The following is a 61734-nucleotide window of genomic DNA, read 5'->3' as shown; positions in this document are numbered from 1 at the left end:
ACTGTCTTCTTCGCTTTCAAAACCAAGTTTAAAACAGTTAAACATAGAAGACTCTTCAGCAAGAGAAAAAACAGTCACCTTCTTAAGCCATCGACTGGTCACAACCTCAGTTAAGGCCTTAGCATCAACCACCATGGGTGCCACCACTTTGCCATACAAACAAAGAGAAGAGAGAGCCTTGAGAGATGAAGAGCTAGGAGAAAGGGTGGCAGAAGCTTCAAGACAAAAGAAACTTTTTCCTTTATTAAGGGGACAAAGAGCATTAACTAGCTCCATAAATGAGAACCACAAAGGACAAGAGAAAAAAAAAACCGCACAGTCAATCAAACAACTCTCCACCAACCCTCACCAAACCAGATCCCCCTACCCCACAAAACCAACACCGAGGACATAAAGACAGAAGGAACCACACACCCTACTCTCAACAAACACACAACAGAAGAGACAAAAAGGCAAAACGGCTAGGAAAAACCCAAGAAAGAAAAATCGAAACCCATGACAAGGAAAAGATAGGAACTTAAGAACACTAGAGGATTTAAAACACACCAGAAAAAAAACACACAATGATGAAAACCGAAAGGAAACAGACAGGAAAAACTAAAGAAAAAAGGAGTTGCTAGGCTTAGAGGAAGGTAAAAGACCAAACTCTAGGAAGAGAGGATAGTTGAAGACCATTCTCTCAGAGAGTAGCCCCCCCGCCACCCTTTGGGCATTTGCCCTGATTAATTGACTAATCATCAACTGTTTGTATATTTTATTTATTTCAAACATATAATATTAATATATACATATATTCCCATACAAAAATAATTATTGAAATCTAAAATAATTAATAAAATATGTTTAGAGCAATTAATATTTTATAAATGTAGAACATGAATAATATATTTAAAAAAACTTTAAAATAAGAAAGAAATTTAAAATATATGATATAGCGTATTTTTAGTACAATTTTTTAAAAAGAAAAAAATATATGAAATAATTACTTAGAAAATATAAATTGACACTTTATTTACAAAAACACCTCCATAAGATGTGGACAACATTCATACTTTTTATGTAATTTTAATTAAGCAACATTCAAATAATAATATTGATAATATTAAAAAATTGATACCAAACAACATTCAAATAATAATATTGAATACTACAAGAGATAAGATTATAAAATGTGAAAGAAAAACACTTAAACGCCACTTGCTAAAAACAAGCCTTTAAAAATTCAAAATACATGTAAAATGAAATAAATTAAATTTTTTTTTTTTGAAAGGAAAATAATAATTTTATTAACCAACAATCTCAGTTACAAGACAATGTAACAAATCGGTAGGAACAGACTCCATACCAAAAAGACAACCAGGAAATAATATAGAAGCTCGTGCAAAGTTGTGAGCTACCACATTAGCTGATCGTTTAACAAAGAAAATAGAAACATGCTTTAATTCCGAGGAGAGTCGTTTACACTCATCAATGATTTGTCCAAACAAAGATAACATTTTAGTTGAACTTCGAATTGCTTGAACCACCATGAGACAATCTGTTTCAATGCTAGCTTCACGCGCTTTTCTCGCTTAATCCAACTCAAGGCTTCTCGACCCCCGATTGCTTCGGCCGATTTCCCGGAGTAGCACTTGGAAGTGTTCGGGCCGCCTTCGATTAGGAAACCGTGATGGTCGCGAGCTACCATACCGATCCCGTGGCTGGTTCCATCTTCAAAAAGAGCAGCGTCAACATTGATCTTGATACTATTTTCGCTTGGAGCGGACCATTGCTCAACCCCATCACCCGTCTGAAAACCAGACCATGATGACTCAATGAGAGTGCTTTGAGCATTTGTCCATTGATCAAGATAACCTCTAGCTAACACTACAATTCCGTCAGCATTTACCACCTTTTTTTGCCAAACAAAATCATTTCGTGTACTCCAAATCGCCCAACAAAGAGTTGCAATTAGACATCTTTTACTTGAATCTACACTCGCAAAAACCCGAATGCACCAGTCAAGAAAAAGAGTGATATCGGGGGTGATATTTGTACCAATCCCAACTCGATCCCAAACCGGTTTTATGTGTGAGCAAGTGACCAAGGCATGTAATATAGTCTCTTCTTCCTCTCTACAAATCGGGCAGAGAGAGTTAACATTAACTCTCTTTGTTTGCAACATACAAAGAGTAGGAAGGCAGTTCTTACCCGCACGCCATAGAGTATTCTTCACTTTTGGAGGGATTTTTAGAAATAAATTAAATTTTGAATTACCATTTAACATGAATATAATTTGAACTGAAATAAATAGGGTAAGTCTGCATTGACCCTACAGTAAACTGTTTCTTTGAGCTTTATAAATTCGTATGCTCGATCCAAGAATTCCATCATTGACCCTACAATAAGTCTTTTTATGTCTTTCTATAATTGTCCTAGAGGTTCAATACCTCCTAGGATTGCGGCCAGCCTCCCTTCCTCGGTTAATCCCTTCACTTTTTGTAGCTTCATTCATGAATCTACTGATGTAAGCTCTTGAGAGTTGTCCTAGTATTTGTTTCACTTCGACCAAGTCTTTTAAGTGAGATGGGAGTTGCCTAGAGGAGGAGAATTGCGCGTGAAATTCTGCCATGAAGGAGTTCCATGAAGAAAATTTCTATGAAGCCAGCTTGTAGGTACACTGATAGGCGACCTCCGCCAAGGTAGCTGAGAAAACTCTACACCGTATGTCACCTCTCACCACTTGTAAGTCCATTTGCATTTTAAAATATTTAATGTGACATAAAGGATCCTCTTTGCCCGTATATATTTTCCACGTTGGCATTTTGAACTTGGGTTGTAGGCCGAGAGCATTGATTTTTGGTGAGAACAGTGATCCTCTGGTCAGGTCAAGTTCTAGATCTATGTGTTTTGGGTCGGTTAGGCATTAAATAAGACTCTTAAGTTGATCTATTTGGGCTTGCACCAATGGATTAACTTAACCTTCTTGTTGACCGACTTGTGTCACATGTGGACCTCTTAGAAAATGGTCTGGTACATAATTATCCGTATTATTTGGCTGAACAATAGGAGGGATGTCGTGCCCGTCTAATCCTCTTCTGCGATTTAAATCATTACTGAGGTCATGAACAGTACCCATTGGTCAAAGACTGATTCACTTGGAGGCCTTCTTGTCTGCCTATTGTGAATTATGGGTTAGTTCAATACATTTGTCTAAGGACAGACAATATCCTAATTATTTCCTCCCAAGTAATGAGTTGGCAAGACTTGCTCGTCTACCATGTGGCCCACTGACTGACCCTGTGACAGTGGATTGGAAAACTCATTAACTTGGGTTTTATGAGTGTGTCCAGCTAGATGCTCTTCTAGCTCGTACTGTAGCTCAGTAGGAATGTAAGTATCTACCCCTGACTGTTGCCCGGTAACTTGATAGGATCTCTTGATCAGTACAGTGGCCTGCCTAGAATGATTATCGATTGTTGCTTGTTTGGCTCTCATATTTACCATCTCTCGATCCCTCCACTATTCAAACTAGCGTCTTTACTCATAATAGGCAATATTTATAGCTGCTAAAGTATCTTTTTGATCGCAATGAAGATTGTTATTGTGGCCTTGCATTTGCCTTAATGTAGCTCGCAAATTCTGTAGTTCGGTGTCATCATCGATTGGCCTTTATGTATTTGTAGTAGATGGAATTCCATTATTGGGGGCAATCTACTCGGTCTGAGTACTAGTGATTCCAGTTTCTTGCACACCTAGAGTGAACCCAACTAGAGGGGTGGTTACTCCTTACCCTACTGTCTATTGGCCTGTTAGTGGCTGAGAATTAGTCGGATCGAGATCTGTCTTTACTGGATCTCTGGGATTTGTAGGTATCTAGACATTAGGATCTGTAGTCATTGGGTTAGTAGTGTCAATCTAATTTCCCCTCCGTGTTTGTACAACCATCTTGTGTTTTGAAAAAAGACTTAAAACAAAGACTTGTATTTTTTTGCTCTAAATGAAAGTACCAACGACAATAAGTCAAATTAAAGCGATTTAAGAATAATTAAAATAACAAATATGAATAATGTAAAGTAAAGAAAATACCAAATTTATAGAAGTTCATCCCCTTGATGATGGTAATAGCCCACTCCGCTTTAGTTTTATTGACTGAAGAGTAGAGAAGCAAGAAACTTGATCTCCCTCGAAAGCTCTTACAATGATCCCTGAGTAGTTCACTCTTGAATTTAACTTTTTCTCGTGTGTTTTCTCTGAAAGAATTTTATGTCCCTGAATAGTGAGATGATTCCACTATTTATAGAAATTAATTACATCAATTAGTTTCCCGAAATTAGTAGAAATAAAGCGAGAAAACTATTACTTTCTATAATTCCAATGAGAAAAATGAGGAACTAGGCAGGTTGCCTTTCTTATTTGATATTGCGTACATATCCCATGAGAATATGGATCTTCTCGTGTCTTTCAGCCACGGAGATATGCAAGATATCTCCTCTTAAAATGTTCAACTCGCACCCTCTGGTCAACTAATGCGAGCTGCCTTCATGATGGAGCTAGTCGGGTGTTCAGCTCCTTCTTACTTTGAGTGTTAGATCTCTCTGCACAGTTCACCAAGAGTAGAATATTTCATCCAGGTCATGAAATTTGTCACGTGTCACCCAAATAGATGTCACATCACCCCATGTAGAAATATAAATAACAATATTTAAAGAGAATATGACAGTAAGTTTAAGACGCACATGATTTTTTGGTTTAGAAACCAAGATGGAATGGCAATTATTCTATTGGGGTCAAGATATGCTGCAATTATCCACACTAGTGGTTGAATCTGCAATGGCTTTCCCCTTTTCATGATTAGTGACCAAGAGAGGAAGAATAGGTGGTTGTCTAGTATGAAGAATGATCAGAGTAATTGTGTTACGAGCCAATCGCGTAACGAAAGTTCGAGGCCTCGCCTTAGAAAAATCCTGCCTATAATGGTCATATCCGAACTTTGAAAGTGCAACACCCTCCAACCAAGGACCATAAGGAAGATTCAGATCTATTCCTTCATCCAACTTTTCTAAGAATATTGGACAATTATTAAAAACATGGCCAATTATTCCACATTCATAACAAAAGTCTAAGAGTCGCTCATAGCAATAATCAAGCCATAGTTCATCAACCATCTACAAAAAAGTAACCATTTGACCCCGGATGAGTAGCTTGTAGACATAAATACCCATCTGTATTCTCAAAAAAGGATTCCATCTTTCATTTAAAATTCCTCATGAACTTCAATAAAACTACTAATCAAGTCTCTAATCACTCAGGCAAAAGTCCCAGATTTACTAAAAAGGGCAAACGAAGAACTTGGATCCAAAATAGAGTGGTAGTCATAAATTCCATAGAAGCATTATGCAAATTACAAAACTAGGTAGGCATAAAACACATGTTGATTATGAAATTTCTATAGTTCTTTGGATAAAACTCTCCTCAATCACCTTCACAACTAAAAGTGATCGTATAAGATTCAAACTCATATGGAAAGATATCAATTGCAAATCTACCTTCTAATTGTTTAAAAATGAAATTCTTTAATTGTTTAGGATTTTAACCCCTTTTAGAGTGTATCTTGCAAAGCAAGCAATGAGATGAAGAATGTGGAGGAGGAATGGGGACATTAGATATGTTAACAATTTTCCTTTCTCTATCAGTGAGAGCATTCTAGATGTCAGGTAGGAAAAAAATCATGGCTAAAGGAAGAAAACGAAATCAATCATCGAGGCAGAAAAAGAACAGAGAAAGAAACCAAATTACAAGGAAGAAGGCGAGAGTAGTTATTGGGAGAAATACAAGGAAAAAAAAGAAGCAGACTTAAAGAGTTAAAAATAAAACTTTTACTAACAGCCACAAAGCAAACATTAATTGCATAATTACTTTGTTAGAAAGGGAATGAGCTTTAAGGGAGTATTTTCTATTAAATTGTGTACTTTCACTTAGTAATGGAAAAATTTAGTGGGTCCTACCTAAATTAAGGAGAAAAGTAAGGGAGAAATTCTCTTCCCAATTTGTCAAGTATTGACATTACGGGTAAAAAAATATTTTTTTTAATTTTTTAACATATATACTCTCTAATTATTTATGAATTTAGTTTTTTTTTTATTTTTATAAGTTAATTTTAAAATAAAGAAATAAAAAAATAAATATTTTTTGTGAAGGGTAATTTAATGCATCTAAACCATTCTAATTACTTTTCTTAATTATGTAAATAAAATAAAACGATTCTGATTTTTTTTCCAATTAATTTAGTAAACAACATAATAAAATATTGATTTCGTTTGTTTAATACTTTATTCTCTTTCATTTTAGCCATTCTGTTATTCCCATTTTGATTGCAATTTAGTAAACGTGCTATAAGGGTAGACAATACTTAAATACTCGAGTAATGCTATTGGGCACTAATAGTGCGTAGTACCTCTAGACATGTTGTCTTGCGATTGGCTAACGATACTCTTTAAAAGTTATTATATTAAACTATATAGAACATGATATTTAATTAAACCAATAACAATATTGACACATATGAAGGTGTTAGGCACCGCGTGCCTTTTAGCCATTCTCTTAAGAGCATTGCTATTAGGCACCAGTAGTGCCTAGCATCTCCTCAACATGTCGCGTTGCGATTGACTTGTGATATTCCTAAAAGCTATTATATTAAACTATATGAGACTTGATAATTAGATAGAGCATGCAACATTTATGTTCTCTTAAATACCTATCATATGTTCAAAACTAATATAAAGGTAAAATAAAAACTACTAAAATAGACTACATTTTTTTTTTACTAATTAATAATCTTTCCCCCCGAACTTTGACATGTACTAAATCGTGCCCCCTGAACTTTTTTGGCCGTTAGAAATCCCCCCGAACTATGGAGATTGTTAAATTTAAGGACTTTTGTCTAATTTCATTCAATTTTACTATTTCAATTATTGTTTATGTACTAAATTATACTCCCCAAACTTTGATATCTACCAAATCATGTCCCTCAAACTTTGACATGTACTAAATCATGTACCTTGAACTTTCATCCTTGTTAGAATTTTTTTACTAAACTTAGATAAAAGTCCTTAAATTTAATAATCATGTCAAAGTTCGGCGGGAAAAATTACTAATTGCCTTTTTTTTTTAACGTGGTCTTCTTCTTCTCAGGCCCTCACACCGCCGGCGCCTTACCCTAATTGCTTCCCCTCACGCACGACTCTCACTTACCCAACCACCTCCAATGCTCCTCCAATGCTCTCTCTCTCTCTCTCTCTCTCTCTCTCTCTCTCTCTCTCTCTCTCTCTCTCTCTCTCTCTCTCTCTCTCTCACAGGTCAACCATTTCTATCTACTTATCTTTCTTAACTTACATTTATTCTGTTTTGTGGCGCTCTTTCAATTTATGTTTACAGTTTATAGTTTATGGTGTTGCATTTCTATTGAGTTCATTGAGATTAGAAAGAATAATGGGTAAATGCTTTTGTGAACCTGTAGTGTACAGTATGATCTTATTGTAGAAAGCTTCTAATCCATCAGACCACGAAGCTATACGCCCCTGTGATAACGGAGACCGCAATGACACTCCATAGCCTCGATGTACCCTCGCCCTGCCACTTGAGCTCCTTCGGTGGAGCTCGACCCTCTTCCTTTTGTCGCCTAAACAACCCCAATTTCACCATAGCTTCGTCTTCTCCGGCTACCAGTGAGTTTTTCTTTTCGTTTTCTTTTTTGTACTAACTTCACTTTGGCTTTCACAACTCCATTTTTATTGAATTCGCTTTGGAAATTTGTTTTGGTTTAGTATTTAAGCGGTTCTCCATCTCCTGTGCGGTTTCTTTTCGACCTTGCATTGATATTCATAAGGTATCTTTACTTCCCCTTAGGATCTAAGGCTTTTCCCATTTCATATATTTCAGGAAAAGAAACTATCTTTATGATTTTTTGTAGTAGCTGAATTAAGTTTAATGATGGAAAAATCATACAAAGTTTGGGTTTTTAAATTTTCTTTTTCTTTGTTTGGATTGGAATTAAAAGTATCATATTTGTTGTTCTTTTTATATTATATTTTTCCAGGGAAGAGTGAAACAGATTGTGGGTTCAACCCTTAGTGATTCCAAAGAAGATGGATCGAGCCTTGTAACTAATTTTGAATCTGATAAGTCAGCTGCTGAGTATGCAAATTTGTACAAAGAAGATGGACTTACAGGTGGGCATGTCATCATGCTCGGAGCAGATCCTTTGAGCAAAGCTGCAGCTATAGAAGCATTACATGCCTATCCTGGTAAGCCACATGTGCTGAATAGCATAGTCCTTTGGTATGAAGTCTTCATGTTGATCTTTTATTTTTCTTCCCTACTTTGTGATTGAAATTTGCTAAATATTACTTGATATTAGTATAATATTGGACTCAGAATATAAGACTCCTTTTCATAATGAATTTCTCGAACAGGAACCGTTTTTCAGTATCATAGTATATATAATTATTTCTTGCCAATAAAGCTTGAAATTACTAATAACGGGCTACAATCAATTACTTCTGTCAAGCCATGATATTTGCTTTCTCATTGCACACACTGAGATTTCAAGTCCTCTAGTTTACTCGCTTGCTGTAAGTCGATAATAATTTTAATAGCTTACAGATTTTTCCTCTGCTGAACTTACTGCGAGGACTGGAAATGTCTAGGCGGTCTGCAAGTTGGAGGTGGGATTAATTCTGACAATGCTTTGAGTTACATAGTGGAAGGCGCTAGCCATGTGATTGTCACTTCGGTATGAAACAAAATTCATTAAATGATCAACTATCATCATAGCAGTTCATACTTTGCATAACCCTGAATTAGCAATGTGATGTAGGACATATGATCTGATTATGGAAAACTGTCCCTAGTTTGGACTTTTTTTTCTTTTCAATATCTTTTAATCTTTTGATCTTTGTTTTATTGTAGTACGTATTCAACAATGGGAAAATGGACCTTGAGAGGCTTAAGGATCTTGTTCGTGTTGTTGGAAAAGAAAGACTTATATTGGACCTTAGCTGCAGAAAGAAGGTATAGGATCTAGTCCAAAGGATTTATACCCTTATTTCAGGAGTCATATATATTAAGATCTTCTCTTTTCTACTCGTTTGTAGCTAAGAAAAGTCGCTGAACCACTGTAGTATTTGAACATCTTTCTAAAAGAATTATAGTATCCTGAGTTTAATGATATCTCAAATGCATGAAAGCCAATGTTGAGAAAATTATATCAGCTAACTACTCTTCCTTTGTCCCATGTCTGTTTGTTGTGATTGACAGGAAGGTAAATATGCAATTGTCACTGACAGATGGCAGAAGTTCAGTGACGTGTATTTGGATGAGGAAGTATTGGATTTTCTTGCCAACTATGCAGATGAATTTCTGGTCCATGGTGTTGATGTTGAAGGGAAAAAGTAAGTTAATATAAACACCATTATACCTCAACTCGGGTTAGTCCTTAATACCTAAAGTCTGGATATGATAAATTAAGTACATAATAACAGATTTGTCCATCTTTCCCATAAATATATTCGATTGTATTATCACTCCATATCCGTACAGTTATCATCTGCCTAGATACATGACAAATAAGGTCATTGCTATTGCTGGATCAAAATATTTACTGATTCAAATTAGTTATTCTTTATCAAGAAATGTGGTACTTATCATGTATTACTATTTCTTTTGAGTGTATACTTCTTTGTGTCCAGCAATGACTGTTATTTAATAATAAATTATAGAAAAGTTGAAAGCCCAAGATAGCGTATTTTTAGAGTTAGCAACTACAATGAGGCAAAGCTATGAGAAGCTTCAAATGTACTCGTCTGTGATGATCCTTTAACTGAGAGTTAAAATGAATAGTAGTAGAAAGAAAAACGTCTTTTTCCCCCCTTCAATCAACAACTATCTTTGAGCTTCTCTAATATCTCTCTTGCAGGTTGGGCATTGATGAAGAGCTTGTAGCATTGCTTGGAAAGCACTCTCCGGTTAGTAACCTATGGTTTCAAATCTAACTACTAGATTTTGCTGATAACAATCTTCATGTAGATTTAGTCAATTCAAACTAAAAATGTGGTTTTATCTGCCAATTTTTATGAGTTGAAAACCTCTTATTCAGCTTGTGAACCACTGTTTTGCTGCTTTTATCTGTCATTGATGAAAAGACTTCTACACAGTAATGGAAAACGCAATTGCTCACATCCTCTTATTGAATAAAACATGTACACTTTTAAATTGAAAATCAATCTTGCTGTGGTTTTGTGGTGCTAGATTCCGGTCACTTATGCTGGTGGTGTGACAGTCATGGCCGATTTGGAGGTGATTAGAGTGGCAGGAAAGGGGCGTGTGGATGTCACAGTGGGAAGTGCTTTGGACATCTTTGGAGGCAACTTGGCATACAAAGATGTGGTTGATTGGCATGCCCGTCAACGGATCTTGACAGTCTAGTACCCTACTAGTCCCAACCCATTTTCTTTTATAAGCTGTACTTTTCATTTCTAGCTTCAAAATGGATTTTGACTACTTTTTCTTGTAATTTATGGACATTGGAGTGTGAGTTGTGAACTCAAAGTCAGCGCAACTTAAGCTGGCTAACAGAGAAAACTACCGGACTACTAAAACTGAGTCTGAGACTGTAACTCTCATAAAAAAAACAAGTCAAATATAATTCGAGGTTCCTACTCATGTTTTGTAATACAATTATTTCAAACCTATTCTTATATAAAGATTTGCATTGGAACACAATCATAAAAATTGTGCATATTTAGTTAATTTGTTTTCTTGTGTCATTTTTTTCCCCACATTTGAGATAGGTCTTAGAGGATCTAAACCAGTAATAATAATAAGGTTAATTAGAATTTTTATCTTCTCAATTTTGACATATACCAAATCATGTTCCCTGAAAGGTCGTTAAAAATATTTCTTGCACTATTAAGATTGTTGGATTTAAGGATTTTTTTTCGATTTTTAATAAAAAAGTCTAACATGGATGAAAAGTTCAAGGACCATGATTTAGTACATGTCAAAATTCAATGGGTATGATTTGGTAGATATCAAAGTTCGGGAAGCATAGTTTAGTATATAAACAATAACTGAAATAGTAAAATTCAATAAAATTAGACAAAAGCTTTTAAATTCAACAATTTCAATAATTCACGGTGTATTTTTAACGACCTTAAAAGTTCAAGGGGTATGATTTGGTACATGTCAAAGTTCAAGGGACAAAAATCTTAATTAGAGTAAAAATAATGATATGTGCACATAAAACTTGCATTGCATAGTTTTCAGGTTGGGGTAATGATAACAGAGTTAATTGCTTCATCATACATAACAAACAAGGGTAGTTTCTTTTTTATCACAAACAAACATGGGTAGTTTGTATTGTAAGTAAACATTTATGTTTTTACCAGTAATCTCTACAAGAACAAACCCCATCTTTGAAATGGTGGAAACGAGTTGCATCTCTAACAATAAACTCACGGTCTGCTATTTTACTAACCAACTTTAAAAACAAGTGACAGTCATCACATGCCCTCAAGTTCTTTATCACAATGATCTCCATCCCAGGAAGAGTATTCAAAAGCCCGAATGCAATCGCCAGTTTCTCGCTATGAACATTATTCTCACCGATCAAATGTTGTTCGTTTTTCATTTTGCCACCAATCCCATTAGACTCACAAAGTTTTCTTACTAAACTTTCTAGTTCAGCCAACATTCTATATATGTCATCTGTTTGTTGATGAGTTCTGTCACCAGCCAAGAAAATATGAACTTCTCCTTTGAATTCGACATAGCTGTAACCTGGTTCCTTTCTAAGCTTTCGCTCCCTCATCATCGTTCTAACCTTTAATACACCCTCTGAATTCTCTGCATCCGAATATATATTCGATAACAAAACATAGTAACCTATATTGGCAGGTTCAAGCTCAATAACTCTTTCAAAAGCTAACTCTGCTAGCTTTACGTTTTTGTGAATTTTACAAGCATTCAAGAGGGCTCCCCACACTGCACCATCTGGCTTTACCTTCATTGACCGAATGAGTTCCTCGGCTTCCTTTAATCGCCCTGCTCGGCCTAACAAATCAACCACGCAAGAGTAATGCTCTGAACCTGGCTGCAAGCCATAGCTTCTCTCCATTGTAGCAAAATATTCTAGCCCCCTATCAGTTAATCCGGAATGGCTGCAGGCAGAAAGAATGGTTACAAACAATGTTTTATCTGGTTTGATTCCAGCTTTTATCATTTCTTCAAAGAGTTTCACAGCAAGCTCCCCGTGTCCATGCATTCCATATCCCCCTATGATTGCTGTCCATGATACTAAACTTCTTTCTTTCATTGAAGAAAAAATTGAATGAGCTTTTACCAAATTTCCACATCTAGCATACATGTTAACCAAGGAATTCATCAAAAAGGGATTGGAACCAAAGCCACATAGCTCAATTCGTTGTTCAACCTCACGGCCAACACCATGGGCACCAAGGTGAGTACAAGAAGACAGAACCCCAACAAGAGTCACAGGGTCAGGAGAAACACCAACAAGCTTCATCTCCCTGTAAAGATCCAAAACTCGGGTGGCGAATCCGTTTTGTGAGTACCCAGATATCATGGCATTCCAAGTAATTAAACCCTTCTCAGGCATTTCATCAAACACTTTTCGAGCATACTCAACTGAGCCACATTTTACATACATTGTAAGCAAACAATTTCCAACAGACGAGTCAAGTTCCAATCCAATTTTGATACTACAACAATGAAGACTCTTCCCAAGATCTAAATCCACAGGTGAAAAACAACCAGGGATCAAACCCAACAAGGTAACTGAATTAACTGACACAACTTCCTCCCTCATCCTACAAAACAACACAACCGCATCCAAAAACTTTGAGTTCAAAATGTACCCAGATATCAAAGCATTATAACAAACAGTAAGCTTTCTCGACTCAGGATTTTCATCAAACACTTTACGCGCATTCTCAACTTGAGAGAATCTACAGTACATTGATATCAAAGAAGTCTGCACAAATGGTTCGGGCTCACACCCAGTTTTGAGAACATGGCCATGGAGGAGGGCTCCAGTGACGGAGAACGAAAGGGCTGCTGAAGACTTGAGAACGAAAGGGAATGTGAAAACGTTGGGGGATTGACCGGAACGTAGCATCCGACGATAAAGATGGAGAGCATCGGAGAATAGACATTGCTTGGCGAACTCTCTCAACTGGGTGTTCCATAAAGTTGAGGTTGGAGGAGCTAAGCTTTTGGCTATGGCGGCCTGAACATGAACAGTCATGCAAGCTATGGCGTCTTCAGTCTTTATCGTTATCGTCGTTTTGTTTTTAAAGAGTCGTTTAATGAGGGAGCACAGTAATATGGTAGACCTGCGCCGTATTTAAACCTTTTTCACTAAAACGGATAGAATTGCATATAACGATTAGATTTTTTTTTTATCTCAGAATTTCAGAGCTAACCTTTGGTCACTTTGCCATGGAAGCCGTACAGTTTCAGGCAGTGGCTTCCCGCCATTTCTCTTCTCTTTCGACCAGCAAAACTAAAACCCTTTGCAACAATTCCAAGGCTTCTTCAGCTAGATTTTGCTCAGCTTGGACTGGTTCACACCTCTCCACTGCGCTCTCTTCCAGGAATTTATTCACGGTAACTGAATTACTCTTGGATTTTGGCTTCTTCAGTTTAAACTCGAAAACCCAAAATTTGCTTTCTTCTTTTTCGTGATATATATATGTGTGTGGTGTGTATATTTTATTCAGAGGGAGATATGGGGTTTGGTGAATTCAAAACATGTTAGCCATAAAAGGGAAATGCGTGGAATTATAAGAGCAGAGATGTTTGGACAATTAACCAGTGGCCTTGAATCAGCTTGGAACAAGCTTAAAGGAGAAGGTTTGTTATTGTTTTTTGTTTGTAAGAACGAAGTTGAATTTTACTGTGAATTGTACTTATTTGTGGATTTCTTGGGTTTCAGAGGTTTTGACTAAGGAAAATATTGTGGAGCCTATGAGAGATATTAGGAGGGCGTTATTGGAAGCTGATGTGAGTTGCTGATGTCTTGTAATTTTTGTTAATTTTTACACTTTCTAATAAGATATTCAATAAATGTTGTTCTTCTAATAGGTGAGTCTTCCTGTTGTGAGAAGATTTGTGCAAGCTGTTAGTGACCAAGCTGTTGGAGTTGGCCTTATTCGCGGTGTCAAACCAGATCAGCAATTGGTCAAGGTGTGATTCTGGATAATTTAATGTATCATTCTGTTCTTGACTTTAAATTTTCGCTGTTGTTGATGATCAAAAGATAATACAATGTGACCGAATTTGCTTGTCAGTAAGCACAGTATATTTTTATGGAAGAGAAGAGATTGTTAACTCTGAAAATAAATTCCTGAAAATGTAGTCTGCTGAATTATAATTGGTGATGAACAACAAAGGTTTCGAATTACTAATTTTTGCAGATTGTGCATGATGAGCTGGTGAAACTAATGGGCGGTGAGGTTTCTGAACTCGTTTATGCGAAAAATCCCCCTACTGTTATTTTGTTGGCTGGTTTACAAGGAGTTGGAAAAACCACTGTGTGTGCCAAGCTGGCTTCTTATCTTAAAAAACAGGTGCATTTCGGCAAACACCATCTCTTTTATGATTCCCATTGTGTGTTATAGACATGTCAAGTGTACACTATTTTCGCTTGTTTACTAATACAATGTCGAGTCAACTGCAGGGAAAGAAGTGCATGCTAGTTGCTGGAGATGTTTACAGGCCTGCTGCTATTGACCAACTTGAAATTTTGGGTAAACAGGTAAGCAATTTTTTGTTTCTCAACTAACTTTGTCTTTGATTTTATTCTTATACTAAAATCTAGCTTGCGACAGGTGGGTGTTCCTGTATACACTGCGGGAACAGATGTGAAACCCTCACAAATAGCTAAGCAAGGTCTAGAGGAGGCCAAAAAGAAGAACATAGATGTGGTGATAGTAGACACTGCTGGGAGACTTCAGGTAATACATTTATATTTCTAATGACTAATTTTGTGTTGGGCTTTCTACACTTTCTGCCAATTTTACTCCAGATATTGATTTTACTTGTATGATGTTTGTTGCCCTTTTGAAATCAGATCGATAAAGCTATGATGGATGAATTAAAAGATGTAAAGCGAGTACTGAATCCCACAGAAGTTTTGCTTGTTGTGGATGCAATGACTGGCCAAGAAGCTGCAGGTATTTATATTTTTCATTTGACTTGCCTGAGGGTGAAACGTGTTGAGACTTTAATTTCTTGATATGAATTTATGAGCCAGCTTTTTTTTTAGTATTTGTTAACAAAGCCTTAATTTAGTTTCCCTTGCAAGTTATTATGACACTTCTAGTCTATTTTTATTATTTTCTTAAGGTGTGGACTTCAACTTTCTCTACAGCCTTAGTGACGACATTCAACGTAGAGATCGGGATCACTGGAGCTATTTTGACAAAGCTAGATGGAGACTCCAGGGGTGGAGCAGCTTTGAGTGTTAAAGAGGTTTGTTTTGTCATTGCCTAGTATATGGAGTATGGACTATTTTTCTTGGATGAATAACTTATAATGGCTCCATTTTTGGCATCACATAGTTTTCTTATTTATTTTGTGAGTGTTGTTATGCAGATTGTCTGGTGTTTAAGTTCAAAGTTCACTTGGTTTATTGCTCATATGTTTAGTAGTTTGTATCAAATTCACATTTAAGTTCTGTGATTTCAGGTATCAGGAAAGCCTATCAAGCTAGTTGGGCGAGGTGAGCGGATGGAAGACCTCGAACCTTTTTACCCAGATCGAATGGCGGGCCGCATATTAGGAATGGGAGATGTTCTCTCATTTGTTGAGAAGGCACAAGAAATCGTAAGTTTTATAACAATCCGATCATAGATTCACATATTGGAAAGCACTTCATGTACTTTATTAATTGAGTTCTGTGTGTAGATGAAACAAGAAGATGCTGAAGATCTGCAAAAGAAGATAATGAGTGCAAAGTTCGACTTCAATGATTTCCTCAAGCAAACACGCGCTGTTGCACGTATGGGATCCATGAGTCGTGTTATTGGGATGATTCCTGGAATGGGGAAGGTATGAAAACTTTTCTCCACATTTTCCATATTGATTGGAAAGTCACCCCATGTTTCAGTTGTATTCATATCTGTAGTCGTAACTTTTAGACATGCATGCAAACAGGTTACTCCTGCACAAATTCGTGATGCAGAAAAGAATGTAAAGATGATGGAATCCATGATTGAAGTGATGACCCCTGGTCTCTTCTTCTTCTCACCAGTTTTTTGTATATTTTGACATGTGAATTAACAATACTCTTTAATGTGTATTCTATTCCCATTGGAACCTTTCTCATTATCATGTCAATGTGCAGAGGAAAGAGAAAAGCCAGAACTTTTGGCAGAGTCTCCTGTGAGAAGAAAAAGAGTTGCTCAGGATTCTGGAAAATCAGAACAGCAGGTACCTCTACAGTAGCTCCTTGATAACTAATGAAATTTATTGAATTAAGTTAATTAGATTTCATAAATAAATCACATGATATATTTGCTAATGAATGGTAGGTGAGCCAACTTGTTGCTCAACTCTTCCAAATGCGTGTTCGTATGAAAAATTTGATGGGTGTAATGGAAGGCGGATCGATGCCTACACTCAGCAATCTCGAGGAAGCAATGAAATCTGAACAGAAGGTGCCTTGTTCATACTCTATTTCATTATATCATAGTTTTTACACCAGAAACAAATGCAAGTAACACTTTTTGAGTTGGTGTTTTGTGACATGTTGACATTGTTTTGGATTTGTTTTGTTTTGTTTTTAGGCTCCTCCTGGTACTGCTAGGAGAAAGCGAAGATCAGAGTCAAGGAGACAGTTTGCAGACTCTGGATCGTCAAGGCCAAGTCCTCGTGGCTTTGGTGGTGGAAACTAGCTCAAAACTGTTGTATTTTAAGATGAATCTACTTGCACTGTCGTGAAAATTCTCTGGTGTCGTCGGTTGTTCATGAGTATAATACTCGTGAAACTGTTTTTGCAAATGTTATCCATGTATTTAGAAGTTGTAGTTTTATTTGTATTTAAAAGGGTTACAAAGTTAAAGTCAAATAACCCAAAATTCAGCACAATTTTTTTAATATCTATATATATATATATAAATATATATTATAATATGAAGTGATATATGAGCATGTTTCTATTGGAGTTCAACTATGAATTTGCAGGCTATATATAGAGTTTTGACACACAAATTTGAGAAATGTACTCTTGTAATATAGTGGCAATACAGTGTGCAACATAACTATACACAATGTCACAGTGCATTATGCATTGATCTTGATGCTTCTCAAATCTTTCTCTTGTTTTGCCTTTGTTTTCGATTTGTTTTTTGATAGGCAAGAATATAATCATGATAAATTTAAGGCTGAGTGAGCATATAATGTATTTGCATACTTAGTACAAAACATATGCGGTAAATCATTTTTGATAGGTGAGATCCACCTTAAAAATAAAGATAATTAGTTGAAATTAGTTGCCACATAAATGTGTGATTCATGTGTGTACATATTGTTACTCACATATAAAGTTACTGCAGGAGCCTCTCTCTTTTCCATAGGTCTTTCATTTGAGACCAACATATGATAGAAAGATTTAAGAAATAGAAATTTTAGAAAGAAGAATAAAATGAAAGAAATGCTAGAGTAAGCATCAATCATCATATGAAAAAGAGGTTATCATAAAAATTGTAAAGTCTCCCGTTGGCTTAACTCGCTAAAAATGGTTTTCATTCAACCCAACCCAACTATTGGATAGACATGTATGAGTTCGTTGCACTTTGATCATATTTCAAAAGAATTGACTTGTAGTCATGAATCTTATGTGGAAACGGCTCAGCCGAAGGTAGGGTCCAGCGGCTGGAAGAGCACCGCACGTCGCGTGGTGTTCAGTGCACCCCCGGCAGTTCTTAAAAATTCATAAGACCGAGTGTCTCTCATGCCCAATCGTACTCATAACTGCATTAGGTCTAAGTATAACATGTACGAATGTTTATTTAATTAATTAAGCTAATCAAAACAATTGACACTAAAAATACCAACATCAATTCTTAAAATAATTTACTTGTGTATTTGTTATGGACTCTTAAATTGTTTTTTTTTTTAATAATTATAGATAAAAAAAAAAAATGAATCAAGCTCGTAAAAGAACCAATCAATATAAATAGGAGTAAAGTAAACATGATAGTTTTCAAAACATAATTAGATTTGGAGCAGTTATTTTCTCCTTAAAACATCTCTATTTAAACCACTCTAAGATATATTATATTTCTTAATTATGAAATTTTCACTATTACTAAAATTTAATAAAAAGTAGAATCTAAACTAATATTTTAATTTTTTTTTGATAGAACTAATATTTTAATTTGAATAGGATTGGTGCTTGTTTTCTAATATTTAAATATTTTATTGTCAATTTTTAAGGTTTTATTATTTATCTTTTCAGAATTATCTCCCTTACATGTTAATGATAACGTTTCATAGATGAATCATGTTCTTAGAATAAACAATAAACTTTCTAAAGAATGCTCTACTTTTTGCCTAACCATATTTCTTTGATCTAACCTATTATTAAATTACCCTTAAAAAAAAACATTAGTAATATATAAAAAAAAAAATAGTTTTAAAAAAAGTACAATTAAAGGACGACATTTGTAATAATTTTCCTTTATCAATTAAAACAAGTTTATGGGGTAAAAACTGGTGCCGTTTGGTAACACTTTTGTTTTTTAATTTTTTAATCACAAAATGAAAGTAAAATTTTTGTTTTTAAAAAATTTATTTTTGAAAAACAAAAATGCGTTCTATAACCACTTTTGTTTTTCAATTTTAAAAACAGAAAATAAAAGTGTGTTCTGTAAAGTTCATTTTTATTTTTATTTTTTGATTTTATTTAAGTCGGGTCTAAGTCCGGGTCGGATTCGGGTTTAAGTCAGAAGACGGGTTCAGCGCCAGGGCCGTGAGGAGGGGATTTGGGTCCGGGTCTGGTCGTAATCTAAAAAATTAATTAAGAAAAAAAATATTTAAAAAAATATTGAAAGTAATATTTTTTGTTTTTAAAATTTTGATTTCTAATTATAAAATTGAAAAGTAAAAACAGTTTTATAGAACATGTTTTTGAAAAATATTTTTACTTTTTTACTTTTAAAAACAGAAAACTGTGTTACGAAACGCCACCTATATTATTTAAAGAAAAAAAAAAAACAACACTCTCTCTCTCTAGTTTTTTCCCTAACCCCTCTCCATCTTCAATCTACTCTCTCTGTGAGCTGAATCGACTTTCTCTCTCACTCACCACGACGCCACCACGGTCACGGTCTTCTTCTCAGGCCCTCACACTACCGGCGCCGACCCTAATTGCTTCCCCTCACCCACCGGAACCACCTCCAACGCTCTCTCTCACGCAGGTCAGGCTTAGGGAACCATTTTTGTTTTAATAATCTTCATTTAATCGCTCTTCTATGGTGTGGTGCCCTTTCAATTTATGTTTACAGTTTATAGTTTAGAGTGTTGCATTTCCATTGAGTTCATTGAGATAGGTTATGATCTCATACTCATATCATTGTAGACAGCTTCTAATCCATCATTTGAATTAATCTTTATTATTTATATCATTACAGAGCGAATAACCACTTATCTATTTACCAAAAACCCACCAAAGAATAATCACGAAAAGCCATAGCTACTGCCCTGACCTTACCTTTAACGATTTCCGCTACTCAAGATCGCCGCCGCTTCTCTCCACTTCCAACTTCGATAAGGTTCCTTGCTTCTCTCTCTCTCTCTCGTTTACAGTTCGATTTATATACCATGTACATGGGTAAAGTTGAAATTTGAAAGAAAATTACTTATTTGCCTTTTATTCTATATTTTCAGATTCATTTACTTGTAATAGAAATTTCTTGTAAAATGTTTGGAGTTCATCAACTAACTTGCATTGCAGGATAGCATGAAGATTTCTTTTAATTAGTTATTTTTTTTAGGAATAATATTATTGAGCCAAAAATTGCTGACCCGTGATTTGTTTATAGCCAAAACTTTAATATACACCCACACCCACTTTGTAAGTTGAGAACGTAGTACAAAATTTTTAGGCTAGAATTTTACCTACAGAACATTGAAATTTACCAAATTATGCCTCCCGAATATTTTAGGTTGTTAAAAATTCCTTCGAACTATTGTGATTGTTGGATTTAAAGCTTTTTGTCCAATTTTACTAAAGAAAATCTGACATGTATGAAAATTTAAGGGTACAATTTGCTACATATTAAAGTTTAGGGACATGATTTAGTAGATATCAAAGTTTGGGGAACATGATTTAATACATAGACAATCGCCACATAAGAAAAATTGAATGAAATTGAACAAAAGTCTTTAAATCTAACAATTTTTATAAATCAGGGGGAATTTTTTACGGTTTGAAAAATTCAAGGAGTATGATTTGGTAGATGTCAAAGTTCAAGGGCCAAAAATCCTAATTAATCAAATTTGTATTGCTATTACTTACTTTCTTAGAAAAGTTCAGATGATCATTTGCTTCTAAATAATGAGATAATAATCAATATTTAAGTATATAAAAATCGACATTAGAAACCAAAAGTTAGTTTTGAGACTTTGAGTTCAAATACAGTTGTTATAATTGCAAATATGCTATCACTTAGCATTTAGTTTGGTTACATGATATTTCATATATCAGCATCTCATTGGAAGTATTACTAGTTTATTGAGATAAGATATAGTACACATGAACCCAAAATGATGTTTGTGTCAAATTTATTGATCTTGTTACCTATCTCCAAGTCACTATCAGAATCCACAATCTCAAAATTGATCAACCTTGGTATGTTGATGTACTTCTTTTTCTTTGTAGTAATGTGATAAAAAATTGTGATATATCATGCCTTCTCCTTAATTCTTCCAAGAATGCATGTTAAACTAGTAAATATTTGTTTAACTAATTTGATTTGTTTGGTCTATTAGAAAATTGTTACTCCTCAGTATTCTTGTTTCAGTCTTTCTTTTTTGCCCTCTATTTTCTGTAGAAATCATGGCCAGTGAAGGAGATTACAAAGAACCAGTAAATGAACAAGCAGTAGCCAACATGTATGCTTCTCTGAGGTCTGAACTGAACCAAATCTACTCAAAAATCACTGAACTGGAGATGGAAGTAAGTGAACACTCACTAGTGATGAATGCAATTCAGCCTCTAGACCCATCTAGGCGGTGCTATCGCATGATTGGAGGTGTCCTGGTGGAGAGAACCATTAAAGAGGTTTTGCCTGCAGTGCAGCGCAACAAAGAGGGCCTTGAGGAGGTTATTGCCAGGTTGAACGAAGCTTTGGAAAGGAAGAAAAGGGAAATCTCTGACCTCGAGGCCAAATACAAAATTAGGATACAAAAGCCAGATGGCAACGAGGCAAAGGACGAAAGTGGTCGGAAGGAAGGTTCTGCTCAGGGAGTGCTTGTGGGTCCTGCTGGTGCTAGTGAATGATTTTGTTGGTAGTGTTGCATCTTACCTGATTTTGTTTATTTGGTCAACTTAGTTGAACTGTTATTTAGCATATGTTGCCATGTAGTAGGCGTTATGAGAGTTTTGGGTATTTGATTGTGTGAAAGATACACTTGTTTAGGTTCTTGAGACCTTTTACATGCAAAGCAGTGGAATGAACAAAAGTGGTCTATGAATGTTGTATCCCCAATTATCTTTGTTTGCTAATCTATACTTCTCCATGTATGGTTCATAGGACATGTCTTCTCTTCTCTCTCACACATGTTTATTTATATATATATATATATATATATATATATGATAAATTATGCGCTTGTGTATGGGCTGGGGTGAAAAGTGACGGATTCAATCTGTACCTGCCTATACATATGTGTATACCATATAGGTATGGTACGGGATGAGCTTTAGAAGGTTGTTAGCGGTCCTGTGGTGCCGGTTTAGAAGAAGCTTTGGCAGTTGAAGATCCCTCTGAAAGTTAAAAATCTGGTCTAACGGGCTGCAGCAGGCTGCTTACCACTAACCACCAACTTTGCTTGAAGCATGTTGATCTTCTTGTGGTGTGTCTTCAGTGGGGTCGAAATCATGATTAATGTTGATTTCTTGTTTGTTGGCGAGGGGGTGCTGGGATAGATTAGGACTGCTTCATTTGGTGGGTGTCTAGTCTAGCTTTACGGAGTGGCTTTCGAGTGCTTGTGATGTTTTGGATAAAGTGCAGCGTGCTAAGTTGGCGATGGTGTGTTGGGTGATTTGGACGGCAAGGAACGATTGTGTTGATCAATGTGTGCTCAAGACAGTAAAATGGATTCGTGGGTGAGTTTTATGACTCATGAAAACTAAGTAGAGTACTGGATATACGGAGAATATGATCAAGATTAATGTTGATGCGACTATTTTTTAGGATTATAATTATTATAACTTTTTTTTGTTGCCCAAGTGGTGATTTGTTGTTATTGGGTGATATATTGAGTTGTCGTTTGTGTGTCATCTAATCTTATTTATTTTTTATGTTTTTTGACGCGGTGATCCAGATCACATATGATTAACAAAGCAGCAATCCACAATCGGCGGCGGCACCTTCTCGAACCAGGATAGCTCATTGTCTAACTGAAGAGCATGTTTTGCCAAACCATGTGTTGCAGAATTCGCATTCCGAGCCACATGGGACAAAACTGCTCCCGGGAGTTTAGACAATATAGCTATGACATTCTCAAATAGCACACCCAGCTCGTTGAAAAAAACCTTTCCTTTGTTTATAGTTGTGACTAGAGACAAAGAATCGGAAAAAACCTCTTTAATTTGGATTCCGCAAGAAAGAGCCCAATTAAGTCCAAACAAAAGTGTCAAAGTCTCCGCTTGTAATACAGAGATACTTCCTGAAGACATAACAAACCAGAAAACACCACAATGAAAAACTATGAATATAAATTAAAGACAAACTACCACAAGAGACGCAACCCCAAAACGATAAAATCAACAATGCTAAGAAAAAATAAAGGAAAAAAACTAGCCAAAGGGATAACCCTGTGGCTAGTGAAAGAACACCGTAAAACATAAAATAAATATTTTCCCCAAAAAGAGGCAAAACATATAAGTCTTGATACATTCAAGCCTGATACAAGTGCACTCCAGAACTAGCCTACTAATATTTAACTAATCAGTCTAAAAATGGAGTTAAAGAAACACTTAGTGTATGGTTGAATTAAATGAACTTGTCGTTGGTTGGGAGGAATGAAAATATAAGAATAGGAATGGAATGGAATTAAATTTAAAATGTATAAAAAAAAAAATTGATAAAAGAAATTATTAAAATTTTCAAATCTTGCATTGGAATGATCTTTCCTTCTATTTTAAAATAGAATAGTCATTCTACCAAAATGATAGAAAGGGCATTTCATCGGAATGATATTCTAATATTTTTAAATGCAACCAAACAAAGAAATGGAATGAAAATTATTTCTTTTCTATTCCATTTCATTTCATTACCTCTAACCAAACGCCACCTAAGTCTCTACTAGTACCATGTTTGTTTTTTCATTTTTGTTGTTGTAATAGGATTATAATGTAATGCCTATTAGATTAGATGATGTAATTGTTATTGCCATTACACAAAGATGTAATTGTTATGGTATAGAACATATTTTTAAATAATATTTTCATTTTTTTAATTTTAAAAATAAAAAACTGATTAAAAAATTATTACCAAACACAACCTTAATTTAAAAAATAAAAATAGTTTATTGAACAAAACTCACCATTAATTTAGGTGCCGTTTGATAACAGTTTTTTTAATCAGTTTTCTGTTTTTAAAATTGAAAAAGTGAAAATATTTTTCAAAAACACGTTCTCTAAAACTGTTTTTACTTTTTAATTTTTTAATTGAGAATCAAAATTTTAAAAATAAAAAAAAAAATCACTTTCAACATTTTTTTAAACAGTTTTTTTTCTTAATCAATATCTTGGACTTCGATCATGATCCGGACCCAAATCCCCTCACGATCCTGGCGCTAAACCCAACTTGAATCTAAATCCAACCCCGGACTTAGACCCGACGTAAATTAATCAAAAAATGAATTTTACAGAACATGCTTTTATTTTCTGTTTTTAAAATTAAAAAATAAAAGTGGTTACAAAATGCATTTTTGTTTTCCAAAAATTTTCATTTTGTGATTAAAAATTAGAAAACAAAAATGTTATAAATAAAAAATAAAAGGAAAGATTGCAAATTTCAATTTGATTTCGAAAAAGAAAAAAAAGGAGTGCTTGATTGTCATTTACATCTCTCCTGTAAAATTTAATTGAGGAAAACACTGACCTTGTTCCGCCCATTTTTGAGCGAGCGAGCGCCACCCCAAAGTTGCTTCCGCAAGCCCTAATTCTGCGCCACTTTCTTTCTTGATTCACCGCTCATCCTCCTTACCAGGTATGCATCTTTTAGGTTTTGTTGTTTTCGTTTTTCTTGTTTAATTATATTCTACACTTTCCGCGGTTCTTCTCTCTCGAAGCTTAATAGGGCTCGGGAATTATGTTTAACTTGTTTTTATACTAAATTTGAATCTACTTCACTTGAAATGAGTAAATTTTTGTTAAAGTTTGTTGTTATTCCTGTCTATGTATTTGAATGTGTGACCCTGCTTAAGTTATGAAGATTATGAATTTAGTTAACTGTTTCAGGAATTGAATATTATTTAAGTTGATAAATTTTATTTGAGCTGTGTTTTGTTGAATTGGATTGGATTGAGTTACCATTTTTCTTTTTTTTTTTTTTTTTTTTGTCTTTTTCTAGTTTAACTACTCAAGGATCTGTTGGATTGATAAAAATCTGTAAATTGTTGATATTTTGGAATCCGTAGACTTAGATATGGACATGGAATGGTCTGAGCATGAACAGCGTGAGGAGCGAGATGATGTAAAGGATAGGAAGAAGAGTAGCCGAGGGGAAGAGAAAGACCATAGAAGTAGAGAGCGAGATAGGTCGAGGAGGAGTGGTGATGACTCATTGAAAGAAAGGGAGAAAGAGGCTAAAGATCCAGAAAAGGATCGAAGCTCGGGTAAGGAGAGGAAGAAGGATGATAGAAGTGAGCGGGAGAAAGATAGGAGTAGAGACAATAAGGTTAGAGACAAAGATCATGATCGAGAAAAGAATAGAGAAAAAGAGCGGGAAAGGGATAAAGATCGAAAAGACCGTGTGAAAGATAAGGATGTTGAAAAGGATAGTGATCGGACGCGGGATAAAGAGAGGGGAAAGGAGAAGAACAAGGATAGGGATAAGGAAAGGGACAGGGCCAAGGAAAAAGAGAGAGAACGAGATAGAGAGAGACATAAAGATAGGGAGAAGGGAAGAGAAAATTACAAGGATATAGACAAAGAAAAAATTAAAGAGAAGGAAAGGGAAGCAGATGAGGAGAAGGACAAGTCCAGAGATAGAGTGAGTAGAAAAAGTCCAGATGGAGATTACGATCGGAGTAAGGATGGGGGAAAAGATGATAGATCTAGGCAAAGTTATGAGAATAACAAGGATAGGGATGCTAAGCAAGGGAAGTCTTCACAGTACACTGAAGATGAACGAATGGATGACGATGGAGCTCGTGAAGCACATCCAACATCAGCAGAGCTTCAGGAGCGTATTTTGAAGTAAGCAAGTTTCTGTGTATTTACTTATTGTCATTGATTGTGAAAACCAGAGGGTAATTTGTGTTACAAACTTGCGGTTATCTTTTTCTTATACTAGTGTTTCCTCTTATTATTTGCTCAGAATGAAGGAAGAAAGATCAAAGAAAAAAACAGAAGATAGTTCGGAAGTTTCTGCTTGGGTTAGCAAGAGCCGCAAGCTTGAAGTGAAAAAGAGTGTAGTAAAACAGAAGGCTATGCAGCTGTCAAAGAAGTTTGAGGAACAGGTTAATGCTTGTCATAGCTATTTTTCCTTGCTTTGTGTATAGATGGAAATGAATTTATCATCTTTCATATGTTTTTAAGTATTGTTATTATTCTTTTCAGGATAACATTGTTCAAGGAGAAAGTGAAGATGAGGAGACAGCTCATCATCGTAAGCATTTTTTCTTTTTAGTTTAAACTTCTCCTGAAGTACCTAGTGCTGACTAGTTGATTTAAGGTTTTTAAGATACAAAAGGGAATTTTCGTTAGTCCATCTTGTATACCAATGTGTACTTAATCAATCAATTTGGAGCTATTTATTTATAGTCACATTGTGTTTCATCCATGATACTTATTTACATGAAAGCACAAAAAAGTGCAGATAGTACTACTAATGTGAGTACTCATATGTCTTTGTTTGGGTCATTAGTCAGTGAATTTAAACCTGGTTATGCTTTCTGAACACTTTGGTAATAGGGAAATTAATTTAAGAACCAATGTGCAATGGTGATAACTATCTTTCATTTTTTTTAATGACCATTTTAGTTGAATGACCTGATATGTTATGATCAGAATTTTACTAATTTAATTAAAAAAAAATAACTTAAGTTCAAATCTGGTTCAGATTTAGCTGGAGTTAAAGTCCTTCACGGGCTTGACAAAGTTATGGAAGGTGGTGCAGTAGTTTTGACACTGAAAGATCAGAATATTCTGGCTGATGGCGATATTAATGAAGGTGAATTTACTTTGTAATATCTTCTGTATTTCCGGCATCTAGACTCTGAACTCTTTGATGTCATCTCAATATTTAAGATAAACTTTTTTTCTAACATGGCAGACGTCGATATGCTTGAAAACGTGGAACTTGGAGAGCAGAAGCAGCGAGATGATGCTTACAAAGCAGCAAAGAAGAAACCAGGGACATATGCTGACAAGTAAGATTACTACTGCATATTTTTACTGTTCGCTTAGCTCTTCAATGTGCTGACATTAGTTAATTGCTGTGCGATAGAACTCTTATAAGAACCATGACTACTTTCATTAGGTTGTGTTCTCTGAAATAGTAATTAATTTCTTGAAAGTTTTTATCTCTCATAGTTGTTTGTCGTTAAGTTGTATCCTATTAAATAGTAATTAATTTCTTGAAAGTTTTTAGCTCTCATAGTTGTTAATTGTTTGTTGTTTAGGTTCAATGATGATCCAAATGTAGAGAAGAAAATGCTTCCTCAATATGACGATCCAGCAACAGATGAGGTTATTATTTTTCTTTTTCTGGCGTTATGTTTACTTTCACATCTAATGTTTCTTTTATCCTTGTTCTGTTTTGTTACTTTATATTTTTATTTCTCAAATCCAAAATGCATGAATGCTGATGTACTGTATTGTATTGATAATTCTACTCAGGGGATAACTCTAGATGAACGAGGACGCATTACTAATGAAGCAGAGAAGAGACTTGAAGAGGTATCATTTTCTTCTCTTTTAATTTTCATTAGCATTAACAATAGCAAAATAGATGATATTTATAGTTGAAGGTTTTTTTTTTCTCTTCTTTTCCTTTGATTCATTAATTTATTCTGTTCTCTCTTTTCTGCTCATTTTGGTTGTTAAATCATTATGCTTTATGAAACATGACAGTGTTTGGGTTTATTTAAATATGATTTTGGACTTTCTCTTCTTGTTCCTGAATATCTCTTATTGTTCCTTTTCTCAATGTTTAATGTTTATATTGTTATGTGTTTTCATATGCCAAAGTATGTTTTCTCACGAGATTTTCCCCCCTTCCTCTTGTTATAGCTTCGTAAAAGGTTACAAGGTTCTTCAACAACCAATCGCTTCGAAACTCTCAACTTGCCTGGAAAAACGACATCAGATTACTATACTTCTGAAGAAATGGTTCAGTTTAAAAAGCCCAAGAAAAAGAAATCCTTGCGGAAAAAGGATAAGCTAGACCTAGATGCTCTTGAAGCAGAAGCAGTTTCTGCAGGGCTGGGTGTTGGTGATATTGGTTCCCGTAATGATGGGAAGCGGCAGTCTGTTAAACAACAGCAGGAGAGAGCTGAGGCTGAAAGGAGGAATATTGCATACCAGACAGCATTAGCTAAAGCAGATGAGGCATCTAAATCATTACGCATGGAACAAACTCTTCCCTCCAAACCAGAGGAGGAAGATTCAGTTTATGCAGATGATGATGATGAAGAGCTCTATAAATCTTTGGCAAGAGCAAGGGCATTAGCTCTCAAAAAGAAAGATGATACGTCCTCTGGTCCTCAGGCTTTTGCACTTCTTGCTGCCAGCACTGCCAACAACCAGACTGCTGATGAACAAATACCTAACACTGGAGAGCTTCAGGAAAACAAGGTTGTCTTTACAGAGATGGAAGAGTTTGTATGGGGTCTTCAGCTTGAAAAAGGTATATTTATGTTTAATTTTTAACTATAATAAAAATACAAAGTAATTTGTTGAGAATAGGGATCTGTTTATAGTTCACAAGTAATAATCTTGGATTTTAGATTTACTGTACATACATGGTACTGTATTCTCATTTTCTCTGAGTTATTTTATAAGGAATAACAACAGATTGGGGGAGTCTTGGTGTCAAATCTTGTTCTCATATTTTAGATTTAGAGAAAACTTAGACTGCATGTGATGTGATGAATGGAAACAAATTACTTATGTGTTTGTTTTTTATATTTCAGAAGCCCATAACCCTGATGGTGAAGATGTTTTTATGGAAGAAGATGAGGAACCAGAAGTTTCTCATGAGGAAATGAAAACTGAGCCTGGTGGGTGGTCTGAAGTTAATGATACTGAAAAAGATGAAGATCCCAGTAAGGAGGATAAGGAGGAGATTGTTCCAGATGAAATTATTCACGAAGTTTCAGTTGGTAAAGGATTGTCAGGTGCATTGAAGCTACTTAAAGAGAGAGGAACGCTGAAAGAAAGCATTGATTGGGGTGGCAGAAATATGGACAAAAAGAAGAGTAAACTTGTTGGCATTGTTGGAGATGATGATGATGAGCCCAAGAAGGGGATGCATCCACCTCGCCAAAAGAGGGATGACACTCGTACATCATCTTTGGGCCATTCAAAGGAGACTCACCCACCCAAAGTCTATCAAGAAAAGGACATCCGCATTGAAAGGACTGATGAATTTGGGCGTATTGTAAGCATTTTTCATCATATTAGCCTTTGTACCTTTTCACATACTCTGTTATATATGATTTTAAATGTTTATGTAAATTCTTTGGCTTTGGGGGTTATAGATCTCTCACGAATTTATATTTTAGATTAAGAATCAACTTAAGGTACAGGCTGTAGTGTTTACTCTGTTGTGCATCGGCTAGGACTCAATAGGGTTACATGGTGGGTCCATGCCAATCAACAGATGTGTTTGGACACTCACAATGTACAAGTGAATGATGTCCATCCAAACACTCATTTCAAGATTAAAGGGATTTTTTTTTTAACTTTATATTAGACGCTTATTCTATAGCCATTCATCCACCAATTTTATATTAAATAATTTGATTGATTACTTTTGCATAACTAATAAGTTGAATTTTGACATTATACTTCTTTGTCTTGCTATTTTTGATGATCATGAAGAAGCATCTCTTTTCTCACTAGTGCTTTATTTTGACAGTTGACTCCCAAGGAAGCCTTTCGAATTCTCTCTCATAAGTTCCATGGAAAGGGACCTGGCAAAATGAAACAAGAAAAGCGGATGAAGCAATTCCATGAAGAGCTGAAGTTGAAGCAGATGAAGAGTTCAGATACGCCATCTTTATCTGTGGAGCGGATGAGGGAAGCTCAAGCTCAGTTGAAGACTCCGTATCTTGTCCTCAGTGGTCATGTCAAACCAGGGTATGTTTTGTTCTTTTGTTTTTTTAAACCCAAGTTTAATAAAATCTTTAAATCACTTTCACTCTTAAGATAGTGAATCTGTGAGGCTGTTGAAGAGTGATACCAATTTTTCCGTTTTAAGAGATATACTAATAATATGCGTGTTTATAGCAATACAATGATGAATTTTCTCATTTTGTTTACGACATTGTGTTTCAGACAAACTAGTGATCCTAGAAGTGGTTTTGCTACTGTTGAGAAGGATCCCCCTGGAGGATTAACGCCCATGCTCGGTGATAGAAAGGTCAGTTAACTATTGCATTTGAATTTGATATATGTTGACACATGGGGAATCATTCTATTGTTCTTTCTGCGTGGATATCTTGACACATATGTGGAATCACTCTATTGTTATTTCGGAGGTCTGCGTTAGGGTTTAACTAATAGCTAGCTTAGCTATCTAGTTTCCCAGTTGGGATTATTCTTCGCCGCGCTGACATTGTTTACTATATACTAATACAAATGACAAAGAAATGCTACTATATCTACATTTTACATCAACGCTAATCTGATCAATTTTGCATTCAGCAAAAAAAAAAAAAAACTGATCAATTTTTCTCTTTTTTTTTTTTTGTTTTTTTTACAGGTTGAGCATTTTCTTGGAATAAAGCGGAAACCTGAGGCTACCAGTTCAGGAACCCCGAAGAAGGGGAAACCCTAAATAGATTTTGAAGATGATTGCATACAATGCTTGTGCGTCGGTTTGGCAGATTAACAATTTGGCTCCTGTAAGTAGCGCAAGTCACATCGGGTTTGGCATATTCTATACTATTTTTGGTGCTTGAAGCATTATTGTTTCTGCTGTTGACTGTAAATTCACTTTCCAATTTGAGAAAGAGAAGAGCTGTGGAAAAACCTTTTGGGTAAAGTTTTTGTCCTATTGATTTATCAAACCTATAATATTCCTGCCAATAGAAAAAAGAAAAAAAAAAAAATGACACCTTTAGGCTTTATCTTTGTGTGCTGAGCAGGATGTTCTATCCCTCTCTTATCTATATTCAGTTTCCAACTAAGATTTGATGAAGCATAAAAAAAATAATTGCCATAAATTGGGAGTAATACACACCATGCATAAGAAAGTAATCATCTTTCAGATTCAGCCAAAAAAAAAAAAATTGAATCTTATTCTTTAGTTTTACAAGTGAGATCATAGGACTCTTATTGTACATCTCTTCTATTTCTGTCTCGATTTATTCATCTTTCTTTTCTTTCTCTGATTATAACTCAACATTCACTTATTGTGAATGAGACAGTTAAATTCGCTACTCTATTCAGGGCTCGTCAATTAGGCTTTCAGCTTCCCTTTTCACCGATTCAAACAGTACCGAAGACAGGTACTTTTCTCCAAAACTAGCAAAAATTACCTGCATTAACATGTTTATCTATGAATTTAATAAGTTCCAATTAGCCTAAGGTAAGTTTCAACTAAAATACCTTTATTATGTATATAAACACGAGATATCAAACTTACGACAATGAGCTTCGTTGCGTTTTCTGGTCTCTTTGCTACGTTAATTGCAGCCGCAGCTGTGGCCCCCTGATGATATTCATACCTGTAAACATATAACAATTCCCACAATTAAACCTATTATGGGAAAGAAACTATATGGTGATTGTTAACTTCTGTAGTATAAAGAAGTCTGAGTTCAAGGTTTTCTTTAAAAAAAATAAGTATTAGTTATTTTGGTTTGTAGAGTAGATAAATATACCAGTAAACCTTCTTTCAGTGCAATGAGCTTTTGCAGTGTCAATCGCTTTGTCGCTTGATATCTGCGTAAAATCAGATATTGTTATATGTTTAAAATTATCTTAGGCTTAATTCACAAGAACTTTGTGAAAGCATCAGATGATGAAGGTTAATTCAGCAATTTAGGAACTAGGTAGCAATATCTGACACAAACCAATGTTATGAGTTCCTTTAAATGGAAGATCTAAACTATGGAATATTTGAGGCTTACTTGAATTATATCTCATCCATAAGATTGAGTTCAAGAACACAAGGAGTAAAACCAACCCCCATTCCTTGGATCTTGTGTGGACCTATATGTGCAGAATGCTCACACAAAATGGTCAAAAACATATTGAAAGCTCACGAAAAAGTTCGATTTCAATCTTAAATATTGAGAAAGTTATCACAAGTTAAAAATGGCGAATTCTTGTTGGGTGAGAATAATTTGATAGAATATGTAATGATTACAAAGAATCATTAGTTCACTAACCAGGATTCCCACCAGACAGAACAAGACTTTCGAGTGGTTTTTATAAGAAAGCAAATGAGAAGAAATAACTGATTAAACTGAACAAGCCTATAATGCTTTTTATAAAACTACTTTATGTTGGGGTTTTCCTCTTTAAGAAACTTTCCTGGACCTGTTATCGTATCACCTGTACCGATCCCAGCAACCAAAACATCTGCTTTCTCTCCAGTACCTCTCCAAATCTCTGGTCCAGTAGTTTCATAGTGTACCTTCATCAATAAAAACACATTATCAAAATCAAACTTCAACTCTATTCATTTCATGAAGTAATAATCTTATTACCTTTGGGTTGGCAGGATTTTTAAATTGCTGAAGCATATAGGCATTAGGAGTCTTGGCCAATATCTGTTCAGCCTTTGCAACAGCTCCTCTCATGCCCTTTGCAGGATCAGTAAGAACCAACTCAGCTCCGAAAGCTCGGTAAATCCATACCAGTGTTGCCACTCGTTGGCTCAATTAGGACACTTTTTTTGAAACATAAACCAACCAAACCAGCAATCAAGATCAAAGAACTTGTTTCTTTCATTGTATTAGAAATATACAATCATAATGTGTGCAAAATATTTAGCAAATCTGTTCAGGTGTGATGAGGCCCTTAGCCTTTGCAACTACAATCTTGCTATAACCAATCCTGAAAATTCAAAGGCAATAAAAAGAACATCATAAGACACAAAAATAGACACTAGAGCAAGGTTACGTGGTTTCTAATTTTTCAGCAATTCGAGCAACACAACCATCGATGACATTGTTTAGATATACTAATGGGCTGTTACCAATCAATTACCACAAATAAAATCAAAATTAATTGACGAAATTACACTTATACTCACTTTTTATTTCTTATTTTAATTTTTACTTTATTAATACTCTGTAAGGTATATTCAATTTTATAGGTTTTAGCCCTATGTGCGTTGATAATTCTAATTTTAATAAGTTATGTAAGATTATATTTGGTACTTTAAGTATAAAAAAATGTATTGTATCAATTAAAATTATTTTAGAGTTATATTTAATTAATGCTTAATAAAAATGGTAGTTTTCAATTTATCTCAAATCAATTAGTTCTTCTGTAAAACATTAACTATGCACTTGGCACAAAACCGCAAACTCATTTGTGCACTTTAGTTGAGCTTCACTTCACTACGTCCTTTGCTATTGTAGACTTCTCCAATGCCATATTGTTATGATTTGTTTGTAAAATCAATTTTGTTTTGGTAAGCCAACTCAGGAATTATATTTATACGCAAATAGTTATATGACTAAATAGTATCATAGTATTTGTTTGGATTCTGATTTGGCTAAGTCATAGTTAAGATTAATAAGATTTCCGTTTGGATATGAGATGTTTGTTTTGTTTCTAACATGATTCTATGGATTGGGACTGGTTTCTACTTTCTTGTGTGAACAAAGTTACAAAATGGCATGTTGCTTGTATTTCAATTGGACTAATTTTATTATTTATATACATAGTTATAACAATGAATTAACCCTTCATTTATGCTTTGGATCGCATGTGTACCAAAAATTGTTGGGATTTTTACACTATATATTTTAACTTTTTTTCTTTTTTACTATAGGGTTGATTTTTTTTCAAAAATATTGTATTGTTTTATACTCTATACTGAGTTAAATTTCATCTGTTATTCTATTATTATTTTTTTAGTTGTTCCACTATTGTTTTTAATTGTTTTATTAAATATTTTACGGTTCTTTTATAAAAAGATAATATTTTTGTAAAAATTTTCTAAAATTATTAATTTTTATCTAAAATTTAGTATTTTTGTAAAAATTCCAAACTTACAAATCATATCATATAAATAGCATAAAAAAAATCACTCAAACGAATACCACAATAAGTGATAATTACATAATGTAATGCCACTATCTTATAAACTAATCCAATTTTAAAAGTTATCATAATTATTCCAAATCACAGCTATATTACCGTTATATAAAATAATAAAAAAATTAAGGGACTTTTCATTTTTTACACTTTAAATTTTTTTTTTATTTTTTTGCATTTTTACGGAATTCTACATAGATCTCCTACTGCAACTAGCGCTGCAATCCAAATTGCAACAAAAAATCGTATAAAAACTCCTATTACAACTAGCGCTTCAAGTACTTTAGAAACCCAAACCGTAAATTTGAAAAAAAAAAAAATTATTTGAGGTAATTCTCCATAAAATAAAGATACTAATAATTTCAAAATAGGGTATTGAATCAAGACAACTAATGTAAAAAGTGTCTTAATATAGATACTCCTAACAAAAATTTATAGTATACAATATTTTTCCCTTATGAGTTCATATTTTTATAAATCAGGTATCACATCTTCAATACTAATGAAAATAAAATATTTATTCTTGTTATTGTATTTTTTTTATAGATTAGTTGTATATTAATGAAAAAAAAAAACACACTTTCTTTAGAGTTATTATTTTCCAATTATCAATGCTAGTATTATAATCATTCAATACAATAGAGGAGGCTTATAGGTAGGGGTGTTCATTGGATCACATCCAATAAATTTGGACCCATCCAATCCAATCCAATTATTTATTGGATATTGAATTTTTCCATCCGATCCAATCTAATTGAATTGAGTCATCCGATCCGATCCGATCCAATAGATGTATTAGATTGAATCGATTCCATCCATTGGATGTTTTAACTGGTTTTTTATTAGATTAGATTAGATCCATCCAATGGATCCCATGGATGAATCCAATCCATTTTAACCACTATTTAGGCTAATTTCATTAAAAAATATATATATATGAAAAAACATAATTTAAAACCTAATAATCTAACATAAATAATAAAATAATATATAAAATATTAAATAAAATAATTAAATATATAAAATTGTAAATACTAAATATGATTGGATGGACATTGGATGATATTGGATTGGATTGGATCGGTTATCTATTGGATCGGATGTCTCATCCAACATCCGATCCGATCCAATTGGATTTTCAAAATTTGCATCCAATCCGATCCAATTATGATTGGATATCCAATTTTATTGGATCGGTTGAGATTGGATCGGTCGGTTGGAATTGGATTGGATGACTTTCTGCACACTCCTACTTATAGGGAGTGCCAAACATGTAAAGTAATTGGCCATGCATTTGAATAAAAACACAAACTTAAGAAAGTAAGAAGATTTTGCATGTTACTACATCAAAACAAGAAAAAAGGAGAAGACTTTACATGTTAATCGCTTTTTCCTTGCTTGGAAATGAAACTCATATTACAAGAACAAGATCGTAACTTACTTTCTACTATTTCCTGTAAGGGTTACAAGAGACTTGAGCACCGCTGGACTGATCTTGTCCGCAAGTGCACCTTTTTCTGATATCAACAGAGTTTTATCCTTCACATAGCTGTGGAGTTTCTTGGTTTCAAAGTCAAGATGTTCTTGATCTGCAGTCAAACAAAACAAGATCCAATTGTTAATAATTGATAAGAAAATATAGCTGATGATTGTTGTGATTGGTCCAAGCAGCTGAGCTCTCAGAACACTAGCCAGATTTTTCTGTTACACGAGGTAGTTTTAACATATTTATTATTGTTATCTTCATTTTGAACTAGATTCATCTCTATATAAGGGTTGATTAAACTCAATTTAGAAAAATGAAACTCTTTTTGTATGTTTAAAGAGATTATTACACTATTAAAAGGGTAGAATTTAGAGTGTGTGTGTGTGTTGTTCTCCAAGTTAGAAGCATTTTTGCATGATTTTTTTTTTTATGTCAAAACAGCAATAAAATTATGAAATAACATAAACAACATATACCATACTACTCAAAGCACATATAATAACAATGTCTGTAACAATTACTAAATTTTGTAATCCACATACTATCAAATTATAACAATAGTTACTGTCAGAATCAACTTCAGCATTTTAGACAAAGAGCACTGCAAACTGCTAATCTCAATTGTTTCGGAGTCCTTGACAACAAAACACTACTTACAAATTGGAATCAAAAACCAATTTCAAGACTCAAGACATCATACATAAGTTGTCACTTACAGCGCAGATTTAACAAGGTAACAGCTTCGACTACTATGTAACCCGACATAGCCTCCTTGATTAATTTATAACAGGGTAAGTATAAAGCAATGGAATTCCACAATAACAGTTCAAAAAACTAAAACAAAAATCAAGCAGAAAGTTCAATTACATCATCAGATTTTAGATGTGACAATGAGAGTATTGATAAATTAAAAGATACCTGTCTCTATGATTGAATGAGCAGCATGAAACGGAATCCTTGCAAAGACATCAGTTCCAGGGAACATCATCCATGTGCGTTCAGTGGAGTCGTGGCTGCCACAGGTGGTGCATACTTCCTTTACCAAAGGTCTTGATCCAGATACGCCAATCTCCTTCATTACTGACTCAAAGGGGGATGGAACACTGGTCTTTGTCGTTCGAGCTCTCTTCCTCAAAGCTGTAAGTGCTTCTCTATTTCCATTTCTTAGCTTATCAGTCTCAACCAGCTGCATATTAACCCCAACAAATTCACAGAGTCTACTAACAATGTTCAAGCAAAACAAATTGCTCTTCAAGAAAGTTTCCTCAATCAAAAACCAAAATAGATTTCCACAACTACAACTGCATAGAATTCCATATTGTGAAACCCTTCTTGTGATTTGATCCTTTGAATATGCCTATCCACTTTCTAATTCAAAAGCATAAAAAAAAATGTCTGCCATTCTCACTTGATCATTTACTTAATAAACCCTAAACCCGTACCTAAAGTACAACGTTTTCATTTGATGCTTGAGTTTGAAACTCCATGGTTTTTTTTTTGGAAATCCAAGGAGAAACGATTACTGACTGACATTAATGAAAACCAACCTGGTTTCGGGCTAAAAAGAGACGCTCTGCTTCAGTCTCAAGCGCAACTAAACTTTCTTGTAATTTCTTCATATTCGCATCCATTCTGTCCTCCAAGTTAGCTAAATCAAACACAAGATTGAATAAAAATTCCAATTAAACCAAAATTTCAAAAGCTAAACTCATTACCTGTGATAATTGAGGGCAGCAGAGAACGCCAAGCCGGGAGGAGAAGAAATAGGCCGAAAGAGAGAGAGGAGCAATGAACTTTATCGAAGTTGGAAGGAGAGAGAGAGAGAGAGAGAGAGAGAGAGAGAGAGAGAGAGAGCGTTGGAGGTTGTTTGGATGAGTGAGGGGAAACAATTAGGGTCGGCACCGGCGTTGTGAGGGCATGAGAAGAAGACCGTCAAAAAACGAGACAGAGGTTAAAGCAATAAGAGATTATTTCATATAAACTCAGAATTAAGGGTAAACATCATTTAAAAAAAGTTGCTTCACGTTTTGTTAAATTTTTTAAAATAATAAAAATAAGAAAGGGCGGTTTCGTAATGGAAAAAAATGGCGGTCAAGTTAGATATGTCGAAAGCTTATGATAGAATGGAACTTTTTAGAAGCTATGATGACACATTTGGGATTTGACTCTCAATGGATTACTAAGATAATGAACTGTGTCCGTTCTGTATCCTTCTCAATCCTCATCAATGGCTCCATTAAAGGATTAATTCTTCCCGAACGTGGGTTGAGACAAGGTGACCCCCTCTCTCTCTTTCTCTTTCTTTTATGCTCTGAAGGTCTCTCTTGTTTGATTTTTGAAGCCGAAAGGGCGGGCAAAATTCATGGGCTAAGATTCGGTAACTTGGCTCAACGGCTTTCCTACCTTTTATTTGCGGATGATAGCTTAGTATTCTTGGATGCAAACATAAAGGATAGTAATGCTTTGAAAAAAGTTCTTGCTACTTATGAGAAGATGTCCAGCCAATGCATTAATTTTGAAAAAACGGAGATGTGTGTGGGAAGCAAAGTTAATGATTCACTAGCAACTAATATAGCCTCCAACTTGGGGGTTAAATTAGTTAAGAACCATACCAAGTATTTGGGTATGCCTACCTTTGTGGGAAAAACAAACGCCAAGTCTTTGGGAAAATAAGAGACAAAATAGAAGCAAAACTCCAAGGTTGGAAGGTGGGGTTATTCTCTCAAGCCGGAAAAAAAATCCTTATTAAAGCGGTAATCCAAGCCTTACCTTGCTATGTCATGAGTTGTTTTCGAATTACGAAAGGAATTCTCCATGAGATTGAAGGTCTAATTGCCCGGTTTTGGTGGGGTCTAACGAAGGATAATCATAAGATACATTAGGGTAATTGGAAGAAACTTTGCAAACTAAAAGTACAAGGGGGAATGGGTTTTCGAGACATGGAAGATTTCAACAAAGCTCTCTTGGCTAAACAAGGTTGGAAAATCCTCAATAACCCGGATTACTTACTTTCCAAAATCCTAAAAGCTCTATACTTCCCAAAGGAAAGCTTTTTGGTAGCTAAACTTGGTCATTATGGATCTTCGATTTGGAGCAGCATTTTATGGGGCCGAGACCTTTTACAACAAGGGATGAGATGGTGTGTGGGTGATGGTAGTCAAATTCGAATAAATAAAGATCCTTGGATCCCAAGAAGTTATCCATTCAAGCTTCGCGGTAAAGTGCTAATCCCTCCCGAGACAACAATAGATACTCTTTTGTTCCCTAATGGAAGTTGGAAAGAAAATGAAATTAGAAGGGGTTCCACCATGATGATATTCCTTGGGTTCTTGGAATAACTCCACTTGTTAACAATCCGGATTGGATTACTTGGAGTATGACCCCAATGGAATTTACTCGGTTGCTAGTGGGTACAAAATCCGATTTAAAAATCCTGATATAGCCGAATGCTCAAATCTGTCCAAAGTCAAATCATGGTGGAAACTAATTTGGGAATCTCATCTTACTCCAAAAATGAAGAACTTTATATGGAGGGTCTACAATCAATGGATTCCCACAAAAGTGGAGCTTAATAAAAGAGGTATGGCTCTTGACACTTGCTGTGATTTGTGCAAATTTCAGGATGAAGATATTTGCCATGCACTTTGGCGGTGTCCGAAGGTTAAAAACATATGGAAGCAACTTGGTTTCACAAAGATCATACCCCAACAAAACTCTCAGGCAGATGATGTTCTTTGGTGGCTCCATGATCACCTTCCAAAAGAGGACTTTTTCAAATTCATAGGCCTATCTTAGTTGGTATGGCAAAGAAGGAATTCGTTTGTTTTCCAAAATAAATCCATAGATGACCAAACTTGGATTTATTGGGCTCTTGACCTGCTTGCAACTCACTTGGAGACACACCAGAATCTGCTCACGGTTCCTACTAGGGGTGTTCATTGGATCACATCCAATGATGAATTTGGACCCATCCGATCCAATCCAATTATTTATTGGATATTGGATTTTTCCATCCGATCCAATCCAATTGAATTGAGTCATCCGATCCGATCCGATCCGATCCAATGGATGTATTGGATTGGATCGGTTCCATCCATTGGATGCTTTAACTGGTTTTTATTAGATTGGATTGGATCCATCCAATGAATCCCATGGATGAATCCAATTCATTTTAACTACTATTTAGGCTAATTTCATTAAAAAATATATATATATGAAAAAACATAATTTAAAACCTAATAAATAATAAAATAATATATAAAATAATTAAATAGATAAAATTATAAATATTAAATATGATTGGATGGACATTGGATGATATTGGATTGGATTGGATCGGTTATCCATTGGATCGGATGTCTCATCCAATATCCGATCCAATCCAATTGGATTTTTAAAATTTGCATCCGATCCGATCCAATTATGATTGGATATCCGATTCTATTGGATCGGTTAGGATTGGATCGGTCGGTTGGAATTGGATTGGATGACTTTCTACACACCCCTAGTTCCTACCATCAAACCGGTCACGGCGTGGCAACCTCCTCCCAATGGTGTCTACATGATTAATACTGATGCTTCCTTAATTTTGGGTAGACCAGGTTGTGGTATTAGTGCTGTCATAAGAGATTCTAAAGGAACTTTGGTGGTTGCTGCTACATCTTTTCTCCCTGGTTATATGTCAGTCCTCTTAGCCGAAGCTACAGCAATCCTTCAAGGCATTAACTTGGCTAGGAGATGGTCCATGTCGAACGTCCAGGTGGGATCTGACAGTCAAACAATTATCAAAGCTCTCTCCACTGAAGCTACAAATCACACGGATTGGGGAAAATTGGTGCATGAAATCAAGCTCTTGAAGAGTTCCTTTCAATCATTAAATTTTTTATTTTTTCATAGAGATTGTAATAAAGTTGCTAATAGTTTAGCTAGTTGGAGTCGTTTGACTCGTAAGTCCGAATTGTGGACTGATTTGTTACCGAATGGTGCTGCTGCTATGTTGTTAGCGGATGTGCCTAGTGTCGCTTAGTAATAAAATTCTCATTCAAAAAAAAAAAATAAATAAGACCCTAATGTTAATTTTTGACAATTTTTTTTTAATATAATCAATTTTAAGATAATTGAATAGATAAAAAAATGTAAATAATTTTGTCATAATACATTTACATAGGATTATTATTAAATTTTATTTTGACAAAAAATTAGTTCAGAGTCCTGTTTGTAACATTTTAGGAAATACAAGATCTAATTTGTCATTTAAGCTCTAATGAGTAACTTTTGTAAAATATAAAATCCAAAATGGTATTTATCCCAAAATTAACAAAAAAAGTTTGCCAAAAAAATACATGAATATACAATGTATTTTTAGAGTAATTTGAGCATAAATACTTAAGTGTAACCTTTTGCTACAACTAAATATGTTAATTTAATTTTTTAAAGTAATAATACTTAAATTATGCTTTTAAATTTTTTAAATATTAAGTATTAAGTAAATTGTCAATTGACAATCCCTAATTGTTTTAAGTCATTAAATTTTGAATAATGATTTGACACTTAATGTTAGATACTTATATAGTTATAGAAATATAAATTATGTATTATTAATGCTAAAAATTAAACTTAAGTATTTATTTGCAATAGGGAGTTAAATTTAGAGTAATTTGCTGCAAAATTCCTTTATGTTTTGATTTTTATATTAAATCTCTTATCATTTATTTTGTGGTAAAACTCCTTTAAATTTATTTTTCTTTACAATTTTAACACGCAAGTTAAATATTATCGTTAAAAATCAACTGAATGACCAAAATCTCGAAATTGATATAGTAGTAATCTATTTAAGAGTAATATGTAACTTATTATTTAAATTTGCAAAGACTATGTTATTAATGGGATACGACCGGAGTTAGCCGAAGCAATTGGAGTTCGTGAGGCTCTCAGCTGGATAAAAGATAAGCAATAGCTGAATGTAATGTTAGAAACAGATTGTTGGTGGTAGTACAAGCAATTCGTAGTCCAATTCATATGATCTCCTTTTTTGGTGATGTAATTAAAGAGTGTCAAAACTTGCTTGTGAGTTTAAGGGGTGTTATTATTTCTTTTGTTAAACAGTCAGCAAATTTAGTAGCTCATGCGATTGCTAAAGCTGCTATTTCTTATCCTGATCGTAACTTTAGTATGGGGGATGTCCCAACTGATCTGCTTCCTATTTTGGTTGCTGAATTTGAAAGAGCATTTCTATTAGGTACCAGTGGTGCCTAGTACCTTCTCGACATGTCACGTTGCAATTGGCTAGCGATACTCCCTAAAAATTATTATATTAAATTATGTGGGACTCGATACTTAATTGGACCAATAACGATATCGATACATAAGAGGGTGGTAGACACCATTGATACCCTTTAGCATTTTTCAATTTGAAAGTTAATAAAGATTGATTACTTTCTTAAAAAAACAAAAAAATGGGCATTTGTTATAAAATAATATAAAATAATATAAAGTAGATGAGAAGAAAGAAGAAGAAGATGAAGAGAGAAAGAGAAAGTGAATGAGAATTTCTGAGTTGTTTATTCCAATGGGGTGAACCCCTATTTATACAAATACAAGAGTGAGATATTAAGAAACTAAGAAAAAGGGAAACTAAGGAAAAGAGGAATGTTGATTACAATTAATGACAATAAATAAAAGATTTGGACATCCACATAATTATTAATATTTATAACACTCCCCCTTGGATGTCCATAATAACTGCCTTATTAAAAATCTTGTTGAAAACTTGATCAAAGGAAAAAGAGTATAGTGTAAACTAACTCCCCCTCATTTAGGCATTTGTGGAGATCTTCTAATCGACGAATTTCGATTTTGTCTGTCGTCTTCTCAAATGTTGATGTTGGTAATAACTTTGTGAATAAGTTTGTAAGATTGACACTTGATTGAATATGTTGAACACCAATATGCATTTTCTTGAAGCGTATAAAGAAGAATTTCGTGAAATGTGTTCTAACTCTATCTCCTTCAATGTACCTCCTTTTAGTTGAACGATGCAAGCAGTATTATCCATAGAGAATTGCTTGGGTTGATACTTCTTTATTGAGTGTAATCCATATGTTTCCCGAATATGCTATGTCAATGATCTCACTCACACACATTCTCTACTTGCTTCATAAAATGCAAGTATGTTAACATGATTTATAGTTGCCTCGTTAAAAACCTTGCCAGAAAAACCCAGTGGGACAAAATCTGAGCTAAGGAAAAAAGAGTACAATATATATTTCATATTCATAACTATTTGCAAGTTGCCTCGTTAAAAACCTTGCCAGGAAAACCTATTGGGACAAAACCTGAACTAAGGGAAAAAGAGTGCAACATGAATATGTCTCCCCCTCATGCACATATGATCCATAATTCTTTTGGTGATAATATATCTCATAAGATTATTGTTATCACTTTTAAAATATCACCATATATAATCTTTGATCATATATTTTCTATAACTCTTCCAGAGTATGTATGGACTTCTAAATTATAAATGAGGGGTTTGTGGAACATTAGTCTTTATCCAACTAATTGTATCATTCATGTGTGTACACAACTTTGTTCATACGAAAATTTAAAATTTCAAGTAGATATGAACATAACACATTAATGGTACTATAAATTTTCATTTGTGACAATGATGGTACTCCAAGACCATATATTTATTCCATCTTGTTTTATGATCTTAATTTCCATATCAAATGATCATATATCTATAAGTCTTGATACATATGAAGTACTTCAGGACTTCAATACTAATGAACAAACTTTATACATTAATATTTCTCGAAATACAAAAGAAATAAAAGTTTGTTCTTCAATTAATCAAAAACTCTTCAAGAGTCTATCACAACGTATAGTTTACGTATTTATATTGCATAGACAACCATAGGTATTTTTTAAATAATAATTTACTTACATGTCTTTATTTCATACAAAGATCTTTGTCATATAGTGCGCGCGACTTTGAATTTATATCACTTAAGACATGTATTAAATTCTTCTAGAATTTTTAGATAAGGCTTATTTCAAATTCTCACTATATTAGGAGCTCCAAATAAATAATCTTTTGTTACAACATTTATGTGACGCTTATAAATCCTCATAAAATATATTCCAGGCTATAATCAAATAATGATTATATTTTCTCAATATTTAAGCCTTACTTCAATCAATCTCATGTCTATGCAAACTTTGTACAACAATTCATTATGTACAAATACATATATGCAAATTTCTCATTAGAAATATTTATTTGCACACCCTACAGGTCTTACTTCACTTTATGTGAGTAAATTTGCCTGGATTGCGTCATAATATTTTGGCCAAAAATCAAAATGTATGTCGATGATTCTCGACAAATCTAATACCATGATCCTTGCTATCTCATGTTAGTTTATTGCATATGCAAACATTCAATATTTATTGCCGACAAAAATTTCAATAAATGATAATTTCCTCCCATATTGACATAACTTATAGAGATCTCTTTAAATTACATATTTTTCAAATATGTTTATCATTTATAGGTACCTATATAGAATCACTTCAGGGATTCAATTATGATCAAATGTGTTATGTCTAACTTCTCTTGGGAGTCTTTTCGAGTACCGTTTTCATCACGGTTATCATTTTAATACTTTATAACATTAAGGTATCTCCATGAGTACCTCTAGATTTAACAACTTCAGGGCAAATCAAATGAACATTTATTAATAATTTCTACATTGTTCATTTACGCTTCAGGCGTTTTCAACTCATTCTATCTCAACTTTGAATAATATTGATTTGCAGTTGGTATATATCATTTTGAACTATATTGTTCTTATATACTTTGTGCAAGGATCATTTTTCAAAAATTATCATCATCCCAACTGCTTCTCTCCCCCTGATCGAGAGAATTTTTAAAAATTGTGATATCTAATAATATTAATATACCTGTAGGGATTTCAGTATATCACAATGAATCAATATTTGTTTAAACTCATATATACTATATGACATTGAACTTCAGGTTCAATAAACTTCAGTTTCAAATTCAATCATTATGAACTTAATTCATTTATAAGAATGAGTCATACGTGTATAATTAGAAATACATAAATTTACACATTTTGTAAATGCATGATTATATAATCTTATCACATCGATAAGAAACTATGCAATAAAAATCTAACAATGGCTCAAGATTGTTAAGAAAATATAATTTAAATATTTTCTATGTGCAAATATATGCACATTCTTCTTTTGAGCCTTATAAATAACAATGAGAAGAATCTTTTGGTTCTTCAACAAAATTTAGTCAAATTCTTTGACAATTTATTGCATATGATTGATCATGTCAAAATAATTCAATTCATGAACTTCAGGTTCACTATAATTTGTATTTCAATGAAACTTTCAAAATGTAATGTAAATTCATTACAACATAATCATTACAAGTTTCATTTTTATATACACGAATAATATAATTATATTATTCTCCAAAACATATACACTCTTCAGGAGTCACTATTATGTTTATCAAACTTTATATTTCTTCAGGAATCACTATCATCAATTCAATGATGTGTATAATGTAAAATGTATATGACAACTTCATCATGTTGTTATAATGGTCAAATAGATATAACCATAATATATCATTCATGTTCCCTGGTATCTTTTTAACAAGTCGTCTAATTTATTAATAGACTATTCATCAGTCTAATTATCATGACTTGATATATTATATATTTAAATGTACAACCAGTACATATAATAAGTCATCTCTTATTACTTTCATAACTAGATAAAAGTTATACATCTAGGGACATACCAAGATATTTTACTACTCAAAGTAGCAATTGTATGTAAGAGTACTTCTTCAGGAAGCTTTTCAAATAATCATTTTGTGATTCTTTATCACTTTGATTATATTGGATCACTAACAAATATTAGTAAATTATATATCCACTTTTGGGAATATGCAAAGTTTGAATTATATAGTAACTATATATATACATATCCTGTACTAACAATAGTTTGAAACTATTGATTTCAAGAAATAATAAAATATGTATATATTAATTTGCTTCTGGCATTACCAATATATGTGAAATCTATATTCTTTGAAATAGAATTTCATGTCTATTCATTCTCTTTAGGTAATGATATTTAAATATTCTAAATGTACAATAAGTTTGTACAATTTACATTCTATTAAATAATCAAGTATACATTTATCTTGACTATAAGTGTGTCCGTACTACAGGTACGCGACCACTATTATTCAATTCCACACATGATATATAGATTTCATGCACTTTGATTGTGTGTGGTATCTCATCTTTTGGTTATTTCCAATTTCTTCTGGAAATATTTGAGTAGCAAACAATGCCATTGATTATTTAAAATCATTACATTCACTTCGGGGAATGACGTTGAACAAGTAGAACATTATTATAAATTTCTTAAAAATTTATTACTTGTTCATATATAAAAAGAAATTACTCAAAGAATTTCTTTAACAATATTTCAAAGAATATATGAATACAATTTTTGCATAATCTCCAAGATGTATGCAAAATTTGATCTTTAATATATGTCACATGCAATAATTTTCAACATTGCAAGCAATAACAGTGTATAATAACATGACTAATACAAATAATCTTTAAAAGTAGTTGTATCATTCTCTGCAGGGAATGATGAACAATAAATACATGTCTCATGTATTTAAATAACATTAGTCATGCTCACTGTTATTCTTATACTTTGATGTTTCAATGCAATTTTCTTAATATTCTTTTTAGGTATTCAAAACCCACTATAAAATTGCATCAATAATAATCATTTTTAATGATTCTTTAGTTGTATTCACATAAATACAATCATTTTTTTTTGACAAATATAAAACATTTACTTCAGGAAATGTTTGTCAAAATCTATATCGATATTAGATTACTTTTCATTGTCCTCAAAGAATACAAGAACATATATATAAATATGTATTCATCTCTTTCATTATATATCCATCAATTATATAATGAATATTACGTTTGCATAATCTTCAGGATATATGCAAGATTTTATTGAGGACGCATAATCATCAGGATATATGCAATATTTTATCGAGGATGCATAATCTTCGGGATATATACAATTTTTTTTATCGATGATGCATAATCTTCAGGATATATGCAATATTTTATCGATGATGCATAATCTTCAGGATATATGCAATATTTTATCGATGATGCATAATCTTTAGGATATATGCAATATTTTATCGATGATGCATAATCTTTAGGATATATGCAATATTTTATCGATAATACATAATCTTTTGGATATATGTATAATTTATATAGATTTTCTCTATCATATCATAGGCGCACATATATTGTAAATATTATGAATGATAAGAACATAATATATATATATATATGAAATTAATAATAAATATATAAAAACATATACATACATATATAATATATGGATATATAGATAAAAAGAAAAAAGAAAACAAAGGATTCTTGAAATTGTTTCAGTCAGATAAGTATATATATAAATATATATTTAGTGTACATGACTTTAAAACAATTCAAGAACTTTAACAAAATACTTACATTGGGACATAGCATAGACTCATGCTTGAAGCTTGGGCAGAGACTCGTGCTGATAACGTGTTATAAAATAATATAAAATAATATAAAATAATATAAAGTAGATGAGAAAAAAGAAGAAGAAGATGAAGAGAGAAAGAGAAAGTGAATGAGAATTTCTGAGTTGTTTATTCCAATGGGGTGAACCCCTTACAATTAATGACAATAAATAAAAAATTTGGCCATCCACATAATTATTAATATTTATAACAGCATTTACCTTTTTTATAAAGATAATTTTTACGAAAATGATTGGTTGCTGAGCTCAGAACAAGTCCCAAACACAGCGAGCTACTCAGTACTACTCAGCTGAGCTCCCTCAAGGTCAGCTCAAGTCCGTACAGTACAGTACAGTACAGTCCCTAACTTTACCAGTCAAACAAAAAAGAAAGAGAAAAAAAAACATGTCCTTGTTGATCTACTCTCCTTCCTCAACTTCTCCACCACAACCCTCTCTCACTTTCAATCCAAAACCTAAACCCTTTTACCTGATCATGTTATCCAAATCCAAATCCAAAACCCATTCATCAAGTTTCAATCTTTCGCTTTCGACTTCTCCCAAGCTCCGTAACTGCACCAGACTCCTCTCCCTCCGTCCCAACCAAACCACAACCCAAAACCCTAAACCCCTCAATTCCCTCCACTTTCATTCCCTCTCCCAAACTTTCAACTCCCTCAATTCCCTCCATCCTTACATTCTTCCCCAATTCAGACCCATTCTCTTCGGCTGGCTCTGCAGTCTCGTCTCGGTCTACTCTCTCTCCAGGATCGTTCCTTGCGTAGGACAACTCCCTGCTACTCTCGGAAACTTGAATGGGTTCACTCGATTGAGAGACTCAGAGGGTTTGGTGTTGTTGGGTCTCTTCGTGTTGGCGCGGTTCGTGGCCTGTTACTTGCAGCAAGCGTTTCTATGGAACGCTGCCTTGAGTGCCACCTGTGAAATCCGGGTTCGGGTTTTCCAAAAGATTTTGCAGAGGGACATGGATTTTTTCGAAGGTGGTGGAGGTTTGGCCGGGGATATTGCTTATAGGATTACTGCTGAGGCCTCGGATGTTGCAGACACTGTCTATGCTCTTCTCAATGTGAGTTTTGATATATATAAAAATGGCGCCAAATGAAGGTTACCCTTTTCGGTTTGTGAGTTTAATTTTCTTGTTATCTATTGAATTATACTTGATTTTGTGTTTGATTTTAGGACAGACTATTGTACCAAGTACTTTACAACTGTCAGCAATGGTAGCTCAAATGTTGGCTATAAGCCCCTTGCTATCTTCTATATCAGCATTGGTGAGGAAAAGAGCTAGTAGATTGTATTTGTATCAGTATTATTTTTCTTTTAAATCAACAAGTTTTGTGTTTATGAAGTTTTATTAATTATGTTTCTTAAATTTTAGGTGATACCTTGTATGGTGTTTGTTGTTGCTTATCTTGGTCAGAAACTTCGTATGATTTCTAAGAACGCAAATATTACCGTTGCCGCTTTGTCAGCTTATCTAAATGAGGTTTCTATTTTGGTTTAATGATAATCATCGCCAATCTTGACTTGCATTTATTGAGACCCAACTGTCAAAGCTTCTGCCTTTCTGTTGGGGTAGTGTTAATTTGTGTCTGGTTCAAGATGCATGTATTAAACTATAGCATTACTCTTTCCGTAGATTCTTCCGGCAATTCTTTTTGTGAAAGCAAGTAATGCAGAGCAGTGTGAGAATGCTAGGTTTCAGAGGCTTGCTAAAGCTGACTTATCTGAACGGTTAAAGAAGAAGAAAATGAAGGCTCTTATTCCTCATATCATACAGATTATGTATTTTGGATCCTTAGTTTTCTTCTGTGCCTGTTCGTTGGCAATTTCAAGAAGTTCTTTTGATGGGCGTGACATGATTTCTTTTGTAACGTCGTTGATTTTTTTGATTGAACCAATTCAGGTAATGTTACATGCTGGAAACTTCATTACATCCTTATGTTTTTTATTCTTTTGGTTCATGTTGAAGTTAGGCATGTGTTTTCAGGCCTTAACAAGCCTTGTAGTTGTGGACTTGTGCTCTTTGGCCACCATTTATTTTGTGTGTTTAAGTTGTTCTGCTCCATTCCTTACTGACAGTAGTAGTTTATTGAGCTCTTTCTTTAATCCTCTCCATTTTGGGTCATTTCTAGGTCATCTTGCTAATACACTGTATTGTTATTATGGTCCAGTAATTAAGGAGCTGTCTTAAGTTATCAATCTGAATTAAAGAATCACGCAGGGCATTGGAAAAGCATACAATGAGTTGAAGCAAGGAGAACCGGCCATTGAACGTTTGTTTGACCTTACCAGGTTCAAACCAAAGGTAAATTATATTTTATTTTTGTTTTAGTAGAAGGTAAATTTTGTACATTTTGAGCAGTCACTTATTAGTCTTTTTTGATTACTCATTACAGGTAGTCGAAAAACCTGATGCAGTTGATTTGAACAATGTTATGGGAGAGGTGCACTTTTGTAATATATCATTTAAGTATGGAGAGAATATGCCTCTTGTCTTGAACGGATTGTCCCTGAAAATCAAGGCTGGAGAAACAGTTGCTCTTGTTGGGCCCTCTGGGGGAGGAAAGACGACTCTTGCAAAGCTTCTGATTCGACTTTATGATCCTTTATCTGGTGAGCTATGTGGAAAGAAATACTGCTACTTTTTGAGCCATAACTTTCTTCTTTATTTATTTCTTGAACCTTGAGGCTCGCTAATACTTGACCTTTCAATGTGAGGGCAACAGCCAACATTCTTCAAACTTTTTCACATCCCAAAACATTCTTCAAACCTATCACATTTCACTGTGAAGTAGAATTCGAAAGAAATTGAAGCTCCTTGTTTCATATGTTGAGGTGTTTATTTATTTATTGTTCATTTTTAACAGGTCATGTACTTATTGATAACCAGAATATCCAAAACATTCGGTTGGAAAGTTTGCGTAGACATGTTGGCTTGGTTTCTCAGGATATAGTGAGTGATTCCCTAGTCCCAACTCTTACTTTTGAAATATCTATATTCTCTTTCGAGTTTGTTAGTTAATAAGTGAAAAGGTTTAATATTGCATGTTCCCATGCACCAAATATGGCAATTTCTAATGGTTAAATCTCTTGATGTGTCAGACCCTATTTTCAGGAACAGTTGCTGAAAATATTGGGTATCGGGATTTGATGAAAGAGATTGACATGGAAATGGTAAAGGATGCAGCACAAATTGCAAATGCGGATGAATTTATTCGAAACCTTCCAAAAGGTTATGAAACCAACATTGGACCAAGAGGCTCAACCTTGAGTGGAGGCCAGAAGCAAAGGTTGAAGTCAAACTCGAACTCTTTGATTTCTAACATTGAGCACAATCGCTAGGGAATCGGCCATGATTAGTGATTCAGAAATCGTTTACTAACATCTCTTTGTATGCTACTTCCAAATGCAGATTAGCTATTGCTAGAGCGCTCTATCAAAAATCTTCAGTTCTGATATTGGATGAAGCTACTTCTGCTCTTGATAGCAGGTCCGAGTTATTAGTGAGACAAGCATTGGAACGGTTGATGGAGAATCATACAGTTAAGTAAACGAGGAAATCTCGATCTAGCTCTCACTTACTAGTACAACCTAACCCCACCAAAGAAAGAGTTATAAAGAATAATCTTGATTGCTGATATATGTTTGTACTGTCACAACCAGGTGTTGGTGATTGCTCATCGATTGGAGACGATTTTAATGGCCAAACGGGTGTTTCTTTTGGAGAATGGAACGCTACAAGAGCTAAGTCGCAATCAATACCAGTCAAGTGTATCAAGAGGGCTAGTAATTTGATTGACATCATACAGCAATATCTACATGTAAATACTTTTATAACAATTCATATTTCATAACACCAAAGTCATAAAAGAAAGGGCTCATTGCCCAGGGCGAAAAAGGGTTTTAACAACCTCAAAAGTTAGAACATATGTATAACTGTATTCTAAAAGAGAGATAACCAAGAAAAATAAAAGAGAGTTCACCAGTATCGGATCAGGTTATTGGGGGGTGCGTGTGTGAGGAGGTCATGGGATTGAATCTCAGCTTGTGTAACTCAAAATTATGCTTCGATAAAAAAGAAAATATGGTATTCATTTTACATGTTCTAGTCCTTTTTAAGTATAAATCAATTCAAGTTCATCTTCGTAATCTGTTCTGTTGTGTGACTTGGAGTTCAACCTGTACGGAGTGATTAGTGAATATATTGCTCTGGTCAAAACAACACAAAAGCTAACTGGTATTAATCCGATTAGGGTAACATTTGACATAACAAGCTACTAAAATTATGAGATTAATACAAATTACCCTTGAAAATAGTGAAACAAGTACAAGCAAGTTATTCTAATTATTCATCTCCAGAAGAATTCTTGAACAGATTCTTGCCATGAAAGTACAAGCATGAGCATGATTAAGACCCCAGCGAGTCCCCATGATGAGCTCCCAATTCTAAGTACCCATGACGGATCAGGAGAGAGAATAAACGAACTGCTTGAAGGCGAAGATGAAGAAGACGATGAAACTGTTTTAATGGCAATAATAAGCCCTGCTAGAACCATAGGCAGAACAAATCCAGAACTCCATTTCGTTTCAAAATTTCGAGTGGTCTCTCTTTTCCAGCTAATGTTGTATAAAGGAGAAAGCACTACTGCAGCAACTAGAGCTAGTATCATGGCCACTGATCTAAGAGATGATGATGGTGAGTTTTGGTATGTGCAAGAATTGTAGGCACTAGCCATTGTTATAACCGTAGAAATTTCCAGTCTTTTTTCTTTGAATGAAATGATTTAACTTGATGGTCAAGAATGTGGTTTTGTGGGTGATTTATAAGAGTAAAAGAATACGATGGTATGAATGGTTAAGGAATCTAGTTGGAAAGCTTTTTATCATAATATTAGAAAAAGTGAGATGATAGCCGTCCAAAACGTGAGAAAGGAAAAAGGTAAAAGGCATTGTTAATAGTATATATTATCAAGATGTGAAAGTTTTTGGAACAGGAAAAGGAAGGTATTTTGAAAAAAAATGTATATCACAATTACGAAAAAATAAGCATTACACTAACTTGAAAACATCAACTAACGAGGAAGTTATTTTGTTCAATTAATTGCACATATTTTATTACATGATTAATTGATATTAGTACAAGCATTTATAAAATCCCAAACAAATAAGTTATAATTATGGTCACGATAGATGATATGATTTACTTACACACGATTTCCTTATAGTCAAGTTTTTAAATGATAGAGTACTTTTGTAATTAAGTTTACATAAATATCATGTATAAGAAAATTAGTGCTAGTTTAAATAAAAGTAGCAATGCAGTGCAAAATTAAATCTCTATTTTGTTTTTTAGAATATCTGTATTTAGCTTAAGCTGTGTCTTAATATTTCTATGAATAAATTTGTGGCACATATCATTACTCTTCCAATAATTGTGATAACCTGAATCAGTGGTAGTAGTTAGCATTTTTTTCTTAGAATCAATACTTTTTTTGATACTAGGAGAGGAGGGGTTTGAATTTAAGACCTTTTCTGTTTGAGGAGAAAGGTGGAACCACTATAGCTATGCCTGTGACCACTTTTAGAACCAATACTTCTGCATTAAAAATAATCATACAAATCATCACTTGGTGGTAATTCTATTCACAAGTACTTCTCATAGACTAAAGTTCACTTGGTACGTTTGAGGGGAAAGGACACCCTCTGTGACTGCGGCGGCACATCTGTTGTCTTCTGTTCTTGTTGGGAAGGTGTCGTTGTCACCGCGGCAGGATCAATAGCTTCGTCATCTTCCTCTATTTCTTCAGCTGCCTGAGCAGATTGTCTCCTCGGGAGTGCCAGCTGGTAATTGGGGCTGATCAATGTGTCTTGTTCGGGAGGGAGTGGAACACTAGCAGGCCCTGCAATAGACCTTGGCAATGGAACCTTGTTTCGGTTTCTAGCAAGCTCCAGTAGGACCTGGTGGCAAAAGAGTGGTCAAGAAAATTCACTATGTAGTCCTATGTTTTCTACGATCCACAACAATGTACATTCATTTTTTAAGTATGATCAAGAAAATACAGTTCAGCAGGAGCCGGTTACAAACTGCGATCCTATTCAAGCGAAATTTCCTATAATTCCAAATAACAAGCTCCAAGTATATAAACTTTTCATTGTTGAGTACATGATAAATATTCTTCGGTTCTTAGGATCAAAATTCAAAGAGCAATTGCTCAACATTAATGAATCAATACAGGAGATGATAAACATAACAGTAAAAGAAATCCTTATTTTAGTATAAGCTCAGTTAGTAATCATCAAAGCCTGCTAAATGTTCAAAAACGAAAGTTTTAAAGCATCGAGGTGAATAAAAGAGTTAAAGCTAAAGAAATTTACCTCCCTTGGAGGAGGTTGTGAGAAGCTGAAGTTGACTTTGGATTGAATGGCAAGCTTGACATCGTCAGAGTCGATTGCACCTTTGCCCGCATGCTCCGAGTAAACCTGTGAATCGGTTAGAACATCAACAACATAGCGATACCAAAGCTCCAAGAATTGGTGAATAACACGAGGTTCATAGTCCTCCACGCCCATTGATTTCAAGAGCGATTTCACAATCTTTGCATCCCTGGGCAAATCTTCCTCTCCTTCTGCCATTTTTTTTAGTGGGTCCTTCTCAAATCGAACTGCAGCATAATTTTAGGGATCAGATTTCTCAATAAAGCAAACAACCCACCAATCAAAAAAAAGGTAGAATACCCAAAACTCCAACTCTTAAGATCGAGATTTTAATGGATATCATCTCTATGTTTTGGTATCGCTATGTTTTGAACTCCACCAATTCAAAACAATACAACAATGATCAAACCAAAAACAAATTTTTTGACAAATTGTTAAGCTACAACCAACTCGGACTAGCTACTGAGTTATCAAATCGCTTCCTTTTGCACTGTACTTCCCAATAATTATTTTAGACCCAACAGAATCATTGCAGTAACAAATATCAAGCCAAAGATAAATTCAAACACCTAAGTGTCAGCCCCAATAGATATGCAAAGCACAAAGATTAACAACTTTCTCTCTAAATTATTGAATTAAGAACAAAATGAGGCAAGTTTTATCTTATCCATCTCATCTTTGCCGTTTTTATCAACAAAGGCCGATCTATACACCAAAAACCCAGAAAATATAAAATAAAAATAAAAATAAAAACATGAAAAGCAATACTATAAACTGTAAGCATGAATTGAAAGAGCACCACAGATGAGAGATACAACAAGATTTCGAAAACAAAAAGAAGTAAAAATGGTTCACTAAGCCTGACCTGCGTGAGAGAGAGAGAGCGTAGGAGGTGGTTCCGGTGGTGGGGGAAGCAATTAGGGTCGGCACCGGCGGTGTGAGGGCCTGAGAAGAAGACGGTGACCGTGGTGGTGAGTTAGAGTGACTCGATTGAGCTCAGAGAGAGTAGAGAGAAGATGAAATGGAGTGAGTTAGGGTAATCCCCCCAAAAAAAAAGGGAGCGAGGATTTGATTTTTGGTTTTGTCGAGTATGTTTGGTAGGAAATATTTTGGGATGGAAGGAAAAGTTGAAGGATAGAGAGAAATCATTTGTTTGGTAGGAAGAAGGAGGGAGAGGAAAGATGAAAGGATACCTTCTCCATACAAAATCTAATCCTATGCACGGGTGTTTATTGAATCACATCCAATATTTTTATGCCTATCCAGATCCGATCCAATCATATATTGGATGTCAGATTTTACTATCCGATTCGATCCAATCAATTTCAGTCATCCAATCGATTGGATGTTGGATTTGATTGGTTCTATTATGTATTTCATATATACTAGTTAAAAGTTAAGTGCCGAAGTAAATATTAGTTTTATTTAAAGTTTTTTTTTTTATTTTTTTATTTTTTATTTAGATTGTATCTAAAAGTATGATCATGTGAATGATTTATTTTATTAAAGTAATATTTGTACTATTATATTTGGCTAATAAAATATAATTGGGTATATATTAGTCATAATAAAATAATATACTACAAATTTATGTGAAGACCTGACGTGTTGAAAAAATTGCTGAGAAAGCAACTGTCTTTTTCTTCAAACTTTCTCTTTCTGGTTGTTATAGAAGATGGGTTATTATCATTGAACGCCATTAACCAAAAATCAGTGAGAAAAACTGCAGAAAAAAGAAAAAAAAACAAATAAAGATCTTAGCTTTACTTTACCATCATAAAAGGGGTTCTTAAATGAAGCCCACTTGGGAAAAATATCAAACAAGAGGAGGACATTATATATATAATTAGATATCAGAGGAAAAATCTCACTAAAAACAAATACAATAATGCAAATAATGCAAATACAATTATTAGTACTAATAATGAAAATAACATCAAATTAAAAGAAAAACCATAGAAGAAAACAAAAAGAAAAGAAAGATAGATAGATAGATATCTAGTAGTGGGTTGGTTGGTTGGTGGTGATGAGTACTGAAATGGAAGACGGTGAAGGGAGAAGGGATTTACAGTGTTAACACTATTGTAAGGATTTGGTTTTTGGCTTTGGTTATTTTAAGGAAAATGGGTGTTTGAGAATGGATTGAGAAGTACAAGTCCAAATTCACAAGCAATTGCCGAGGCAGACGATGACTTCTTCAAATTCACAAGCAAGTGCCGAGGCAACCGATCTAAATGGGTCTCGCGAGTACTGAGGGGTGAGAAACTTTTTTAGTGGAATTAGTTTCATCATCACCATCAAACTTATAATTTCATAAAAAATGATAAAAGAAAAATACAATTTTTTAGAAAATTAGATTTACTATCGTTTTAAATTTAATATTATTTTATTTCTTTCATAAAAAATAAAAAAAAAATTACAATTTTATAGGAAATTAGGTTTACTATCGTTTTAATTTTAATATTTTTTTATTTCTTTTTTTTTTGGAGTTAACGTTGATGTTAGAGAGTTATGTGACTAAGATATTTTTTTTAATTTAAAAAAAGATTGTTTAATTTTTGGGTTTAATTATTGGGTTTATTTGTTAACGGGAGATCAAACCTATTAACATCCGTTAAATTTAACAGAATATTCTTTTATTTTTAAGGTATATTCTGTTAAACCAAGAAATGCCGTTAGATAAGCACTTTTAATGTATAAAGATATATATTTATTGGTTTAATTTGAGTTTATCTAATATTTTAGACCTAGTATTTTTTTTGATCTCAGATCCATCTAATATTTTAGGTCCAGTATCTATTGGATTGGACTGAATCCATCCAATCAAGAAAAAAAGAGTAAAATTTTAATGTTAATTTTCATATATACATATAGATATGACGTATAACAATATAAATATAATTAATCATCCAAAGTAAATGTAAATACAAATTAGTTCGATTGGATGTTGGATGTATTCGATTTTTAGACGCCTCATCCACCATCCGATCCGATCCAATTAGATATTTAAAAATAACATCCAATCCGATTCGATCATAATTGGATATCCAATGTTTGGCGGTCTATTGTAATTGGATCGGTCGATTCTCATTGGATTTGATCAATTTATGCACAACCCTAATCATATGTTTGGTTAGTATGGAAAGTACGATGGAAGGAAAGGATATGAAGAATAAAGAATATGAAGGATGGAAAGCAAAGTAGTTTTTTTCTATATTATTTGGTATGAGAAGTTGAATTAAAAGGATATAATTTACTCTAAAAAAAATTTGTGAAGATATTTAATTTTAATAATTTTTATTTTATATGAAAGTTATATTTATTATATATATTTTTAACGATTTTTTTCTATTTTTATTATTTATCAAACAAAAATAAATTATATTTTAAATATTATGACAGAACAATTAAAATAAAAAATTATATGAAATTTAATTAGAAAAAAATAATATACATGATTTAGAAAAAAAAAATTAAAATAAGTATTTAAATTAAAATAAAGTAGAGTGAGGAAAAAATGTAAAAAAAAAATATTAAGAGTAATTTTAAAAATTATTTAAATTTATTAAGAAAACTACATGAAAGTGACAGGAAAACAACTTCAAAAGAACATAAAAATAATAAAAAAACTAATAATAAAATAACAAAAGTAAAATATAAAAATAATATTAAAACATTAAATGACCGTATTTTCAATAATAAAATCTTAAAGACGGTAAGAAAATTTAAAATTCTATACACTGTAATTTTGTAATTTTTTAATTGATTTTATGTATTTAGAAATAGTCCTCCTAATCCCTCAAAATTTAGAAAATAGCCAAAACATGTCCACAATCCCATTCACCAAACAATGCATCATCAGAAGGTATAGATATCGTACAGGCGTGCATAGTGCATCCACCAAAACTTATGTCTTATGGGCGGGAACTATATAAGTCTATAAATAGCACCTCTCACTCATTTTGCCGCCTATTATAGTCTCACTCTCCATTCTCCCTTTTCAAACTCTCCCATGGCCGCCCATCAGGTATGTTTCTTCAAACCCTAAATATATTCTTTCCATTCTCCGATCATGCTTGCATTTCTTTTATTTTATTTTATTTTATATTTTTTTAATTTTCGGGTGCCCTAAATCTCTCAGATCAAGGTTTTTCTTTTGTCCTTCTCTTTTTCTTGAATTATAGTAATTTTGGCTATGTTTTCAGGATATGGACACGTCGAACCCAGCAGTTTTTGTCAATGCCGAGCTTCTGCGCCTGTATGTTGGAAGAAAGGTTCGGGCACTGGTTCAGGTTATCCGATCTGAGAATGGAGCTGTGATTGGGAAATCAACAGATGATAATCAGATTGTTGTGAAGGGATCTCCACCGGGCTCCCTCACAAATTTTGTTGAGGTCATTGGTATTGCTGATGGTGATAAATCCATTCGGGCTGAAGTCTGGAACAACTTTGGTGATGCAATTGGTATGATTCTCCATACCTAGAAATAAACTGTATTAATGTATAAAAGAAAATATTATCCTTATTTGATTGATGTGGTATAGGCATTAGTCAACTATGGCAGTGGTTAGATTTAGCAGTTCGTCTTGGGGAGATTTATAGCAGATTTAAAGGGTAACAACTTGTATATGTAGAAGCTACTTGTTTGAATCTTCAGTAGATAGTGAAAAAAAAAATGGGAACATTATGGTCGAGAGCCTCTGTCCAGATTCTTTTGCTTTGCTCCTCAGAAATGAATAGAGTTAAGAGTGCGAAGATTAACACTCTCGCTTTCTAAAATGAGTTCAATTTGTAGATTTGTTTTAAAAGTTTTAAGCCATAGCTTGTGCTATCTTGTATAAGAACTTTTGTAGTCAATTATGATTATGGGATGCCAATATTTTGAACTTTTAGACTGTATAGTATGTATGGAAAAAAAAAAAAACTTGATTCAACAAAATTTTCAATACCAAACATGAAAAATTCATTTGTTCTTTTATTCTCCACACTTTTTTTTTTCTTCACCAAAAAATAACTTCCAAACATAGAATTACAGCAGCAGTTAAGGTTTAGTCTAATTCCCAGGTATCATCACATTCAAGTGTTTACTTCATTTAGATACAATGACTGACTGAAAATTATCCTTCAAATGACTGAAATTTATATAAGACAAATTTAAAGTTTTATTGTGATAATGCCATTTTTCTGATTTTTTTTATGCATCCATCCTTTATTATTTCTTATTTTTAACATCAAAAGATCATTCTTTCTTTGCTGGTGTAGACACACATAATTACAATCAGGTTTGTCAGCTTGCAAATGGAGAATTCAAACACTTGTTCATCTGAAGCTCATCAAGTTCAGATAGTGATCAAACTTGAAAGTGCTCTAGTGGGACTGTAAGCAGAGAAGGTGAATAGAGTCAAGTCTTGTAGTTTTTATATGTAGCCTCTGTCTTCTACATGAACTAATAGTATGTCGAGGGAGAGGTTACATTTTTGTTTGTACAACTCATGAATGATGATTTCACATATATATAATTCTCTAGTTTGTACTGATTTCGACCTGGATTTTTCTTTCAAAATGCTACTGAATGTATGAAAATAGAATTAATCAGAGTTCATAACATAAAATTGTTTACCCTTTTGAATTGTGAGATTCATACATTTTTTTTTTCCCATTATGAATAGAAATACAAGGAATTAGTGGTGGTTCGAACTTAATATCTGAAGCACCTAATTTCTATTACATATGACGCTATGTAAGTGGTGGTTTAATTTTTTTCGTCACAACTTTAAAAGACAGTGAAAGTTGTCAATGCTAGTCTCACATGAGCCGAATTATTAGAGGATCTAGGCACCCAAGCAACACAAACCCGAGAACCAGTCATTAAATCCATAGGCTTGAAGGAGTAGGCTAAATTCCAATGAGGAGATTGTTGCTTCAAAATCGCGAAAGCAAGTTGCTGGTATTCAGTTAATAAATTTACATCATGAATTACCATTCTCCGTAGAACCTCCAAGCCATGAACAACTGCCTCCAACTTTAAAAGACAGTGAAAGTTGTCAATGCTAGTCTCACATGAGCCGAATTATTAGAGAATCTAGGCACCCAAGCAACACAAACTCGAGAACCAGTCATTAAATCCATAAGCTTGAAGGAGTAGGCTAAATTCCAATGAGGAGATTGTTGCTTCAAAATCGCGAAAGCAAGTTGCTGGTATTCAATTAGAGTGTGTTTGGAAGTAACTGTGTAATTACTAGGTAGGATAATTACTAGGGTAGTAATTACACATTTTAGTAATTACACTATATTTTAAAATGCGATATGAGGTAGTAATTACATATGAATTCTTAATTTCTTGTTTGGCAAAATAGTTAGTAATTACAAGGAAAAATAATATTTTTTAGTAGCTAATGTTTAATATGGAAAGTTTTTAGTAATTACATACTGTAATTACATCCAATTTTCATGGGGGCCATGAGAATTGGAGAGTGTAATTGGAACCCCTCAATTACTTCTAATTACATAGTTACAGTGTAATTACATGGTCACAAAACATGCCAAATTGTGTAATTACCTCCAATTACACACAAATCCAATTACATTGTGGCTTTCCAAACGCGCCCTTAATAAATTTACATCATGAATTACCATTTTTCCTAGAACCTCCAAGCCATGAACAACTGCCTCCAACTCGCCCTGGAGAATAGACTTCACCGAAACTTTCAAAACACACAAAGCCATTATACCACCATAGCTATCCCACACCACAATTCCCACAACGTCAATTCCTTGTTTGTTTGCATAATCAACATTCACTCATATTTTTCCAAGCCTAGGAAGGAAGACCCCGAAACCTCTTGGACTTGTCTCACCTCCTGTTGACTGCCAAGAAAGACTTCCAATGGCAATAAAAACCTTCAAAAATCTTCGACTTCTTCTCTTGAAAGGCCACCTCCCTCCATTGTAATTAGTATTCCTAAAGAACCAAAGCTTATGGTATCTAATAACAACAAACAAAGCAAATTCTGCCTAATCAAACGAAATATCATAACCCTGAGAATTAAGAGGATTAAAAATTCAATTTACCATCTCCCCACCAGAGTGGAAAGGAATTTCGTCAATACGAATGCACCATCCACTTGTGAACCATGAGCATTTTGTCACCGAACAAAGAGAGAAGAAGTGGATAGAAGAATCACTCTCATCCATACCACACAAAGAGCAATCACCAATATGGTTACCAAAGATACTCAACAACCAAGACCCAAAAGGAAGGCAATCCTTGAGTAACTTCTAAAGAAAGAGCTTTAAATGCCCATGAAGATCCGATCCCCATAGCAACTAATATTATCATGGATAAACGATCTCTATTCATGTGTAAATAGGAAGCTTTAAGAGAGAAGAAGAAGACTGCCAAACCAATTTATCATCATCAAGGAAGAGGGATCCATTGGTAGACAAAATAATTTGAGCCGCTTCAGGTATGAAGAGTCTCTTGACCAAGTCTTTATTCCAGTCGGTGCCATCATTTAACACTGAATCCTCCACATCCAAATTATCCTCAATCCAAGGATTACAATCTGGTGGTTTGATAAGTCGCCCATCAGAGCAAGACCAGGAGAAATTCAACACCTTAACCTTAGAGTTCTTCCATTCCCAATGATCCACGTGCTATTATCCTAGGTAAAATTTATTGTCTTCCAAATTCCTTTAACCACAAAGGAAGCATAGCACGAGAGTTTATTATCCTAGAAGCTCAATTTGGAGCAGTACTTAACCTTAATTATATGCACCGAAAGCGCATCATATTTTTAGCAATAAACCAGCCAAGCTTTGACAGAAGGCAAAAATTAATATCATGAAAACTTCAGATTCCTAAACCTCCACAACTTTTAGGCTTACATGTAGCTTCCCAACTTAAGCATAGCACGAGAGTTTATTATTCTAGAAGCTCAATTTGGAGCAGTATTTATCCTTAATTATATGCACCCAAAGTGTTGGAAGTTATTTTACGAGGAACTTAGATCTACTCACAAGTATGTTGATTTAACAACCTAAATATGAACTTTTAAAACGATAGAAAATTAAACACATAAGAGTATCAGAAATCTTACATTGGGTGCAGCGGAATATATGTCTCCTCCCACTCAGATCTCTAACCCTTGATTCCTTT

At 34.0% G+C, this 61734-nt stretch overlaps 9 protein-coding genes and 1 pseudogene across 27 annotated transcripts; 6 read left to right on the top strand and 4 right to left on the bottom strand.

Moving 5' to 3' along the window:
- Positions 1–7151: 7151 nt before the first annotated feature.
- LOC115699249 (1-(5-phosphoribosyl)-5-[(5-phosphoribosylamino)methylideneamino] imidazole-4-carboxamide isomerase, chloroplastic) lies at positions 7152–13321 on the top strand. Its single transcript, XM_030626559.2, has 9 exons — positions 7152–7337; positions 7499–7706; positions 7806–7867; positions 8078–8285; positions 8688–8773; positions 8950–9051; positions 9298–9431; positions 9956–10004; positions 10288–13321. The coding sequence occupies exons 2-9, from the start codon at positions 7580–7582 to the stop codon at positions 10462–10464; spliced, it is 945 nt and encodes a 314-aa protein (XP_030482419.1). The 5' UTR covers positions 7152–7337; positions 7499–7579; the 3' UTR covers positions 10465–13321.
- On the bottom strand, positions 11345–13303 carry LOC115699245 (putative pentatricopeptide repeat-containing protein At3g11460, mitochondrial). Its single transcript, XM_030626550.2, has one exon. It carries the CDS (start codon positions 13301–13303, stop codon positions 11420–11422), a length of 1884 nt encoding a protein of 627 aa, XP_030482410.2. The 3' UTR covers positions 11345–11419.
- A 117-nt stretch (positions 13322–13438) lies between the features above and the next one.
- Positions 13439–17230, top strand: LOC115699246 (signal recognition particle subunit SRP54, chloroplastic). The gene is made up of 15 exons (XM_030626551.2): positions 13439–13665; positions 13779–13911; positions 13994–14061; positions 14143–14244; positions 14475–14627; positions 14738–14815; positions 14889–15014; positions 15131–15233; positions 15431–15531; positions 15748–15885; positions 15967–16110; positions 16216–16291; positions 16406–16491; positions 16593–16718; positions 16848–17230. The coding sequence occupies exons 1-15, from the start codon at positions 13498–13500 to the stop codon at positions 16953–16955; spliced, it is 1710 nt and encodes a 569-aa protein (XP_030482411.1). The 5' UTR covers positions 13439–13497; the 3' UTR covers positions 16956–17230.
- A 2021-nt stretch (positions 17231–19251) lies between these two features.
- Positions 19252–21822, top strand: LOC115699250 (prefoldin subunit 2). Its single transcript, XM_030626562.2, has 3 exons — positions 19252–19481; positions 19695–19835; positions 21117–21822. The coding sequence occupies exon 3, from the start codon at positions 21122–21124 to the stop codon at positions 21563–21565; it is 444 nt and encodes a 147-aa protein (XP_030482422.1). The 5' UTR covers positions 19252–19481; positions 19695–19835; positions 21117–21121; the 3' UTR covers positions 21566–21822.
- Positions 21823–24308: 2486 nt separating this feature from the next.
- On the top strand, positions 24309–32726 carry LOC115699446 (SART-1 family protein DOT2). 17 transcript variants are annotated; one of them, XR_004008365.2, is made up of 15 exons: positions 24309–24503; positions 24934–25714; positions 25836–25977; positions 26078–26126; positions 26580–26690; positions 26793–26889; positions 27142–27208; positions 27359–27418; positions 27752–28367; positions 28654–29120; positions 29601–29821; positions 30020–30104; positions 30447–30588; positions 31136–31194; positions 32415–32726. XR_004008365.2 is itself a non-coding variant. In XM_030626859.2 (13 exons), exons 2-13 carry the CDS (start codon positions 24942–24944, stop codon positions 30519–30521), a joined length of 2763 nt encoding a protein of 920 aa, XP_030482719.2. In that variant the 5' UTR covers positions 24309–24503; positions 24934–24941; the 3' UTR covers positions 30522–30813. The 17 variants fall into 17 exon arrangements, 2 of the variants coding, with proteins under 2 accessions (XP_030482719.2, XP_030482721.2); XR_004008362.2 differs by having other exon boundaries at positions 31114–31194; XR_004008359.2 differs by having other exon boundaries at positions 30447–30723.
- Positions 30119–32644, bottom strand: LOC133030179 (cysteine synthase-like; annotated as a pseudogene).
- A 2509-nt stretch (positions 32727–35235) lies between the features above and the next one.
- LOC115699447 (uncharacterized) lies at positions 35236–37428 on the bottom strand. Of its 2 annotated transcripts, none has more exons than XM_030626863.2 (4): positions 37163–37428; positions 36995–37095; positions 36366–36633; positions 35236–35550 (listed from the first exon to the last, which is right to left on the bottom strand). In XM_030626863.2, the coding sequence occupies exons 2-4, from the start codon at positions 37076–37078 to the stop codon at positions 35399–35401; spliced, it is 504 nt and encodes a 167-aa protein (XP_030482723.2). In that variant the 5' UTR covers positions 37079–37095; positions 37163–37428; the 3' UTR covers positions 35236–35398. The 2 variants fall into 2 exon arrangements, with proteins under 2 accessions (XP_030482723.2, XP_030482724.2); XM_030626864.2 differs by having other exon boundaries at positions 36995–37079.
- Positions 37429–47379: 9951 nt separating this feature from the next.
- LOC115700664 (ABC transporter B family member 29, chloroplastic) lies at positions 47380–51287 on the top strand. Of its 2 annotated transcripts, none has more exons than XM_030628283.2 (10): positions 47380–48204; positions 48323–48409; positions 48517–48624; positions 48778–49044; positions 49363–49446; positions 49538–49754; positions 50009–50094; positions 50244–50431; positions 50554–50683; positions 50805–51287. In XM_030628283.2, the coding sequence occupies exons 1-10, from the start codon at positions 47527–47529 to the stop codon at positions 50934–50936; spliced, it is 1977 nt and encodes a 658-aa protein (XP_030484143.2). In that variant the 5' UTR covers positions 47380–47526; the 3' UTR covers positions 50937–51287. The 2 variants fall into 2 exon arrangements, with proteins under 2 accessions (XP_030484143.2, XP_060958453.1); XM_061102470.1 differs by having other exon boundaries at positions 48064–48204; positions 48318–48409.
- A 1171-nt stretch (positions 51288–52458) lies between these two features.
- Positions 52459–54922, bottom strand: LOC115701232 (transcription initiation factor TFIID subunit 9). Its single transcript, XM_030628975.2, has 3 exons — positions 54442–54922; positions 53517–53803; positions 52459–53099 (listed from the first exon to the last, which is right to left on the bottom strand). Exons 2-3 carry the CDS (start codon positions 53772–53774, stop codon positions 52812–52814), a joined length of 546 nt encoding a protein of 181 aa, XP_030484835.1. The 5' UTR covers positions 53775–53803; positions 54442–54922; the 3' UTR covers positions 52459–52811.
- Positions 54923–57414: 2492 nt separating this feature from the next.
- Positions 57415–59205, top strand: LOC115698878 (replication protein A 14 kDa subunit B). Its single transcript, XM_030626082.2, has 3 exons — positions 57415–57603; positions 57782–58040; positions 58839–59205. Exons 1-3 carry the CDS (start codon positions 57589–57591, stop codon positions 58901–58903), a joined length of 339 nt encoding a protein of 112 aa, XP_030481942.2. The 5' UTR covers positions 57415–57588; the 3' UTR covers positions 58904–59205.
- The last annotated feature ends 2529 nt before the right edge of the window (positions 59206–61734 follow it).

This window comes from Cannabis sativa, chromosome 8, assembly GCF_029168945.1.
Source record: "Cannabis sativa cultivar Pink pepper isolate KNU-18-1 chromosome 8, ASM2916894v1, whole genome shotgun sequence".
Lineage (NCBI taxonomy): Eukaryota > Viridiplantae > Streptophyta > Magnoliopsida > Rosales > Cannabaceae > Cannabis > Cannabis sativa.
Note: the sequence above shows the minus strand (reverse complement) of the source record. Positions and strands in the feature narration are given on the sequence as shown.

Excerpts from the sequence above, each read along its gene's own strand:
- LOC115698878 (XM_030626082.2), top strand. Across the intron at positions 58,041-58,838 it reads CAACTTTGGTGATGCAATTG|ACACACATAATTACAATCAG; the intron begins GTATGATTCTCC and ends TTGCTGGTGTAG.
- LOC115699447 (XM_030626863.2), bottom strand. The coding sequence starts at position 37,078 with ATGGATGCGAATATGAAGAAATTACAAGAAAGTTTAGTTGCGCTTGAG. Across the intron at positions 36,634-36,994 it reads TCTTTTTAGCCCGAAACCAG|CTGGTTGAGACTGATAAGCT; the intron begins GTTGGTTTTCAT and ends GTTAATATGCAG. Across the intron at positions 35,551-36,365 it reads TCATTCAATCATAGAGACAG|ATCAAGAACATCTTGACTTT; the intron begins GTATCTTTTAAT and ends GTTTGACTGCAG.
- LOC115701232 (XM_030628975.2), bottom strand. The coding sequence starts at position 53,774 with ATGGCAGAAGGAGAGGAAGATTTGCCCAGGGATGCAAAGATTGTGAAA. Across the intron at positions 53,100-53,516 it reads CACAACCTCCTCCAAGGGAG|GTCCTACTGGAGCTTGCTAG; the intron begins GTAAATTTCTTT and ends TTTTGCCACCAG.
- LOC115699250 (XM_030626562.2), top strand. The coding sequence starts at position 21,122 with ATGGCCAGTGAAGGAGATTACAAAGAACCAGTAAATGAACAAGCAGTA.
- LOC115700664 (XM_030628283.2), top strand. The coding sequence starts at position 47,527 with ATGTCCTTGTTGATCTACTCTCCTTCCTCAACTTCTCCACCACAACCC. Across the intron at positions 50,095-50,243 it reads GCTTGGTTTCTCAGGATATA|ACCCTATTTTCAGGAACAGT; the intron begins GTGAGTGATTCC and ends TTGATGTGTCAG. Across the intron at positions 50,432-50,553 it reads AGTGGAGGCCAGAAGCAAAG|ATTAGCTATTGCTAGAGCGC; the intron begins GTTGAAGTCAAA and ends TTCCAAATGCAG.
- LOC115699446 (XM_030626859.2), top strand. The coding sequence starts at position 24,942 with ATGGACATGGAATGGTCTGAGCATGAACAGCGTGAGGAGCGAGATGAT. Across the intron at positions 25,715-25,835 it reads CTTCAGGAGCGTATTTTGAA|AATGAAGGAAGAAAGATCAA; the intron begins GTAAGCAAGTTT and ends TTATTTGCTCAG. Across the intron at positions 30,105-30,446 it reads CCATGCTCGGTGATAGAAAG|GTTGAGCATTTTCTTGGAAT; the intron begins GTCAGTTAACTA and ends TTTTTTTTACAG.
- LOC115699245 (XM_030626550.2), bottom strand. The coding sequence starts at position 13,303 with ATGACTGTTCATGTTCAGGCCGCCATAGCCAAAAGCTTAGCTCCTCCA.
- LOC115699249 (XM_030626559.2), top strand. The coding sequence starts at position 7,580 with ATGACACTCCATAGCCTCGATGTACCCTCGCCCTGCCACTTGAGCTCC. Across the intron at positions 7,868-8,077 it reads CTTGCATTGATATTCATAAG|GGAAGAGTGAAACAGATTGT; the intron begins GTATCTTTACTT and ends ATATTTTTCCAG. Across the intron at positions 8,774-8,949 it reads GCCATGTGATTGTCACTTCG|TACGTATTCAACAATGGGAA; the intron begins GTATGAAACAAA and ends GTTTTATTGTAG.
- LOC115699246 (XM_030626551.2), top strand. The coding sequence starts at position 13,498 with ATGGAAGCCGTACAGTTTCAGGCAGTGGCTTCCCGCCATTTCTCTTCT. Across the intron at positions 13,912-13,993 it reads GAACAAGCTTAAAGGAGAAG|AGGTTTTGACTAAGGAAAAT; the intron begins GTTTGTTATTGT and ends CTTGGGTTTCAG. Across the intron at positions 15,886-15,966 it reads TTGAGAAGGCACAAGAAATC|ATGAAACAAGAAGATGCTGA; the intron begins GTAAGTTTTATA and ends TTCTGTGTGTAG.